Source organism: Aptenodytes patagonicus, chromosome 1 (assembly GCF_965638725.1).
Source record: "Aptenodytes patagonicus chromosome 1, bAptPat1.pri.cur, whole genome shotgun sequence".
Classification (NCBI taxonomy): Eukaryota; Metazoa; Chordata; class Aves; order Sphenisciformes; family Spheniscidae; genus Aptenodytes; species Aptenodytes patagonicus.
Genome location: NC_134949.1, coordinates 46917526 through 46989614, shown reverse-complemented (window position 1 = coordinate 46989614; position 72089 = coordinate 46917526).

Here is a 72089-nt window from a genome sequence, read left to right as displayed (position 1 = left end):
GGTCAGCTGGGGTCAGCTGTCCCAGCTGCATTCCCTCCCAGCTCCTTGTGCACCCCCAGCCTGCTCGATGGTGGGGTGGTGTGAGAAGCAGAAAAGGCCTTGACTCTGTGTGAGCGCTGCTCAGCAGTAACTAAAACATCCCTGTGTTATCAACACTGTTTCCAGCACAAATCCAAAACACAGCCCCATACTAGCCACTATGAAGAAAATTAACTCTATCTCAGCCAAAACCAGCACAATGTGACAACTAGGCCCTAAGACTGAAACACAACAGATAATGGGAACAAGTTTAATTTTCTGCTTGCAAAAGAAGAACACCCTGTAGGCAAAATACAGTACACCAGCCTAATCTTGCCTATCATTTATATTACAGTAAAAATTAATATATGGATTTGTATAAATTTAGATCACTCATTTTGAAGTATAGAGTATGTAGCAGTAGGAATAATCCTGCTCTTTAGATGAAGTGCACACGCAATAGCCTGTCTTTTAAAGCCTCATTTTCTATTCAGCATGATTTTGAAAGCAGGGAAAATATGTGTTCAGCCTCAACAGAGTTTTCTTTGCAAGCTTACAAAAATAATGAGAAAAATAAGAAAAGTTGTGATGTTAATATCAGTATAAAAATGAAAATTATGTTATTATTTTATATAAAATCCTGCAAAGACTGAGTTCTTAGCTTCTCTACAGATTTTCTCAATGTCATTACTGTTGTAAACCAATTCATTCTGATTTTTTTTTTTTTTCTTATGTTGCAGCACTTATAAAACCAAGTATTGGTGACATACAGCAAGAGTGTGAGGTATGTGAGCGAGTTATCATGGAGCTATCTCTCCTGAACTGAAGGCTGGGTAAGAAGGTCAGAAGATCAAGTAAAAAAAAATTTGAATCCATTACTATAATACCATAACATCTATTTCAAGACAGAAAACCCCTTATAAACAAGGCTGCTTATACCTTTACCTTATAGATCTGTGTATACTGGAAAAATAGTTTGTTCTTAATTTTATTACAAAGAGTGTATACTTCTACATGAGGGAGTCCACATTTTGGTGAGATAGACTATATAATTCCATTTTGGTCCCGTTATTTACATTCAGCAACTTGGATATCCTGATAAATAGGTCAGAAAGAAACCAAACATGACCTCAGTACTATAGAGGTCAACAAATTATAGATTACAGATTCTTTCTTGGCATTTTTTGTCTCTCTTTCCTGTACTTCCCTTTAGCTCTGACTATCTGATGTACTTTTCAGTTTTGAATATCGGGAGTTTGCTTCATTGTGATGAATATGCTAACTGTTGTATTCAAGTCTTTCTTCAAAACAAGATTTCAGTGAATTCAAGTTCACTTTCACAAAGAGTCCACACAGAATATTTCCCCTTATGTAACTCTTCTTCACAATAACAGCAGCTTCAGGTTTGGTGTTTGGTATCTGTCAGTGTGCTTTCCAGCAGACATAAACTCCACTGCAGTATATTACATTCTTTAATTATATTCTTCAATATATCTGAAGAGTATGTGTGTATATGTGTATATATATGCATTGTGTATAGTATACATGTATACATACATAGTATATATGCATAGTATATAGTGTATCTGTATAAACATATATTCCCTAACTTATATCTTAATAAAGTATGCATATAAAGTGTATATATATTCTTTTGCAGTTCTTTCCAAGTACTGAACTTCTGTTTTAACTCTCCATAGACTAAAGTAAACTTACCATTCTCTAAAACTGTACCAGATGAAGTTTACAGATCTCTATGATCTAACAAATGTACTTCTCTCATTATGCAAAATGTGTATACTTATTACCTATTTTTTCAGTCACCCAAATCTACAGTCCTGAAAAATCATACAAATAAGTGCTGAAAACATCAGTATATGTAACTTAGTGCTTCATTTAAGTAATCTTACTGTCACTCAGTCTCTGAATATTGCTGCTGTTCACAATGTTGATGCAAGCTAAACCAGTATGTTTTTCACAGTAATTTTACAATCCTACAGTGGTACTAACTCGTCAGGGTCCTGTATAGTAGTAGTGCTGGTCAGCAGGAATGCCCTAGTTAATTTAGGAGATGTACTTACTATTAAATATACATCAGTAAGAATTTAATTTTTCACCTCTGATAGGCAGGCTTAGTAAGTGGTTATAGAGTGTTTAAGAAAACGTTGCAGAAGTTTGTGGTCAAATTTCAGTGAATGGTTGTATTATCCCCCACCATGGAAATGTCACTGATGTATCAATGTATCTGCTAACCTACGGCATAATTACACTCCCATCCTTCCTTTTGGGCCTCGGGAAAATAAGGCTGTCATCTCCCATGTCATGCAGGTCATCTAACTGTGTGTCATTGGATTTCTGATCCTAATTGTATAACAGAAGTTTATGGTTGTGTTTTATTGCTCCAGTTCCCAATCTGGTCAGGTGTATGCTGCAGGCACTGATTGGCCTTTGCAGACTGGAACCACGCAGCAGACCAAAATCCAGTTCCTAGTGGTTATCACCTTTGACTTGAAAATTATGGCTATACTTTGCTACACGGCAAATTCTGCTTCACTTGTGAGACAAAGATATTCAGAAATTCAACAGCTCATCTTGTTGACAACTGTCCAAGTTCAAGTTTGGACATGAGGAAAAATTTCTTTACTGAAAGAGTGGTTAAACATTGGAAGAGGCTGCCCAGGGAAGTGGTTGAGTCACCACCCCTGAAAGTATTTAAAAGATGCGTAGAAGAGGTGCTTAGGGACATGGTTTAGTGGGCATGGTGGTGTTGAGTTGACGGTTGGACTCGATGATCTTAGAGGTCTTTTCCAACCTTAATGATTCTATGATTCTATGAAGTTGTATAATAATTCCATACCAACTTGGGACAGTAAGTAAGAGTACACATCAAGGTTCACTGTGGTATGAAGGGGCAGGCAACTCAAGAAGAGTACAGGGATCTCATTAGGTCGTGCAGAGAAGAAATGAGAAAGGCAAAAGCCCAGCTAGAACGCAATCTGGCCGCTGTCGTTAAAGACAACAAAAAAAGTTTTTACAAATATATTAATGACAAGAAGAGAGCCAAGGAGAATCTCCATCCTTTATTGGATGCAAGGGGGAACATTGTCACTGAGGATGAGGAAAAGGCTGAGGTACTCAATGCCTTCTTTGCCTCAGTCTTTAACAGGCAGACCAGTTATCCTCAGGGTACTCGGCCCCCCGAGCTGGAAGACAGGGACGGCGAGCAGAATGAACCCCCCATAATCCAAGAGGAAGCAGTCAATGACCTGCTATGCCACCTGGACACTCACAAGTCTATGGGGCTGGATGGGATCCACCCGAGAGTGCTGAGGGAGCTGGCAGAGGTGCTTGCCAAGCCGCTCTCCATCATTTATCAGCAGTCCTGGTTAACGGGGGAGGTCCCGGATGACTGGAGGCTTGCCAATGTGACGCCCATCTACAAGAAGGGCCAGAAGGAGGATCCAGGGAACTACAGGCCTGTCAGCCTGACCTCGGTGCCGGGGAAGATTATGAAGCAGTTCATCTTGAGGGCACTCACAAGGCATGAGTGGGACAACCAGGGGATCCGGCCTAGCCAGCACGGGTTCATGAGAGGCAGGTCCTGCTTGACCAACCTGATCTCCTTCTATGACCAGGTGACCCTCCTAGTGGATGAGGGAAAGGCTGTGGATGTGGTCTACCTGGACTTCAGTAAGGCCTTTGACACCGTCTCCCACAGCACTCTCCTAGAGAAGCTGGCGGCTCACAGCTTAGACAGGTGGACTCTGCGCTGGGTCAAAAACTGGCTGGACGGCCGGGCCCAGAGAGTTGTGGTGAATGGAGTTCAATCCAGTTGGCACCCAGCCGGTCACGAGCGGTGTTCCCCAGGGCTCAGTTTTGGGGCCGGTCTTGTTCAATATCTTTATCGATGATCTGGATGAGGGGATCGAGTGCACCCTCAGTAAGTTTGCAGACGACACCAAGTTGGGCGGGAGCGTTGATCTGCTCGAGGGCAGGAAGGCTCTGCAGAGGGACCTGGACAGGCTGGATCAATGGGCCCAGGCCAACTGTATGAGATTCAACAAGGCCAAGTGCCGGGTCCTGCACTTCAGCCACAACAACCCCATGCAGCGCTACAGGCTTTGGGAAGAGTGGCTGGAAAGCTGCCTGTCGGAAAAGGACCTGGGGGTGCTGGTTGACAGCCGGCTGAACATGAGCCAGCAGTGTGCCCAGGTGGCCAAGAAGGCCCATGGCATCCTGGCCTGTCTCAGAACTAGTGTGGCCAGCAGGAGTAGGGAAGTGATGGTGCCCCTGTACTTGGCCCTGGTGAGGCCGCACCTTGAATACTGTGTTCAGTTTTGGGCCCCTCACTACAACAAGGACGTTGAGGTGCTGGAGTGTGTCCAGAGAAGGGCAACGAGGCTGGTGAGGGGTCTGGAGAACAAGTCTTATGAGGAGCAGCTGAGGGAAGTGGGACTGTTTAGCCTGGAGAAAAGGAGGCTGAGGGGAGACCTCATCGCGCTCTACAACTACCTGAAAGGAGGTTGTAGTGAGGTGGGTGTCGGTCTCTTCTCCCAAGTAACTAGCGATAGGACGAGAGGAAATGGCCTCAAGTTGCACCAGGGGAGGTTTAGATTGGATGTAAGGAAAAATTTCTTTACTGAAAGAGTGGTTAAGCATTGGACCAGGCTGCCCAGGGAAGTGGTGGAGTCCCCATCCCTGGAGGTATTTAAAAGACGTGTAGATGAGGCACTTAAGGACATGGTTTAGTGGGCATGGTGGTGTTGGGTTGACGGTTGGACTCGATGATCTTAGAGGTCTTTTCCAACCTTAATGATTCTATGATTCTATGATTCTATGATGCATGGATATAATGGTTAATAAAGTGAGGGAAACACTTGTAATAGCTTGAGGATATGGATGTTGTTAGCATTTTCCAAGACCTGATACATCATTGTGGTTCTTCCAGGGTCTCCAGCTTGTGATCTATATTTTCATTTTTTTAAATTGCCATTTGGCTATGAATTGGTTAAAAAGTTTTAGAAGAGGTTTCAAAACAGAAACAAAGACTGTGCAGGAGAGGATAACAAAAAGTCTGTGGGCATGAAAAGTTAAGGCCCTGTTTAACAACGACAGAAGGGATACAAAGGTACTTTGTATACAGAGTTTTCCAAATAATTCTTACCTATTCTCCTGAAACAGCAGTCAGCAAGTGCTCTCATGTAGTGAAGCACAATGTTGGGGAGTGATGAGAACAGGCTAGCTCTGGAAACCAAACATCAGAATCAGTTCCTGACACTCTTAACAGATGATGCACTATAAAAAAAGTGTTAGATGGACTCTAGGCATCTCTGTTTACTGAGGAGTTTAGGCAGGATAAGTGAAGTGAACAGTTTCTCTGGCTAAAACAACTGAACAGGAAATGTTGTCCATCAACTAGGTTTTGCAGATTGAATTTAGGTAACTGTGGAGTCAACCAACTGTGGAGAATAGCTGGTGTGAATGCTTTTTATGCTATAGGTTACTAAAATCTGGATATATCACCTTACCTTGCAATCTGCCATCTGAATATGGCCTCTGCAGATAGACAGGCTTTTGGATGGGATATAGGGGGAAAGGGGTCATCATCTCAGTTTTAGACATGTTACACAAATTTGGGAGAATCAAAACTGGAGTAGATTAGATAATATTATTGTCACAGAATAAAAGCAGAGGACTGCATCTGTGCCCACTAGGTTTCTAAACAGGACCATGAAGGAGCTATAGTTCAATAAATTGTTGGGTGGCTCATAGGTAGATCTGTGACCTATCTGGAAGTTAGCTTTCCTACTGTCCTGGTTTTGGGTGGCTGGGATAGAGGTAATTTTCTTCCTAGTAGCTGGTACAGTGCTGTGTTTTGGATTTAGGATGAGAACAATGTTGATAACGCACCGATGTTTTAGTTGTTGCTAAGCAGTGCTTACACTAGTCTAGGACTTTTCAGCTTCCCATGCCCTGCCAGCGAGAAGCTGGGAGGGGGCACAGCCAGGACAGCTGCCCCAAACTGGCCAAAGGAATATTCCATACCATATGACGTTATGCTCAATATATAAACCAGGGGAAAGCTGGCTGGGGAGACTGCTGCTTGGGGACTGGCTGGGCATCGGTTGGCCGGTGGTGAGCAATTGCATTCTGCATGACTTGCTTTATATATTCTTTCATTATTATTATTATTGTTATTATTATTTTATTTCAATTATGAAACTGTTTTTATCTCAACCCATGAGTTTTCTCACTTTTACCCTTCCAATTCTCTCCCCCATCCCACCGAGGGTGGGGAGAGTGAGCGAGTGTCTGTGTGGTGCTCAGCTGCCGGCTGAGGTTGAACCACAACACCTACTTCACCTGTTCAGCCAGCAGTACAACTGGACAGTTGTGCAGACTTTACCTCATGTCTTGAGTGAACCGAAATAAAACACAACAAAACAAAACAAAAAACACACACACACACACACACACACACACACAAGCTTGGGACCTTTGTGACATTTTAAGTAGTAAAAATCTGGGTGACTCATTCAAACTGTGAAAAATTGACTCATGGGCATTAACTTGAAAGGAAGGTAAATGGATTTTTTTCTGCTTACACCATAGTAATGTTCCCATATAGTACATCCTCAGGTTGCAATGGAAAACTATGCACTGCCGGCAGATTCATTGACTACAACTTTTTGGTTTTATTTCATGTTGACTATACGCTGACAGAGAAGTAAAATTGTAACAGTTTTGTAGTGCTTTTACTGAACTGACACTTGTGACAGTCTTGCAAAGAGATGCATTAGAAGTTCTTCTGTTTGACTGGGGAGAATGCGCTGCACAAAAAACTCTTTTTCCTAGGGGTACACTATGGTGACTCAGCAGCAGTCTTTTAGAAAAATCTTTAAATTGATTATCACTCTCTTAATGTGTAAACATTCATGGGATTTCTTTCATCCTTCTTATTTAATACTAGTATGTGTGTGAGAGAGGGAATTGTTTCTTGGCTGCTGGAGGACAGTACCCCACTGCTCATGAAAGGAGACCTTTGTGACTTGTGGAACCGAACCCAATTTTCTTTTCTGTTCTGATTACAAGATTCTATCTGGGGACTTGGCAAAAGAACTGAAGAATTACAGATGTTCTACAATTCATTGATCAAGTATATTGTACCCTTCACTGCTCTGTTTCTGATAATTTGTTTTTAATCTGTGGTGGTTTTATTACTAGTATTCTGGTTGTGGGATTTCTCTGTGGATAAAAGAAATTTCTTGACCTTGGTTATCTATTTACAACAGTAGAAGCTTTTGGCCTGGACCAATGTTTTCTTCATTATTTTTATTGTTTCAGAAGGAGCCATGTTTAAAGATTAATGAGAATCTTAACTAAAGTTTCCAAGTGGTCCTCAGAGCTGCTTTCTGACTAGGTAATAAATGCTTTGAGCCTGACTAACCAGGCTCTCTTTGCTTATGTATTGCACACTTTCCCTCTTTCCTAGCCCACAATACTAATGGTACATGCTACTTGACATTAATTTATTTTCTATGATAGAGCATCCTTTGTCTAAACCAGTCTTACCAATTGTAAATTTTTGCCTCCTGAGATTTGTCATCATTGTTGTCAAGCTTTTCTCTTGGGATTAGTTTTTTCCAGCTCTATCTCTATATGGACGGTGAAATGAAACCTTTACAAGTCGCTCCTTTCTACCCTGACTACATTAATTCCTTTGAACTTAGAGGACAGAGTGGCTGAGGGAAAAGTGGTATGATTAGCTGGAAACTGCATGAATACTATCTGCAAATTATGTACAGCTTCTGGGAATCTAGTTTTTTATGGATGTCTTGGATGAACCATGCAATGGTGACTCCTCTATGAAAACTAATATTGCCTGGAAATAATTTTTGTTTCTTTCCCTATGATTCCCATAATATAGAAGTCTTACCTCTTTGTATTATCTTTCTTTTTTTAAACACTGGATATTTTACATATGATTATACAGTGAATAAAATACTTTGTATGTCTGCTTCTCAGTGAGTGCTAGGAAAATAGTTTGAAAGTAAGCATAAGTCTACTGTAGTTTTTTCTGTATTTTCTCCTTTTATTAAAATAAGTGGTATTCGCTTTGCTTTTTTCTGTGTGTAGTTTTAAGTGCTTTGTGTCATAAGTAATTTTGCTCCTGTTGCCTTGTCCTAAATTCACTAGTCCAAATAGGCAGACACCTCTGATTATTGCAGATTATTGTGGATTCTGTGATTTTGATCCAACTATGGTTTGCTTATTTTAATTCTGTTTTTTACATAATTTTTTGAGTTGCAAGAAAGGTGGCTGTTTGTAAAAATGCATGGAATTTGCCTCTTGCATTCGTCAAACTAACATAATTAATTAAAAAAGATAACAAACAAAGCAAAACAAAAAATTCCTAGCAAATGAATAAAATTCACCAGGGTGCCAGGGAAAGTGATGCAAAATAGTTTTGCCCTTGCAGTGTGCCTCTTTTTCTCCCTCCTCCCTCCCTCTCCCCCTCTCTCTTTCTCTGCTTGCTGCTAAAACAGATTCTCTAGCATTCTCGGTTCTGTAGGAACTGTAGCTGACTGAAAGTAGGAACAGTTATAATAGAAATAAATTATGAACAATTAATGCAGAAGTGGGACAAGTACGTTCATATGACCAACAGGTATATACCAAAGTTGCAAAGGAAGTGGGCACCGTACATACGGACAGCGGAACTGATATTTGTCTACTGAACTTGCCTCAGTGATTGTTAGCCCTACAGACTGCAATAATAATGAAAGTCCGGGGGATTTTCACTGGAGGAAATATGTACTATATGCATCTGCAGCTCTGATTCAGTTATGCTCCCTGCTTCCAGAGCGTGATAATACTGTTTGTGTGCTGTAAATGGCATCCAGTACTGCTAGGTGGATATATAGCTGGCAGACCTCTCCAAAGCTGATGAGGTCACCAAAGTGGTGACCTCACTGACACTGATCCATTGTGCTGCAACAATTTGCCTATGTAGAGCATTCTGACACCTTTTGTTCCTTCCCTCATCTCTCCCTGTGTCACAAGCTCTGCCTGATCTTGATATGCATGCAGAAAGGCTACATGAGCTGAAACCCTGGGACAGTGCACATCACATACGGCTTAGGCAAACTGGAAGTGGAATGAGCAATAGGAGGTCATCACCACTGGTATCAAGAGACCTTTTGGTGTATCCATGACTCCTGGGATGTGCCACAGTGTAGCAGCTGTCAGGATGTTTGGAGGCAACATAGGGCCTAGGAACTGCAGCTTTGATGTTGATGAGTCACAATAGTCTAGGACACCACGCCTGAACACTCCTCATGAAAGATCTATTAGAGCTGTCTACGTGTGGTAGTGTAGCAGTGTGGTGTAGGGTAACTAGTAGGTCTTTTTATTTAAGCTTTAATTCACTCATCAGGTGCCTGTAACAAGGAAGATATTGAAAGAAAACTCTTAGTGAAACATTGTTTTAAAATTTTTACTAAAGATTTAAATTATTGTCACTGAGTTTGTGATAGATTTGGTAATGATAAATTATAAACATATCTTTGGTCTACTTTTAACACATACCCTCTTAGGAGCTGCAAAGGTGAGAATATAGACCAATAATCTATCTACTATATAGGTCTGGAGTAGAAAAAGGAATTTTGGTGTACCTGAGAACTATTTAATAAATCATAATTAAAAAAACACTGGAGCTAAACACTTAGGAAAACATATTTAGCAGCCAGATAAAAATATTTTCAAGCTGTTCCGTGAAGAGGACCAGGTGAAGGAAAACTATGTACATGGTTTGTGAAAGCTTATTTTTAAACACATAAAACTTTGAGTCCTAAAGTAACTTTTCATACTAATATTTAACACTCAGTATTAAAATCTTAGGCTTCCAGCAGCTGTTGCTAAGCTATTGAGACAGTCATCGGTGCAATAGCTTTGAAGTATTAGCTCATAAAGTCTAGTCTGGATAATTTTACCATTTATAGGATACATTTTGATTCTTTTCAGCTCTAAAAGTTGCACTGCACAAACTATCAAAAGCTGTTAGTAGGATACTTATTGTCTGTATTTATGTAATAAAGATTAGGATTTTGACTATCTAAGGCAGCAGAATTAATTGCTTTACCATGAATGAAAATAAAATAGTAATGCCCTGGTTTTAAAGAGTTAAACCTTGTGAATTCTTCTCTTGTGATACTGCCATATGTGATACTGCCATCTTTGCATTAATGTTTAATTTGAGTTATTAAGTAATTACATGATTTTTATTTAAGGCATATGTGCAAATGCTTTCAATGCTTGTAACGGTCACAGTTTCTCATTCTTATTGGTGCTGTTCTCTGAAAATAACCTGCCTTCAAAGGCTGCTGAGATAAATTCTTTATCATTCACCATTTACTGCATTTTGTGTTGTCTCTGGATTTTAAAACTTCTCTGCCAATTCCCTGATTTAAATTATTTCACCCCTGATGTCAGACACATAGTAAATTATGAACAATACTTCCTTTCATTAGGAGAAATGTTACTTCATGAAGAGATGAGCCATAGAGGGGAATGGAATGGTACTCCTCCACTGGGAGTACTCATATATGTTGTTTATTAGAAAACATGCTGAACTAATTGGGAATCCATTTTTCTATCACTGTCAGATGTAGTGTGACATTTTGAAAAACTTTCTCTACCAGTTGTGCATAACTCAGTGAACAGTTTTGTCAGACTCTATAGTGACAATGAAATACTAGGTGCTCGTTCGCATTTTCCTGATTCAGATATAACCTCCCAGATGTCCTGAAACAGTGGTCTATTTCAGCAAACCTTTACAGCATTAATCTTTTTTTACTTCTTTACAGATGGATTTCCTAGCACCTTTGCCAAATTTTTTATTGCTGCATGTAACATCTGTTAAGCAGTGCAGGACCAGGATTTCAGTCATCTAGAAGTCTTGAATGCTGACATGAGAGAGATGGCCTGTTTGAGTGAAAAATGGAGACTTAAACTTAGTGTTCAAATATTTCTGCTTCGTAACTGTTTCCATCTTAGCCACACCAAGACAAAAACTACTATTACATCTTTTTTAGATGTGACCATACAGAAAGAGACCAGGTACGTCTGTGACCCAAGCCAATACATTACAGACATATTGTGTCTTTCAAAAGACATGTTAAATGTCTTCACTTATAAGGACAAACAATCTGATCAGTCAATTACCAGCTTTATCCTGAGCAGGTGGTACGAAAGCAGCCATGTGACTTCTACATTGTCCAGTGCTAAAGCCAGGGAAGTTCCACAGGTAGATGTGAGATTCCTGGAGACTCAATTACAAGGGCAGATCAAATTTAAATATCCATGTGAAAAAACACACAAGTGTCACATCTGAGCATAAATTGCCAGCTGTTGGCTGTGTGACACCTTGGCAGGAGAAAATGATCCAAGCAGCAGTTTGCCCTGTAAACACTATAAATAGCTGTGCCTTTGAATACATACATCTGCATTAAGGAATAGCAGAGCCCTAGTTATTCTTCCTGGTGTGTCCCAAAGCCTGGCAAAACCCTCATATGAGTGAGAACTTCTGTTTAGCAAACTTATGAAGGCAAGTTTGAGGCTTCAGTGTAGACCTGAATCTATCACTGAAGTATCATACTGAGGTATCCTAAAAAAAATCCCTGGATTTGCCAGAATATTGTCTGGCAAAGGTATTTTTTCATGATATAGCTAAATTACTCTCATTTATTTAGAAACAGGATTTGGCAAGTTGAGACTTGAATGAAATCATGCACATCATAAACACCATCACTGTATCTTCAATTACACCAGGATCTACTTAGAGCTTTTCCTCAGCAGGTTTGTCACATGTAAGCTACTCTTCTCCATGTGTACCATAACCTGCAGTTTGTGCAAGAGTCTTCCATGTTGTGCTGCTTTTTCTCTTTTTTTTTTTCAATAATTTTATGAGATTTCCCATATTCCTTTGAGAAGACCTATCAAATTCAGTCTACAAGCAGTGTTTAAAACATTTTCTTTGTTCACTAATACTTGCGCATGGTAGAGGAAAGATGCTGACTCCTGAAAGTGGGTACGGGATGATACTGAATTGCTCTTAGTAGACTTCCTTCTCAATCTGGGCCCATATAAATGTGTACAGGCTTAAAGACAAGATTAAGCCTAAAACTGTTAGATTTGACTTGGCTTCTGTTATCAACTACTTAACCTGACTCAACTGAGTCTGTCTGATATTGTTTATTCTGGCACTTAGAAGGCAATTAGGCACTTAAACTTCGATAATTAGGGTAGCTGTAGAGGTGATAGACTCCAATCACACCAGTACATAACTATGCTTAAGTATCTAAGTTGCTGCCCAAGTGACAAGTTATCCATTATAATCAATTACATTAAAGTGCAAGACCATAACACACTGAGGTGTCATCTTACCCCAGGGAAGCTCTCCCTACATGTCCTTTAAGGACTTCTGGGGGCATATTAAGTGCAATTAAAAAATAATTCAGTGAAGTAGAATTAAATAATTTAGATGTCTATACAAATGCAAAATATACATGTATGTGTATATATGTGCTTTAACCTTTATTGTCAGGGCAAGGGGTGCCAGCTCTGCAAAGAAAAGCAGGCCAGGAGCCAAAGCTAACAGCAAGCAGGCAGGACAGTGTCCACACTGACAGAGGGCACAGTCCCACAGTACCCACATGCAAAAAGCAGACCAGGTCTGGTGATGATGACCATGGTCAGCCACAGTCCAGCTGGCCAGGCAGGTCTACAGTGACAAGAGAGGTCCCAGGTCAAGCCAGGAAGTCAAGTCAGCAGGTCAAGGTCAGAAAAGTAAATAGCCAGGCACAAACATTCCTACAACGCCACTGAGGCAAGAGCCAAGGGCAAGCGACGTGCTTGAGCTTAAATGCAGCCTCTGAGCAAAAAGGGGAAAGCCTCCAGTGAAGCTTCCCACCACTCTTTCTCACAGAGCTCTTTCAGCAATCTGATCCAAGGTTAAATGGCTACACCATAACAGAGCTGTCACAGACAGCCAAGCGCTTGGGTTTGGGGGGATGAGCTCATGCTCATGGCTCTTGCTCTTTTCTCTGACTGCTATATAACTTTGAATGAATAAAATAATGCTTTTATTCTGGAATCGTTTTTGCAATCATGCTGATTTGCTTAACCGCAATGAAGCTGGTGGATACAACAGATGCTCTTCACTCAGTATGAGTATAAAAATGATTGAATTCTTTAAAGAATAATTAGCTTAAATGTCAAGAACTGCTACCCAAAATGGTCAAATCTGCAGGAGTAAAATTGTACAAAGGCTTCTTAAAAGTTTCCATAACAAGAAAAATGTAGGGACAGTGATTGGATTGGAGTCTTCTACAGACCTGTGTGAAAGAAAACATGTAGGAAAACAATCAGATATTCAAGAATACCCAGAGAAAAAATCTTTAGCCTGCTCCTTAAAAAGAAGCCATGAGACAGAGGCTGGGATCAAGTACTAGTGAGAGAGAGGCCTGGAACTCTGAAGCAGAGGCTGAGACATTTCTTCTTGTTTAATTTCCACCATGTTTAAGAAAGCAGGCTTCTCTGCTCAGGTTTTCTAATGGAACATGATTGTAGTAAAGAATTATCTGCCTTCTGTCATTGAATCCTTTAAATAGAAATTGCCAACATACTTAAATTAATTTCTTATGTTTGAAAAGGATAACAGTCCCCTGATAGCAAGTGTTGTTGCAAGCCACTAGAAGAAAAAAATTCTGAAGTGCTAAATGATGTCAGAGACCAGAAAATTAATGTTTTTCATAATCATACAACTACGAGCAAACCCAGAATAGCAGAATTTGTCTTTGTGGAGTATGCATGTAAGATGTCTGTCTCAGGAGTGTTCCCTGAAGAAGAACTTAAAAAAAAAAAAAAGTTTCTGGCATAGTTTTGCCAATTTTCTTTACCATATCTGGAAATATCAACACTTTGCTGGTAATCATGACAGCCTGTAGGAGCCAAATAGAGAAATATATATACATATAGCAAGACAGAAGAGAAAAATACAACATGAAGGACAGAAGCCTTCCCCTAGTGTGGGACTATAGGACACTGAGAAAAATGAGAATAACAGTATGAAAGGGCTGACTCTGAGCCACCTTATGGATGATTAAATTGACTCAAATTTTATTTTTATCTTTTTAAAAAGTCAGCTTTGTGTAAAAACAAGCATAGAACTCTTTTATAAGTACCATACATGCTCTTATTTTATGCTACCATAAAATAAACTTTCATATTTAGATTTCAAATATGGGACAAATGGAACAGTAGTTTGTTAACCAGAATGCTTTTCTCTTTCAGGAAAACTTAATGGAAAATAGTTTCATCATTTATAAGTTAAAATCCTGCAAGATGCTGCAACAATTCATTGTGTCAATACTAACATATGGAATTCACAGCTTTCATACTGCTGAAAGTTATCTCCAGAATAACCTTTTGTATAATAAAATTATGCATTGTTAATTTTGTTTTCAGCAGTAGAAAATTCATCTGATTCAATTATGTTTTGTAGAACCTGATTTCACTAGTTCAGAGTAAACGTTGTGTCTTTTCCACAGAATATTTTGGAGCCCTTGTCTTTTTTTCTTTTTTTTCCTGCATTTTTTAAGAATTAAAAATAAGTTGTTGAAATTCTCAATTTTCCTGATATTGAGGACTGGAAGATTCTAAAACATCTCAGTCACATTATTAAGAGGATACTTCAAAATTTATTTTGAATTGGCAACCTATAAATAATTGGATTTTTCCCTCGGAGTACTTCAAAGAGTTGCCATCTATGTTTTCATTCTCACTTCCATCAAGGAAAGCAATAAAAAAAATCAATGAACTTGCTTTTCTGAGTACCAGTCAATCTTGGGAACTGCAGGAAATAAATTCACTCACCCTGAAAGTGATATTACCGGTCAGAAGATCAAAAGGTGGGGTTCAAATAATATACACCTGAAGCACTATACACACTGCATATGCCTGACATTTACTGAATGATTCATGATTTTTATATCTTCCCTCCTTACTAAGAAAATGAGGTAAAGTTTGAATGAATAATAGGTGGCTAAGGTGAATCTTCAGCAGACGACTTAATATTGATGCCAAAGAAAAGGAGGAATGAATTTTTCATAAAGTCAAGATTTAATGGATAAAATAAACAACATTTCTTACCAAGCATTTCAAAATTGACAGATAAAAAGGCTGATTGAGATAAGTAAGCGGTAACATAGATGCCAAAAATACCAAGGGGAAGCCCCTTTAAGACTACGGAAAATATAGAAAAAAATATGCAACTGGGGTCTGATCCAAGGAACTGTTAAGTTCAGTTACAAAATCCCACTGGATTTGATGAATTGGGTTGCTAGCACACAGATTCAAGAACTGAATCCACTTGTAAAACTTCAAGGCCTGTACATGTAAATTAACCTCTTTCTTCCTCCTCTCTGGAAAGTTCTCCTGTGCCAATTGATACTGTGGTTCTGTACACTGAGCCACCTTATCTCAGGAATTCATTTGGTTCAGTTTCTTTTCTGTCACTTGCTTTGCTATGAATAATGCATGTGTACAGACTAAGAATTCATTCTCTATTTTTCCTTTAAAATGAGCTAATTATTCAATCTTGCTTGCCACAGTTTAACATCATAAACTGGCAGTGTGAATAATTGTTAATTGAGAGTCCATTTAATGAGCTCAGAGATTCATGTTATGAGGACAGAAAGTTGATAAGTTTGTTTGAGGGTAATTGTTAACCAAATCAGCTATGTTCCTCATGTTGCAATTTCTTGCTAATGACATATAAACAAGCCATGCTGACAGTCTGGTTTAAAATCAATCCCCCTCCCCTGCCCCCCTTTTTTCTTTCTTTCTTCTTTTTTTTTTTTTTTTCTTTTTGGATTCTAGTTCAATAAGGTTTAGCAAATGCTGCGTATTGCAGGCAAATCCCTAGCTCCTATTGCAGATGCTTTAGAAGTTTCAAGTTTGCTGAAATCTGTAATGGTTATTTGCTGTTGGAAAACCTTGAAATCAATGAGGCGTTACCATCTAAAGTTACACTTCAGGATTCAAGAGCAGGGAACTTTGACAAAACATAAAAGTATTGGACTAAAACATCCATTAACCATTGTATCCATCTGCATTCTTGTGGCAGAGGAGACATCCTTTACAGCTTTAATGGCAGGTTTAGACCTAGAGTCCCTCCACAATCCCTTTTTTAAGTCTATTTCTTACAAATAATAAGTCTGAACTGAACATGGTCTGTGCCAGTGCCAACACAAACAGAAGCAGTCTTTCACCATCTTCATCAGTAACGTGGATGCTCCTCAGAATCACAGGAAATTCTACAGGTCATTTCTAAGCCCTGTCTACTTGATTACGTAAATGGGACTAGCTGCATGTCCTCTTTTAGCTACTATTGCCACTGATCTGCTGTTGGTAAAACTGATTTCTTTCATTTTTCTGGAAGCCTGAAAAATGTCAGTAAAAATGTCTTTTGAAAACTGGCCTTACGCATGTCAAGATTTATGCTTAGTTTGTAGCTCTTCCCTAAGGCCTCTCAGTTTTCAAATAAAATTCTTCACAGTTTTGCTGATGTCTGTAATCGAACCTTAACTTTTTTCTCTTTAGCTGAGATAAATGTAATTCTCAGATCTGATCCTGGTCATAATGTCTGAAAGTGAGGAAACAAAGCAAAAGAGAGGAACTAATTTACAACACATCTGTGTTGTGTTGCTTGTGACTCACAGAACAGTTCCAAAACTTGAGAAAGTTTGCTTTCTGATTTAAATAATAACTTGTTTAAATTCTTTGGCTGGAAAATGGCTTTTAAAATCTCAGAATGACAGGATGCCTTGTGAAAAAGTCACTTCTTTCTTCTTAATTTTCCTAGGAACGTGACTTGTTACAAAACATATTCAAAGTTTGAAGAGAAAAAAGCCTTGGTTGGGTGGTTATCATTGTAACTCAATTTAACAACAAAAATGAGAGGAAAGTCTAATCACTTGTATAAAGGACTAAATAATAAATTGAAAACAAAAGAAATCAAATAAACAATCATTATCTTGTAACCTACTGGGAGTGTGTCAGTGACGTGTTCACTTTTGGGGGTCTGTTTGACTTTTAAATAGTTACTACTAGCTCTCTGTAAAGCTCTGAGCACCTTTAAATGTGCTCTGAAGAATATATGTAGAACGTATGTTACGTATTTACTCCTTCTCTCCTCTCTGCAAGAATATCGACTTTATGTTGACTGCTTTGTCACTTTGTCAGAATACAATTCTGCAAGGTGACCCCCTTCTGTGTGATGTTGTATGGCTAAGATCCTAAACAGACCTTTCTGTAATGCTGCTTCTTAGTGCTCGCATCATTCTGATCACCACTGTCACTATACTCTGAAGTAGATTTCCTAGGTGCATGAAACAGCACTCTATAGGCTTTATGTCTTTGGAAATGTTTTCAATGTCTGATTGAAATAAAAAAAAAAAGCAAACATGAGCATTTCCCCTTCCTCCTAGCTTTCTGGCCTTTAGGAAGAAGCTGCAAGGATGATTTAGCCAGGCTGAACCTCATTCACAGACGGAATCTGCAGAAAATCATTCAAAAAGGAACTAAGGGTCATACATATCTGAGCAGTTTCTGCCTTATTTGTTCTGTGTACTCTCTGTTCTGTGATTAGCTGTCTGCTTTCAATAATCCTGATATCAGCATACTCTTTATGTTCTGTATCTCCTTCCATCTTTTCTCCTGTTCTTTCATCTTTTCGTTTAGCACATTTTTCCTTAACACACTTTGACCGATAGTTTTTAAACATCCAAATTGTCTTTTACAAATCACAGAAATAAATAACCCTATATAAACCACCAATTCCATTGTTACTCTGCATCTATTTTCTAACCCGGTCTCCCTTTTGTCTGATTTTCTGTTAAACTATAAAGGGTTAAGACTCTATATTTTCATTCACAGAACCCTTGTGCAACATGTTAGATCATTAATCACTGCCATAACAACAAACAAGGAAACTGTCAGACATGAAGGACTATCAAAACAGGCTTTTTATTTTGTTTTGTTTGTTTCCAAGACTTATATGTGAGCTTCATAAAGTTAGTGTGATTTTCTAGTGAAAATGAAATGGATTAATTTCCTTACATCAGTTTCATTTCAAGCATATGCATGCTAACATTAATTTGTTCCATAGAGATGCTACATCCAATAGTCCTGTGTGACTGCTATGTTGAAAAGACAGAAAATTATTAGGAAAAAGCTCTCTGAATCAGTTACTGAAAGTATTACATATAGCAATTTTTTATACTTGCAAAATACTCAAAACTCAAGTTTGATTCCTTGCAACATACTTGCTATTCATAGAATAGTATGAAATCATAATTTTCAGGGTGCAAAATTAGTGCAAACTGCTTATTAAATGCTTACTTTAGTTCTTCTCCACTTGCTGTTAGTGGGCTCTGTGGTAGGGCAGATTTTCCTAAGTCACGTGGTAGTCATTTTGCTGCCTGCCTGCCTGAATTACATCACCAATAACTAGAAATAATGCACAAATGGAGAGATGATGGCATACATTTACAGCAGGATGAGTCTTGGCGAATATTCTAAAGTTCATTAATGCTTTCACAAATACATGACTATTGCTTGAGCTGTCATAAATAATGGAAAAGCCCATGACAAATTGCATGAGAATTATAGTCTTCAGTTCCTCGATTTGATTTTTCATTGGTTTGTCAACTCTACTGTATTATATTAACTTAAGAATGTATGAGCACAGGAGCTTTTTTGTGGCTCTATTTTCAACCCTGTGGAAATCAAGTGGTGATACAGTGACTTCTAAAACTAATAGTGCAAGTTATGTGCCTTCTGTGGTCTCTATGAAATGCTAGTAAACCAGCAAGTAGCAGAAATGACTGCATTATAAGTAAAAGTTTTTATGGTCTGTGATCTGTAAAATATTACTATGTAAGTTTATAATTGCAACTTAATTGACTTCCTAAGCAAAAATGTGGAGACATTCCAATTTTTTCACCAACGACGGTTCAGAGGGTTCTGTAATCAGAATGATGCTCTGTTAGCATGCCATGAACTCCCAAGCAACTAAATCATAGGTACAGTATAGAGAAGTGTTGCAAGTTGCCAAAGAAATAGGAGAGTGCTCGACATGTATTTAAAATTTCATTTGGTCTTTAATAATCTTAATTTGAAGCTTTTCCCCTCCTCAGTGTAAAAGTGCAATACAGAAATCAGCAATGAGGTCCAATCTAAAAGACAGCACTTCAGGAGCAGAATACTTGTTCATGTAATGTGTTTTATGGATAAATGCCTTAGAGAAATATTAGGTGAACTTAGGGAGATATGATGAATGTGAATTTATTTCTTCTTTCCCCTGGTGAGCAATGAATTCTGAAAAACAATTGTGTGCAGAAAAACCTTTCTACAAATTAAGAATACTGGGAGTTGAATTTTCTTACCAAAAACTACCTCTATCTCAAATTAGGGGCTGTCAGCGTCAAGTTCAAGACTGAGAAGAGAAATCCATCCAGGCAGGCTTTGCCCAAGGCAAAGTGAGTTAGTGGAAAACCAGACCATGGCTAGAGGCATCCCATGATGTCTTTTCTCAGTTATGCTAGGTTTTAATGTATTTGTATCCAAAAAGATGTTTTTCCTTCTGATGTTATAACACCAAAGAAGACACAGAATAATCAATCATGGATGAATTTATCCAGTTTCTTACAATGCACTCTGAAGTCATTTATGGTCAGCTTTGAGATTTAGTTCTTTTAAATAGGGTATTTCTATTTCAGTCAGAAAAGAGCCTGCTATCAATTTCAGTGGGATTAAGGCACCGCATACAGAGTAATTCTAGTGACAAATAGATAGAAACTGCCATATGATCATTTAATATTTGGAATATTTTCACTGAGATACTTTTTAATAATCTTGAGTTTCTTCAAGAATTCAGGCAAGAGAAAACCCCATCCCCAAATGCTGGGTCGAATTACACTTTGTATCTTGCTATCTATTGTCACAAATACAAATAGCAAAAATCAGAAAAAGTTAGTACATTAAAGGCAGCATCAATAGGAATTTAGATAGTAGGAAACTATTTAGTTCTAAACCAAAAGAGGGCTTTTCCCAGTTACCCGAATCTTATTGACCTCTTGGATCTAGGTAGCATGCTCTGAAGTAACTTTGAATTTTATTATTCTGGAAACACACAGTTGGCTTTTGCCAACAACAACTGGAAAAATCTTTACTTGCTTTTGGAAGCAATCTTGGCTGTCTTTTTATTCATTACAAAAATAGGCCTCTGATCCTTGACTGGACCTCTGGGCTCTACTACAGGGCAAATAATAAACTAATCATCTATATGGTACTGAACTTTCTTCATTTAAAAGGATCGGTGTATTAGTGTACAGTGTATCCCACTCCTCTTCTCTCTCCCCTCACCCAAGAAACTGCTATTCAAGCTAAACAAAGCAGTTTTTAAATTCAAGGGAAAAAATTCAATACCTTCATAAAATATATATCACACCAGGGAATTCCCTCAGCTCCTCTTCTCACCTCATTTGCATTGGATGTACAGGGAAAGGCAGACATCCAAGTTCATGCAATTTTGCTGAAGTGGGGCATATCAGATATTTGCACAAGGGGGATAAAGAAAAAAAAAGTTAAAAATTTATCCGCTACTTATTGGGATGGATTTAACTATCTTAGTTTCAAATGTCAGTCAAGTCAGTCTTTTTCTACTTTTCAGTAATGCTATAAGGTTTCCAGATAAATTTAGCTTAAGCTGAGATGATAAAAAAGATTTTCCTGCTCTCTTTTTGATACAAGACTGAAAGGAAAAAAAGAGAAAGAAAGAGAAGGAGAGGGAGAGAGAATTTTATGCTTCACAGCAAGTATTTTAAATCTTAAAAACTAAATAAAAAAAACCTCCTCCCACCCCAAACTTTCACCAGGTAAAGCAGTATAAATGTGTTCCACTATAGAGTAGTAATGTTTGTGGAGAGAACTTCATGTTACCTCACCTAAGAACCAGGAATGAGTTCCTGAAGTTACATGTACCAAATAATTTTGTGCAAACTAAATTAGTGCTTACCAAACCAGCCACCTACGCAGATAGCTGGTCAATTAACTAAATGCAAATATTTTTGCCCCTTTCTTAGATACCAAACTATTATTGAAAGAACAGGTTTCTACAATCATTCAATTCCTTCTTTGGTAGACTGTAACTTTCCATTAATTAAGAAGGAAATGTGTTGGAAAATGAGGTGGAAACCAATAATGAAATAGCTGATACAGAAGGCTTCATTTTATCATAAATAAATTAAAACTAAAATTTTTTTAAACATTCAGATCACACAGAATTAATAACTCTTCTTCATTCCCTCATGTAAGAAAATCAGATCTGTGACATCTATCTCACTGTGATCTCTTTTGCCTCTTCTGTATTTTTTTTTATATATATATTTATATATACACACACACACATCTCACGGTTCTGATTTGAGGAGTCCCACAGCATGCAAGATTTAATTATAGCAGACAGCCTTGCAGAGTTATTGCAGACCTGAGGCTCCATAATATAGCTATTACTAGAAAACATTCTGAAATGAAATTTCAGTGATCTAAACCAAAAATAAATTAGTAGATTTTCTTTACAATTTTAAATTTTATTCCCTTAGTTGAATAAGCCCTTCTTTCAGCTAAAGAAGACATAATGAAAACTAGTTATTTTCCATTCTTTACTCTGCCATAAACATTTCTTCTTGACATCAGCAAGCATAACCTTCTTTAGACCTTTTCAATGGCTGCACAAACTTTTGTTTCTACTATTCATTTTGCTGCCCCATTTATTAGGTTACAAGTAGTAGTATCAGAAATGCCTTTACAAATACCCTCTTTTGTCAAAGTCCAAATGAGAGCACAAGGTTTTTCTCATTCCAGAAACAGGTGTGACAAAACTATTCTCAAAAATCCTTGGTGGTTTTAGACAGGTTTATTAAGTTACTTTAATTTAAACCAAATTGTATGTTATTAGGCTCCATAAAGTTCATTTAAGTACTATAAAAGCAATAATAACTATTCCTGGGAGAAATTCTACATTATGTAGAATATGAGTATAGAGGATAATTGTAGGTTTTCTCACTCTCAAAAAGCTACTAATGAATATGTTAAATGCTTGAAGCATTCTTTCTCAAAAGGACAATAAATATTGATTTACCATTTTCTCATGTCAACAAGTATGTTTTATTAGAAGTGTAACATGAAAGAATTGACAGACTATTCTGACTATACTTAAAATTTGGTAAAAACATTAACAGAAATATATTGGAAAAGGGAAATATTTAGTCATCTGTAGTTTAAAATGTTGTAGGAATATCCATGGTTGTTCATATTTAGTGGAGTATGTTTTTCTAACCCAGCCATCGTTAGTATATGCAGTGTTTCAGAGAGTTTACATGTGGACAAGACTGCATCAACCTCTGCTGAGCTGACTTATTGTGTTATAGAAAACAAACCTAAGTGTAATTGAAATATCAAGCAAGAAAATATGAATTTGAAAAAAAAAAAGAAAAAAGAAAAAAAGACAGAAACAACAACAATAAAAAACAACCAACCTACCAACCAAAAAGCCTAGTGATTTTTTCAGCCTGGCTATGACATGAATCTGATTTTGATCTTACAGTCTCACCTACCTTCAATGAGTAGGATGGTTCAGGGTTCTTGATATCTTCCTGAGACTGATTAACTTTCACTGCTCTGTGTTAAGACATGTATTCATTCATGTGATAGGGGTGGTTCTGTCCCCAGAGCTGTTAATCTTGAGAACACCATAAAGTTGCTCCTTGATGATTAAATCATCTTTCTTCTCTATTCACAAGGGCTTACTACCATTTCTTTGGACAGTGCTGGTACTAATATTGTTCAGGAACTAAGATTCTTCGCAAATCTGAGTTAAATACCTTTGTAATACATTATAGCCTGAATTACAGTGAAGATGACATTCACTGGGAAATAAAATGGCAACATGAATTTAACTTCTATTCTATCACATCAGAGTTGATTTTCCTTTCCCTGTTTTGCTACATTACGAGAGAGAAGCTTTTGGTATGGATTAGGCTTTGCAGGAGGCCTGGAAGAAACGTCCCCTGAGTATATTCTGATTTTTCTTTTTTTAGTGCCTAGTTTGTATTCTAAGTGGTTTTAGAAATTATAATGTTACATGTCTTTAACAGCTTAAAAAATCAAAGATTTTTTGTGTTAGAATTATAAGGATCACTTAAGTTGAGGTTTAATGCTCTACTGGCAATGTGGCTGAAGCCTCAGAAAAAAGTTCAGACCCTAGTAGTAACCTAACAGAATTTTCTAAGCATTTCATGTTCATGAAGGCTAAAAAAAGAGGTCTGAACAAGAAAAAAACTGTAATCCTATTGGGTAAATGTGTAATATCTTGATTTTGTTTCAGGCATTGAAGGAATGTCTGTTCTTGCAAGGTTTTTTTCAATACAAAAAGTTCTGCTTTATACAGAAAAAAAATCTTACAGTGTGTCAAATCTGACATTAGCTTATCTTAAATGCAAAGAAGTATTTTCATTAAAGAGGATCAGCATTTGTCAATAATATACTATTTATGTAGCCAGTTAGGTTTGGAAAACTGCAACCACTGTAGCCATCACTTACCCTAAGAAATAACACTTAGCACGTCTTTGGTACAAATGACTTCAGGGAAAGTAGGCGAGGAGCCTGGGGAAAGAAATCCTCAGGCTTCTAAAGTATCTCTCCTGTTTAGGGACAGGCAAAGTCTTTGTGGGCTGAGTTACGATTTGAAACTAGAGGAATAAAACCTAATTCTCTCTGACACAAGTTCCCTAACAGGTGACATTCTCTCTGTCAGGTAACCTCTCCCTCCTGAGATTCTTATTTGTGGGATTATTTTTTTTAAAATCCTTAATTGTCTTACAAAAAGATTATTCAAAATACTGGTTGAAAGCCTATGAATGTTGAACAGGAAAATTATCTATACTGCAACTGTTATTATAAATCTTTTAATTTAGTATTCCTATTTCCCCAATGTATTTTGTTAAGCATTTCACAGTCCTTTAGTTTCTGGTTTATCAGGGAGGAATACTTTTCTGTCTTTAGTGGAAGAAGTCTGCATGCCTTTCTGCAGAGCTGGGGTTGCTCCTACACAGTTCAGAAACTGATGTCAAGTCTAGCCAAGAGTTTTGTGAAGCCTCTCCATGTTTGTGATTTATATTATTATAGCACAGTTATGTACCATGGGGTTTGTAGGAAATACTATTGCCACAATGTATCAACAATGTAGAAAATATCCCTCCCAGACGTTATAGGAGACTAAGGTGATTTTATTTAAAATAAAATCTGAAACAAAACAGCTTTCACTCAGTTACCCTCACTCTCTCACAGTCTCATACTCAAAAGCACCAGGATGTGCGCAGTCCGAGAAGCCTGTCCAGCAGTCGGGCACCTCGAGGCTTGTCTAGGTTTGAAGTCCAGGATCCATTGTGATGACATGGTGGAAAAGGGACATGCGCTGTCAAGTACTCCTCATGTCTCCTGGGTTTCTCCTAGGTTGGTGACTGCATGCAGGTTATGGGTATGCCTTTTCCTGCTGGGATCCTGATATGGATGATGGATGGCTGATCTGGGATCCATTAACAGAAACCATTCAGAGAGCCCTGTCCCTGCTAATGAGCTCTGAGCCCTATCCCATCCCTTCTGATGCCTCTGCATGCAGACATCCACATTCACTCTTCATTCATGCCAATCTCAGCCTTTCTATTACAATTCTCTACAGGTTCACAGAATCACTGAAATATCAATAAACAACGTGACTTAACCCATTTTGCAGAAAATGTATTCCGGTCTTCCTTATTATACTATAACACCCTTTTTAGCAAATATGCTTCTATGGTTATGTTTTAAATTACTTAAGGAAAATTATCGGTGAATATACAGAAGTCATACACCAGAATATAGAAAAGCTACAGATGTGGAACAGAGTATCTGAATGAGAAGCAGCAAACCTGTGAGACTTATTTTCCCCTTGAGACAAACCTGTTCTTTCTAAACAGAATCACTCACACACAGCTGTGTGCAGGCCAATTTAAATTATTTTTGCAACGAGATTTTATTTCGTCTGTATCTGAACAATTTCAGTCCCTGTGTGGTTGTTTCCTTGAAAGTTTTTCTCCTTCTTAAGAAATGGAATACAATATATCAGATCTCAGCATCATGGAAATGAATGTCTTAAAAAATGTGGAAAGGTTATGGAACAATATTAGCTATCACCTCTGGTTGGCAACATTTTGATCTGCAGCATTTCTTTTGTGCAAAAACCCAAACTTCTCTGGAGTAAACCCATGTGGAAAAAAAAAATCAACAACCCCCTCTCCCCTCCCAACCCAAACATCTGAAGGAATAACTTCCATTAGAAAGAAACACCTCTGGGGAAATATTCTTTGGAGGATTTAGCTCTTACTTTCAAATCTGTAGCTCCTTAGATGAGACTTGTGTAATTGCAGGAAACATTCAAAGAACTTGCAGGCCTGAGTAGCAGCTTGGTCAACATCTACTTGATTTCCTCTGGCCTATTGACAAAATAGTCTCCCACTGAATAAAATATTTCCTTAACTCAGGTTTTCCTACATTCTGAGTAATGACTCATTCTTTCTGAGATTTTTTACTCTAATGAAAAAGAGTAGCCGGTTAAATTCAAGTTCTCACACACTTCCTCTTTTGTGTGTGTGTGTGTGTGTGTGTTACTGTCTTGAGATAATTTATCCACCTTCTTCCATACCATAACCACAATTCATGTTCTGAAAATTGTGTCCTGAGCCAAAGTAAATAGAAAGAAAGGCACTCTTTTTTCATTAATTCTTTTAATTATTCCCCTTCGCAAAAGTATAGCTAGAAAAGGAAGCTCTGTTGTTCTCTTGAATGTAGCTTTTTTGGATACTGGATTGAATACTTTCTCACTATCTGACACACTTGAGCTCAGTGTCTTTTCTGCCCAAGGGGACGCAAACTCCCACCCCCTGGGAGAGTTGCGTGGCCACTAGACTATGAATAAAAGGGGACCACTTCTCTTTTTGTTGAATCTCTTCCACTATGTGTCAAAAATCTATACTTCACTAGACCAGAGAGAAGGGACAAAAATAAGCAAGAGTGCATATACGAGTGGTTGGAGATTGGCCTTTCAGCTAGAGGGGAGCTTTCCAGGCCATGATTCAGGGACTGTGCATTTTCCATTAAACAGTGATTGGAAAAAGCCACATAAATATTTCTTCAAACAGGAATCAGGGCTTCTAGTGAAGTAGGTGATTGTCCCAAAGAAAGACCTATCAGATCTCCAGTTATTCTAAACAGAAAGGAATAGTTCCAGCAGAGGACTCAAACCTTGCTCTGCTTCTTGCCCTGTACAGCCTCTAGCACAGAGCTGAGGAAAACCTCCTGGGAAACATCTGAGCTCACACTCCTTTAGTCTGGGGCAAGCATTTGCTATGCACTGTACCACTGGGTAAAACAAAGCACCGGCGGGACCAGTAGCTTCTCCTTCAGAGGTCTTGTGAAAAGTAGTAATTGCTTCGAGAGTGCCAGCCACCCCAGGCAGGCTGGTTTTCAGGCACTTCTATTTAAATAGAAGGAAAAAACCTGAAGTACCTGGAGTGTCTCTAGGATTAAGTGGTAACTGAGTGAGAACTTTGGATCTTACCATTTGTACGTAAGCGTAAGAGGAGTGAAGTGAGAATTCCCCAACTCCTCCTGCGTGTGTATCCTGGCTGTTTTAAATGTTAACTCTGACTCACATGACTACACCTGTAACATTTTACAAGGCACTTTTTCTTTTTTTTCCCCCTGCTGCTGGGAGTTAATAGGTTTTCAGGATCAGAAATTGGTAATGAGCAAAGAGCTCTCTTTGCAGAAACACGTGATGGAAGTGCAGCCTTCTCAGCTTCGGCCTTTAAGCTGTAATTGCTGATAAATTTCAGCTGAAAGTGCAGAGTGCTGGCTGTGGGGATGGTAGTTTATGTAATACAGATTTGTCATCAAGATCACCAATCCTACTTCCCAAATACAATGCATAGTTGCCAGCTAGTAAACAAGCTGCGTTATTTTAAGAGCAATTTGAAAGATTAGTGTTCATTGTAGGGCTATGTCAGTGATGGTGTTAGGTAAATTTCTCAAATAAAATATGGTCATCATATTACACTGACTTTGGACTGAATAGTTACCTGCACCTTTGTTCTGTTTGACTTATTTATTGATGTCATCTATCAAGCAATACTAAAGTGAATGGGGTAACCATCCTGTCTCATGTATTTCATTTATTGACTATCAATACTTGGATGGATTTTAAACTAGGTGCATTAAAACAAACCTGACAACAAAAAAACCTAGCTTTTCTCATTTTAAAAGGGCAGTTAAAACATCCTTTAAGGTGGAGGAAGCTTGGGAATAATAGGACATGCTTCTCTATTACATACTGATTTCTAGCAAAAAAGTGAAAGGCAAATGAGAGAAAAATGATAACGCTGAGACACATAAAGACTCACAGCAATCTTTGCAGAAAGAATTTGTATTAGTAATTTTACTTGCCTCTAAAATGTTTTTCTGTCTGGAATTGGGGTTGGACAGGGTTGAAAATATAAGCATGTATCATATTGATATGTCAATCATAGTTAACAAGCACTGTTGGGAGGTAATCTCTTTCAATCAGTCTCTTGCAGGCTGGGAGACAGCATTTATTACTGTGCAAATGAACCCACCAGCTGGTTTTTGCAGGAGGTGACATGAGTTAAAAAGCTGGTTAAATGGGGTCACTAAGGGAGCGTAAGCATCTCTAAAGGTTAAGATAGATAGTAGGATACTAAAAATACCCTGTGTGAGATTTTTTCGCGAAAAACAAAAATGGAAGGATGGAGGAGAAAACCTTTTTTTCTCAAAAAATAGTCTTGGGTACCCTGGGTTCTCTGAGATATATGAAAAAGTATGTCTTACTAAACATAAAAATAATGTGTTTGTGATAAACTCCCCCTCTTTTCCTCCAGTCGTCCCTCCCTCCCTCCCTTTCTTGTTTCCTTCCTTCCATGGTTGAATAGTGGTAATTCCTCAACAGTTCACGAGCGTGTTTCTAAGCAAATATCCTACCTGCCTCATGGAGCTGCGTACTGTATTGCACTATTGACCCTAAAATCTAACTCACTGAAAGGAATAGTGCCTGCTTTGAAACATTGCCTTTTTCCTTTGAAGAGAAGCTTTCTTTCCTCACTGTGTCTTATGTAGAGCTAACCTAGAAGCTTTTTCTGATACATCAGCATAAGAAAGGGCATGTATCTTTATTGGCCGCCTTTTCCTGGGAAAGCCATGAAACAGATACAATTGTCACATCATTTTATGCTTTGGCCAGTATAGTTTCTTGTGCTTGCCAAACCATTGCAATCAATATGGTTGAATATAATCCCAACATAATTATACTGGCAAAATATTTAAGTGTTGTCTGGTAAAAGCTAAGCTCTGTTTCTCCATTCATGGCCTTTATACTTTGGGAAGAGAGGGAAAAGAGAAGATATAATGAGTTTCCCTGTACCTTACACAAGCTGCATAAAGAGAAGGCAGACTACTCTGCCTAAATCCATGGGAGGACACACATTGCACTCTATTTTCACAGGGTTATGACTAACAAGATATGTCAAGGGATAGAAAAGGCTCAGTGATGGTAATATGACAAATTAAAAAAGTGGACAAGCTTATGTGCTTGCTACATGTGAAGAAAGGTTGCCTTTCTCAAAAAAAACCTGTAAGCTTTGGTCACTGATGTTTATCTTCGGCATTAGCACTAGGCTCCTGCCTCCTTCAGGCTGGTTATCAAAGGCCAGTAGTGTGTATCAGTTTCCTACTTTCCATCCTCCAGGAAAATTCTGTCTTAGAAACTAAGTGGTATTTTGCATTCCCATCCACAAGGCTGGGCTGGGCCATTGTTGCAGCTGCAAGCAATGCTATGTTGCATAGCCAAGTCTGAAAATATGAAAGTTTCAATCAATGTATTTGTTGTTAATGTTAGTGGTTTCTTTATTGTATTTCCATAAGAACAGACCTGTTCTCTCTGTAGAGTAGCTGTTTGTTAGCTTTCCCATTGAAATATATAAATGGAGTGAGGTGTAAATGGACATATTCCAGAGTTACTTTGTGTAATTGGGTTTTTCTTTTTCTGTAGGACATTCATGTTTCTGTTCAGAACATGCAAAACCATGCAATTTCCCGTGAGTTAATGTCAATGCAAAAATCATCTTTGCTCCAAGGGTTGTGGATCCCCACAAGAAATTTCTAATCTTTCTCATGGGAGCATCCTCACTGTATTTGCAAGTGATAATACTGTGAGGCTCAGCAACTGAAATAAAAAGCAGTAAAATTATTAGAATACTTCATTTTCTAAACATTCACATAAGTAGGAGGAATATAGCCTAGGGCTCTTACTTGCTTGAGTTAACTCTCCTGTGGTTTTGTGTAGTACTCTTTCCACCAAATTAAAACATTAAAGTTTTGGCTAGAGTGGGCTGGAAAATGGTTTTCACTCCTTACAAAACTTGATGAAATTAAAAAAAAGCATGAGCTATACATGAGAACAGACTTCTAGTTGATCACTGATATTGCAAGTGATACAGAGAATTCTTTTAGTTTGCAGATGAGTACTTGAATAACTCAGTTATAAGTTTCAGCCCTGTAACTACTCTAGGTTCATCCTAGTTGTCTACAATAAATTTGTAGTGGATCCTGAAACGCTTACCATAAATGTCTTAACCATTTGGTAATAAGATCACTTTCACTGATCTAATCAATAATCAAGAATGAATTTTCAATGGGGAATATAAAATAAAAACACAAGCAAACAGATAAATGATTTGACCATTCATGTATGTGGTAGGCCAGCCAGAGTTGAATTCTATATATTTCCTAGGTTACAAAACAAAAATGAAGCTGTCATTCAGAATACAAATTACACTAGATATGTTAACAGTGAATCTTTTATTTTCCATGAACATTCATCGAAAAAGAGATGTTCCAACCAAAAAAATCAGACTTTGAATAAATATTTTCTGATTAAAATTATCAGCCAGCTCAAACTAGAGTAATTTTTAAGATAGTTCATCTGGTTTTTTTGGGTCAGCCCAGTCATCAGTGTAAAAGAAAAAAAATCTGTGTCTTATAAATGATCTCCTAATGCTTTCAACTTTGTAATGACCCTCACTGGAATAAAATGCATTTAAAAAGTCTTAGTTGATTCTATGCTCTAGCTTCCTTTAAATGACATTTGCTTCTATTGTTAGAAGTTGTTAAACTAGCATATAAATATTTCTATCAATGTAATTTAGTAGAAAAGCATTTATCAAATGATCTCACCTTCTTTTGATTACTGTCCTAAGAAAATATTTTTTTCTGGAAAATCTATTTTTCAGTCTTTCACTCTTCTTCTCTGCAACACATGCAAACTTATCTCAGCAAAGGATTTTAGTGAATTCAAAGTGAGGGGTAGGAATGCTTATTAGTTAAAGACAAAATGAAATTTTCATATAATTTGAAAAGTTTTGAAAGAATTTTTTTGTTAACTGGACATCTGTTCCCTCCCAGAGCACAACTGCTAGTCATTGAAATGAGGAAATATTTGTTACACATCTTTTAAATATAAGGAGACTGATTACCCCATGTCCTGATGTAATGTTCGATATGGTTGGAAAAGCATTTGAGCCCCTGATGGGATTTATATCACCTAGTTTTAGATGTCTACATTTTAGTTTAAGGCTAAGTTTGATTAAATGTAGGCATCTACTTCAGGATGAGATTCATTGCATTGTAGATTCAGTTGAGTACACTGACAACATCTCCATAGACTGTAAAAAATGTTCAAAAGGACAATTTCAGATGTAGAAATATTCATGTGAGAAACCCACAATAAGTCAGATAAATCCTAGCGCTTGTCTGTGGTGTAAATGATCTATTTCAAGGCTGAATACCCAAGACTTACACTATAGTCAATGAAGTGATAAAGGCACTTTGAGTCGTCTGGTTATCTCTGAAGCTTGACATCCAAAGCTCATCAGATGAATTACGCTCTAAAGTTTTTACACTGTAGATCCCTATGTTTGATCAAATTATTCTTATGCCTGATGTAACTATAATAAGAAATTAATTTATAATAAGAAATAAAATTACCAATAAATTATATTCACTTGAAGGAGCTGTCTGACTCCCTGACTAGTAGTCTTAATGTCATCTATTTTAAATTCATTGTTGCAGAACTGTGAATCAAGGTGCATGGTACTTAACATAGAAGCTTAAAATCAATGGTTTAATTAATACAACTAATGTGTCTATGCATGAGGCTACAAAAAGCTTCTCTATGGACTATCTACACTGCAGAAACTGCTGTTATAGTGGAGTCTACCACCAACATAGACAAAGCATCAGATGACAAAAGGATTTTTCTTTCATCTTCTCTTCACTGTTACCATCACCAACATAAATGAATCTAATAAAACTTCTTTTCTGTTAACGTAACTTGAGTCCACATCATGGATATTATTGGCATAGTTTGTCTGGCATAGTGATGGCAGAATTTTTTTCAGCAAAATATATGGCCACATAATTTTGCCCACAGTAACTTCTAATGTACCTTGCACATCTGCAAATGTAACATAAAAGGTTGTCTAGCAATTACCCAGTCTCGTAAGGGCCAAGTTAAGTCTCATGCATGACAAGAACCGTTTTTTGTTATGAGGGGCACCTAAAGATGAAAGTGAAAGAACAGATACTTCTGTAGTTCCTAATAAACCTTATGTTCAAATTGCCCAATCATTCTGCTCACAGTCCTCATGTTCTTTCACATTTACTGGACAATGAAAATGAAGAAACATTAAAAAGTGCTGGATAATTACACCTTTAACTTCTCATTCTTATAAAACCTTCTGACAAAAGTTCCAGGGAAGACCATTTCATCAGTACCACACACACTTTAATGTTAAACTTCTGAAATGTTTTGTGCAGGACATATGGAAAATTAGACCACACAAAATAAGCTTTTCCAATGAATATCTCATTGTTCAGACATATGTTCAAAATTCTAAATAGGCATAGGCCCTGCCATCATAAGAATCATGTGTCCTATTAATTGTGCATTCTGTGCAGATATTAAAGATTTATGTTCCAAAAATAAAGCAAACGAAAGAAGAGACTAGAAAATATAAAGGAAATTAAACAGCATTAATCACTATTTTTACTGGTAAATGGACTGTGGAATATTGCTATTTTTAATGGAATTTCAAATATCCCTCATGCATTGATTCTATTGTGGCCCTTTTAATAAATGAAATAGCAAGAAAAGATTTTAAAGAAGAATTATTATATCTAGTAGAATAACTACAGAGTAAGAGTAAAAGAACAAAGTGATTAATTAGTTATAGAACAATCTTAAGTGAAAAAGAATAGAAGAAATTTAATATATAGCAAGTTAGCAAAATACCAGTGTCTTTAAAAATTTCATACAGAGAAAAAAATTAAATGAAACATTTTATAAAATTTCCTCTGTCTGAAAGCTTGGCTAGAGCAAAAAAAGAGAAAAGTAGAGGCTAAAAATAGTCAGGAGGTGAAAAAGGCAAGCACTTTTAAATCTAAACAAAGGTTTGGTGAAACAGTAAAAATTAAGGGGAATCAGCTGCTTTTTCTATTGGTGACCCTAATTTTCAGGCTATTGGAATGTCTCTTTTTAACTAAGAGACTAAAATTCTATTCATTGCTATGTTCTCTTGCTGTAGCTATTCCTGGCAGAACAATGGAATTGTGGTCAAAATTATATGACTGATATAATTCTGGTGCAAAAAATGAAAACCACTTTTCATTTCCAAGAGAAACTTCCAAGAGAAAGGATTACAGAATTCAATTAAGTTTTCTTTCTTCCTTTTGGCTTCTTTTCATCTCATTCTTTTGTTTGTACAGATTAGGCAGCTGTTGTTTTTCTCACTGCTATAAAGATGTAAGGTATTCTTGTTTTATATGTTGCCACCAATAATAACAATTTTCATATACATATGTGAGTGTATGTATAACATGCTGGTGATATATTACTGTATTAAAATGAGCATAACCAAGTAAACAAAGACACTAAAGAAGCAAAATTCTCATTCAGTAATCATTAACCCTTAAGACAGTTAACTCCATAGTTACACTTACCTGTGCAACCTTAATTTGAATCTCTTAATTTAAGTCACATTTCTTTGCATTATAGTACAAATCTTTACTTACATTCAGAGCTCACCTTTTCTGGTTTTGAAGACATAATAGCCTCTTGAAATTAAGAGGAAGAATTTTATATGCATAATCCTGTTTGGTACCTTCTGCCCTGGAATGGACCTTTAGAAAAATGTAAATGCTGTCTTTGGGAATCCAACTGTCAAATTCTACCCATTTATATTGAAAATATGAGAAAAATGCAGTTTTCAGAGATATGCAATTGATCCAAATTTTAGTTTATTTTCACTAGGAGAGGGCTTATTATGACTGGAGTTCCAGTTCATGCTCTGAAACAGAGGGATGGTACAATATCTTCACAAAACAATTGTATTGACTTCTTCAGTAAGGGCAAAACAATGCATTTTTCTTTTCTGGTCTTGTTGTCAGAAACATCTGAACTGTTTTACGTGATGTTTTCAAAGACATTTCAGCCTGAAGCACTGTCGTTCTGCATGGAATTATCAACTTGAGTGATTCAAGTTCAGCAAAGCAAATTAAAACAGTGTTTTAGGGGAAGGGTTGGTTAACCGTAGATGATGTTAGTCATGACTGACCCTGTGTGAAAGAAAAGGTACATAATTCTAATACTTTAATTCCTTCAGTGTTTTTCTCCTCTTCCAAAGGATAATTTAGAATTATCTTGAAACTGAATCCAGCTTACCTAATGGTGTATGTGCACTACCAAAGTAATGTTCTCTTCCTCTTGCACTTAACCCTGAATTTTGACAATAGCTAAGCGATTAATATTAATGTCAGATAGACTCAAAGAAATCAGAAATTAAGCTGTATATTGCCTACAGTACTCAGTCATTATCTTGATGAGTCTTCTCAGTCTCATTCAGCAAAGTGACAGCTTGATTTATTCCTCTCTGTTGTCTGAATTCTGAAAACATTAAACACAGAATTCAAGCAACTAAAAAGAGAAGACAGAAACAGTGTCACAAGGAACTTTAACTGCTAGGAAATTAACCCCTGTATGAGAGACTAAATCAAAGTTAAATCTAGGATTTAGCTGTTCTATAGTGGCAAGCCCAGTTAGAATATAATTCTGTAAGGTACAGAGATGAAAATACTTAATAATTCAGAGGCTTGGTTTCACTCAGCGTATGATCTGGGTCTGATTGCATTACATACCCACATAAGCCACACTGGAGGATGCAGCACAGCTATGATCTTTTTCTCAGTCTTCTATGCTTTACAAACTGCTGCTTAATCCATTTTTCTTTCTAGTCTTAAAAGTTTTCATGAGCAGGCAGTACTGTTGCAAGGGCAAAGCTTGACAGGTCTCTCAAATATTTACCAGGTTGGCTGTGGAGGCTGTATCTCTTCACACTGTGCCCATCTACTGTGATGTTCTTCCCTGGCACAGGAATAGCTAGAGAGCTGCCCAGCCCCACGTATACTGATGCTAACCCTGTTCTGTTATGTTCTGGACAGAGGTAAAAATTTTGGCCATAATAATAGGTAGAAATTAAATAAGTTATCACCTGGTAAATTGGCTTATAAAAAGCCTTCTGATGGAAAGTGGTCTTTTAACTAGATGAGGCATGTGTATGTCATGTTTGTGTAACTGAGGGAAAAGAAAGAAGTTTTATGAGGGAAATTAAGACCTATTTAAAAAAATCTGTGTAATAAAATGCCTCTTATTTATTCAAAACTATAAGAAAAGCCTACTTCTCAGGCAACAACTGGATTAAGAAGTTTTACTCTCATTTCTCATGAGAGTTATAGTTGTCCATATATAGTCTCTTCTGTATGCTGGCTTTTACTGAGAACTAATATTTCTGCTAAAGCATCATGGCTGGAGATGTTTGTGGCAGTCTGCAGCAGTTCAGCAAATACAGCAACTGTGTGGTGGGAGGTATAGACCAGTCAGGAAATGTAGTCTATAGAAAGAAATGGTAGAAGATGACAAAAGTATACTTCTCATACAGCACAACAGTAGCACATCGTGGAAACTGCCTGTGGGGAATATTTAGCTAGAAATCTGCAGGGCTTTTTTCCCCAGAAGTCAAATACTATGATTCAAAACGTTCTGGACTGAAAGAGAAGTCACACACTGGTTTTAATAAATACCCTTCATCCGAACAAGTTTCTTACAGTCGCCAGTTTGGACTGTTGCTAGGATATCTCAGTTAAACCTGAAGAAATTTTCTTGCTTTTTCTTTCTGGGCCATGCTCTTTCTCAGGGCCCTGAGTGCAGCAGGATCTAACTGCCCTGAACTATTTTTCTTTGTACTAGTCCTTTGCAGCCTCATAACAGGCCTCCCAAGGATTTAGCTGACCCTGTTCAAAGTTTGCTCTGATGTGGTGCAGCCATGTAACCTTGGATCAGACCACTGGGAATACGCAGAAGTAGTGAGAAGAGATGAGATGAGCCTCCCCTTGCTTGGATGATGATTTACACCCGTGGTCCCTGCCTGAGCTATGTCGCAGCTGTGCTGTGCCTTTGCCTGGCACTTCCCTTGCCCTGACCTGTCCTTCCTGAACTGGCTCTCTGGCTTGACCTGGGACCTGCATCCTCGCTACGGACCTGCCTGGCCAGCTGGGCTGTGGCCAACCCTTGTCATTGTCACCAGACTTACTGTGCTCTGCTTGTTTGGGTAGTGTGGGATTGTGTCCCTTGTCGGGGAGGCGTTGCTGTCACCCTCAGCTCCCCTTCCCTTCTGGAGGCTCCTCTTCCCTACTTGATGGATGTAAAAGATATTATTTGCATAAAAAGTTATTTCATAAAGCAAGTGTACTATATGAAAATTAATAACCCAATTCTACTTGCTGTTTTCTGTTTCATTGCTGAAAAAAACCTATATCTTTTTGATTTAGTATAATGAACTCTGCTCAGCATTTTGAATTTAATTATTGATTTCATTTCAGAATAAAGAAAAAATATTCATTTTTGAGTATAGAAGAAATCAGATATGAATGATGACATAAACATTTACTGGGTGTAGGTACATCTTCAAGTTTTCTTGTTGAAACATTCCTGAACTTTGCAAGACTTTTGGAGGTTGTGGTGATTTGAAGCTTTTGGATCTAAGTGTGGATGCTTTCCACCAGCAAATGTATAAGCACATCAACTTTGTGTGCTTAGCTCAGCTGAGAAAAGTTTTGCATTCCTTGTGTGTACACAACGATATATAGACATATGAAAACTGACACCTCTATAACATCTTTAATTGTGCTAGTCACATATCGTTTCACACCTACGTGATTCAGCCAGGATTAAATTTTCTGTAAGAATTCCTACCTTTTACATATACTATGGCATGAACTAAAGATCAATGAGGGGTTCACGTGTCTTGAAATGAAACCTTGCAACTGTGTGCTATTTCACTAACTTAGGTTAAAAATATGTAACACAATTGCTTTGAAAAATTATTTCCCCTACAATTGGCATAACAGACAGCGTGTTCTCCTCTTTTGTAAGTGAAGATTTCCCCAGATATCTTAAAAGAAAGCTAAATTAAAAGAGAGCACTACAACATAGACACATCTTTAGATTCTTTTATAAAATATCCTGCAGTGTTTTTATAGCAGGTGCATACATTCTAAGGTATAATAGAAAGAAATCTAAACTACAATTGTCAGAATAGATTAACAACAGTTCCTGAATGTTTGCCATTTTTTTTTTAATTGATTGTTCACACATTTAGACATTCACAAAGGAAAGTAATTTGACATGTACTTTTTGACAATGGGAAAAAAATTCTTGCTCTTCCTGAAGTCTCTCACTGATGCCAATAGACAGGTTTTGGTCCTGTATAGTTGGCAAAGTTACCATTCTGTGTTACATTATGAAAACGTAATTAAATTGAATAGGAAGAGCTTACATCTCATTTTTACAAAGTGTTTGTGCACAAACAAGTATTTGTGGCTTCAGATTGAACAAACTCCATCAACACACAGACAAGTAGGTATATATATACAGGGGATCAGGCCCAGCCAGCACAGATTCATGAGAGGCAGGTCCTGCTTGACCAACCTGATCTCCTTCTATGACCAGGTGACCCACCTAGTGGATGAGGGAAAGGCTGTGGATGTGGTCTACCTGGACTTCAGTAAGGCCTTTGACACCGTCTCCCACAGCACTCTCCTAGAGAAGATGGCGGCTCACGGCTTAGACAGGTGTACTCTGCGCTGGGTCAAAAACTGGCTGGACAGCCGGGCCCAGACAGTTGTGGTGAATGCAGTGAAATCCAGTTGGCAGCCGGTCACGAGTGGTGTTCCCCAGGGCTCAGTTTTGGGGCCGGTCTTGTTCAATATCTTTATCAATGATCTGGATGAGGGGATCGAGTGCACCCTCAGTAAGTTTGCAGACGACACCAAGTTGGGCAGGAGTGTTGATCTGCTCGAGGGTAGGAAGGCTCTGCAGAGGGACCTGGACAGGCTGGATCGATGGGCCGAGGCCAACTGTATGAGGTTCAACAAGGCCAAGTGCTGGGTCCTGCACTTCGGCCACAACAACCCCATGCAGCGCTACAGGCTTGGGGAAGAGTGGCTGGAAAGCTGCCTGTCGGAAAAGGACCTGGGGGTGTTGGTGGACAGCCGGCTGAACATGAGCCGGCAGTGTGCCCAGGTGGCCAAATACGCCAATGGCATCCTGGCCTGTATCAGAAATAGTGTGGCCAGCAGGAGTAGGGAAGTGATCGTGCCCCTGTACTCGGCACTGGTGAGGCCGCACCTCGAATCCTGTGTTCAGTTTTGGGCCCCTCACTCCAAGAAGGACGCTGAGGTGCTGGAGCATGTCCAGAGAAGGGCAACGAGGCTGGTGAGGGGTCTGGAGAACAAGTCTTATGAGGAGCGGCTGAGGGAACTGCGGTTGTTTAGCCTGGAGAAAAGGAGGCTGAGGGGAGACCTCATCGCTCTCTACAACTACCTGAAAGGAGGTTGTAGCGAGGTGGGTGTCGGTCTTTTCTCCGAAGTAACAAGCGATAGGACGAGAGGAAATGGCCTCAAGTTGCGCCAGGGGAGGTTTAGATTGGACGTGAGGAAAAATTTCTTTACTGAAAGAGTGGTTAAACATTGGAACAGGCTGCCCAGGGAAGTGGTTGAGTCACCATCCCTGGAAATATTTAAAAGACGTGTAGATGCGGCGCTTAGGGACATGGTTTAGTGGGCATGGTGGTGTTGGGTTGACGGTTGGACTCGATGATCTTAGAGGTCTTTTCCAACCTTAATGATTCTATGATTCTATGATTCTATGACTTGCTTGCATGAGTACACAGATATGTCTTTGGCACAGAGGTGACTAAGCCACAAATCCCTAAGTGGAAACCCTCACATTCCATGTGTTTAATCTTTTCCCTATTTCTGTTCTGAGCTGGTCTGCGTGATCAGGCAGAAAGCATAAAAAAAAAAAAATTTTTTTTTTTAATCACTCTCCATCTTCGTTTACTTGAAAGCTAAAGAATATTGCAAAGTAGATTTTCTTCCCATATTGTATTTGCATCCTTTTTGCTACTTAAAGTATTTGGCAGTTGGAGTCTGACATGGTATCTACAAAGAAAAAGAAGAAAAAAATAATTAATAAAACTGACTGTTCCCCTGTGGATTTTCTATCAGGTCTTATGATGTATCTGATAATTTCTAAAGGGAGTTTGCTGCACAGCCTTTTGCAAGAGGCTTATTAGTGTTATCATAGCTGTTATTATACTGTATACATGTGTTCATTTGACACATCTGTACATTTCATAAAAATCTCCATTGATTTTTAGATCTTCTGTAAGTGATGATAAATAGCTACTAGAGCCAATTAAAAAGCAGTGTTGATCAATCATTCCTGTGAAATCCAATATTCTCTCTCTCATCACCTGCGGTCATTTTATAGTGTTCTATTGTTATTCTCTTCGCATTAAGTGGAGGAAAAGAATGCAATAAGATTGTAGGTGCTTAAGACCCAAAAGACAATCAGGTACCCAAGTCCAGAGAAGAATCCAGCAAATGCATAGCAACATAAATATTTTAACTACGGAATACAAAATGCAATGGGTGGGGTAGGGAAAAGAAGCTCCATATTTTTAATTCATTCTATTTTTATAGCTCACTACAGTCTCAGTGGCCAAATATGACTATATATGGATTTCCTTATTACCCTAAATGATCACTAGTGCCCTTTTGACAGCTTCTAACTGGATGGTAGCACATCAGTAGGAAAATCTGAGATGTGCTACCAAAGAACTGATCAAGGCAGACTGCTGCTGAAGAAGCTGACAAACACCCCCAAAAAAGGAAAAAGGCAATTGTTTTTTTATTTTCAGTGTGTACAGTACTAATAGTGATTGACTTTTAGCAAATTTACCCTCTAAGTAAATGCAGATGAGACACACTGTCTCCACTGGGCACTGCAGGTTAGTCGTGGGGAGGACTACTCTCCTAGCTGTGGTTATTTATTGTGCCATTAAATCCTACCCATATTTGCACTCCATTAGATGTTGGCATACAGGAGAAGCAGCTGGTGATTAGCTTAAATCAGCATAATTTTAATAGTGCTGTGATGGTCTTTACAACAGTGAAAATATTTATTGAATGTGGAAACTGTTTCATTATATTGGAATCAATGCGAGGTAGGTATGTAAAATTCCTCCTATTGGGTTACATTTCATTTGTGATTCAAAACCCTGGCAGCTGTTTGAATGCATCTTTCTGCAGATACACAGGCCCTAAATGGGGATTTTCTCTTAGACAGTAATAGTGTTTGGCACCTATTCCTCATCATCTACACGGATGAACATCTCTCTTGAAAAAATCGCAGTTTTTCAGGGAAGCATCTTTTATTCTTTATTTCTTGAAGATTTTCAGTTTCTCAGACCTACTTAGCAGGGGAGCTGACCTCTTCTAACCATAAAGACTTTTTTCAGTCATTTTCCTTAATTATTCAGGAGTTTTGATACTCTTACTATTGGGATTCCACAGGGTGGGTGCTCATTTTCCCCTGAAAACTGTATTTGTCTGGAATAAGAATAGTGACTAAGACTGTGACCACGTTTAAACTAGAAACACTTGCCAGTGTAGCAATACTGGTTAGGGACCCAACTCTTACAAAATGTTTTCCTGGAAGCAACTGCATATTCATTAGGATATTTATGTCACATAAATGGCTTCTGCTACTATAGCTTTCTTCACCTAAGGAGCTAGAATAAATAATACCAGCAAATCTGTTCTCACAGTATAAATTACACCTACACTAGGAAGATATGTTCTAATACCCTCAAATCTTGTCATAGCTGTTTGAATTCTATAGGCTTTGATTATTGAGATCTTCATATATAATCAGCAAAGCAAAGGAATAAATCAGTTGAACACAATGGATAACAAATAATCTGTGCTTCGGTAGCACACTAAGGAAAACTTGGTTTGTGTCTACTAGGATGATTATATAACTTTCCAGTTCTTTATAGCAAATGTCTAATTATATAAAAGCCAGATTTTCTTCAATACTCCCCACTGGTGTATTATTACATGCATATATCAGCAGCTTGCACTGAAGATGAATCAGGATAATCAGAACAGGCATCCCACTAGATTGACTTATTGGAACATTACTGCATCTAACTGAGGCCTCATGAGGATTTATATCTCAAAGGTAACAAGGAGGCAGCCAAATAGAGACTGTATTTAGCTAAAGAACAAATGCCATGTTTGTGCTTGATTGCCCGCAGAGTGTATTTCTGTTCCTGAGCCTCTGACATACTGGAAATAATAATAAAATTCTGAAAGTCATTATAAGGAATCTACTTTGTTTAAAATACGTAATATTGCAATGTTGAGTTTTGCAATAACAGTACTAATTTCTCAGTATAAATCTTTTGTAAACCATATTGCTTACACTAAAAAAGGACAACAGAAAATGTACTACCGTTTCAGTTATTTAAACTGCTACGCTAATAGCGAGTATCTGCTATTAGTCATCCTGTGAATTCAGCCTGACTGAACAAGTACAGTTTAATTACCCTTTAAAACTTATACTGGGGGCCTATTGAAATATTTCATTCTAAGTCTTTAGATATGCTTTTTAACAGATTCTTTTCCTTATGTTTCATTATTACAAGCATTTTTGTGTATGCTAATTTTCATTTTTAGAATTGAGTCCTGTGGAACTGAAGTAAAAGGCCTGGAGCGGTTCCTGGTTGCTGCTCCTGGTCTTGGCCTGAGAGGACAATTTGCATTCTGCTACACCCTGCTTCGCTCCTGTAGGGGAGACGTTCCTTTTCTGTGATATGCCACAGCAATATAACAGAAAAAAGGCTTAGTCAGAGGGTGCAACCATTCCAGGGCAAGCTTCCAACTATTTCACATAGCTCCATGGATTGCAAGGGACTTGGCAACTTTTTTCTAAGGTTGTTTCTACACCAGCAGGTGCAGGGTGATCTGAGATGGTTCTGCCTGGACTACTCAAGGAAATGCAGAAATGAGTATGTGTGTACCTCCCCTGTGGCTGGAATGAGTCCGCTGTGGCTGAATGAGTTAGCTAGATGAGTAGTATAGCTGCCCTGCAAAGGTAAGATGTTTTAGCTCAGATGCATTCTTTTCAAATGAAGATGTATTGTTTCTATATCTGAATTTAGTCCCACAAGGAGCTGCTCTGTGCCATATAGGCTTGTCAGCCACATCTCTTCTAGCTCAGGGACTGCTGATTTCTATTTTTTTTTTTTCAGTGTAGATATACTTTACAAGGAATCATAAGCATTTTCCACTTTTCTCACTCACAAGCCTAGCTTAAACTTCTGTCAAATACACTTCTTTAGAAATGCTGACCTTTTCAATGCACCAGCATGCACACAGGCACTTACACATCTGCCTACTTGGAGTAAAGACAGGTTTGGTTCAATTTTAAACACCAGCAGACACTTCCTTTCATATTTCATCACCCTAGTTTAAGTTTCCTCTATGTGTCGTACATGAGAGGTACTGAGATCATGACAGGTACAGAAGAGCAAGAATGGTATAGAATGACCCTTGTAACAATATCTCTGTTACTCTCATAGTAATACAGGCTATTTACTATTATGTGATGACTTTGCAACCACTGTGTCACAAAATAGCATCTAAAGAATTCATAGATATCTTTTTTTACCCTTTTTTATCAAGACATTAACAGGGAGTATGAATAAACTTTTATCCTTGTAATCTTTTTACAAGGGATTATTAAAATGGATTATAATTTTATAGCTTCTCTGAAGAAATCACTTCTGATGAGCTGGTAAGAAACTAGAAGTGAAAGAATATGATTCAGATAGGAAAGAAAGAGTTAAATTATTATTAGCAAAAATAGCTGTTTGTAAAGTTTTGTATACGCGAGAGTGCGTTCCTCTCATAGAGAAACAGAGGATTTGGTTTTATTCTCTATCCAGTCATTTTCAATAGCTTCTTCTTTTAAAAGTAAGTCGGTAAAATCTTCATACAGATTCCTTATTTTTACAATAAAGCCTTCAACAGCATAACAAATTGGCAAGTAGGGTTTAAGTGTAATCCCTGACAGAAGTATTGGAAACTTACAGAAGCTCAGCAGAATAGTGAAACCAAAAGTAAACAGAAAACTGGTACTTCAAAACAGCCAGGAGCTTAGGAGGAGAATTAAGGGCTGTGAAAAAAAAGGACATCATTAAAGTTTTTTGGACCTTCTTCATTTAAAAAAAAAAAAAAAAAAAAAGAAAAAAAAAGAAAATGGAAGAAACCAAACTTCTTGTTTTTCATTATCTTTTTAATTCTTATTGACTCTTTTCCAGGCAGCAGAAAATTTTTGCCCTTTGTAAATTAAATTCACTGGTGAGTAGATGTCAGTCATGAGGCTGGACCAGCCAAGGAAAACACTCAGACTGTTGTGTCCTGAAATGTATATGTTTCCTCCTTCAAACTATACGGTACCTGCTCCCTGCTTTGTCACCTTTGATGAAATGGCATAGACCTGAAATGAGGAATAATCTTCCCCTGTGTGAGCCAAATTATATGCCAGAGTAGTGAGAGGCAGTTTCTTTCAAAATTACCTCTTTCACTTTTGAGTGTTCTAGAATTAGCTTTTTAATAAAGGACCATCTTCATGAGTTTCCTTCCCGAGCACTGTAAGCGAAGCCTCAAAAAATATACTATCCTGCATTAACCCCCTTGGAAGGTTAGTCCTTAAATGTGTGCTTTGTCCTTCAACAGACATTCATGAACAGATGCTCTTCAAGGAATCTGGAACTTTGTAAAATGTCCATTGCAACCATCAGTTTGCTTTCTATACCAAAATAACATCAGAAAATAGCCAGTTGCTGATGACAGTTTGCTTGACTTCTCTCATCTGGCAAGTGTATGTCATGTGTTGATGCAAGTCTTTGGCAAGACTATCAACAACTTAAAGGTCACCAAAGACTACTTCTATTTCCCCTCTTCCTATCTTGGGATCTAACTCCTGAGTCTTGCAGGAACCACAGTGGACAACACAAAAATATTCCAAGTCATGAGGAGAATTAGAAATTTATTTGTTTAAAGATTTTAGCAGAGAGTTTAAATGTAATTTCTTTCAGTCACATGATGAAGAAAAGCCTAAGACATCTAAGTACAAAGAAATTGTGAAATCTTTTGTCTGTTCTTACTTGGTGAGGCAGGAAGAAAGGTTTTTTACAGATTAACATAGTGCATGCAACAAGTATATAAGCATTGCTGGCCCAGTGTGAATGCATATGAATAGGCATTTTTCTTTCTTTTATTTTCAGTTCCATCTCTTTTTTTTCCTGTTCCCTTTTTTTTTTTTTTCTTTTTTCTCCTCAGTTTAATCTTTTGTCTGGTTTTAAATCAGTTTTAATTAGGAAATTTTACAGTCCTTTATGATACCTTTAAATAGCTTTCTATAGAAGATAAAATTTCAGTGATTGTGGTTTCCTCTAGTAACTGCTACAATAGTGTCTTTGAAAACAGTAGATAATTGTTAATGTTTTTATGCATTACCTGTCCTCAACTTTGTTATTTATGTTAACTGACTTCATGTCAGGATGATTAGCTATTTAGGTATCCCTTTTCTCTCAGTGAGAGTTAGTGTGTAATTTATAAGAAAATACATTCAGCTTTATTCTGTTCTTAAATATTTCTAGTAATATTTTTTAATTTGAAAGAAGATGAGGCTGCATATAGTTAGCCCTTTCCTGACTACCTTTACATCAAGTAATTATTATGCAGTCTCTGCCCTATTTTAGATCATTTACTTGACAGACTATTTCTTTTTATGGATGTAGGAATGACAGCAAGGGCAAGTGATTTGTCCAAGGTGACTAAGCAATCTAGAGCAGCAGAGTCATGAAGGTAACAAAGGTCTTCTGAGACACGTGCTACTTTATCTGTTGATGTGCTCAGCCTCTTGGCTAGAGCAAATTGCTGTTACTTGTGCTTTTTGTTGCACTGCAGAACCAATGCAGCTCCCAGGGAATGAACTGGGCTTGGTTCCAGCTGGCACATCATCAACTAAATTCCTAACAACAGTCAGATTGCAGGGTCTTTGTAGGAGACGTGTGAGCCAGAGAAAACCCAGCTTCACTTTCAGAGTCTAGGATGAGTTTGAGAACGGAACAGTTAGAGGGAAATACCACAGCTTTTTTACATTTAAACTGAGAACTGAGCAGATGTAATGTGGAAATCATTAAGAGACAATAAACAAGAAACCCCCAATCCTTTTTTATTTATTTATTTTTTATTTTTGGTTTAATGCAGCCAGATAACAAGGCAAAACCCCACTTTAAGGATTGTAACTGCCTTGGTTATGATCTCACTACATGTACTTATCTCTTCTTTCTAGCCTACTAACTCCACACACGATAAATGAAATCCTCAAGATGTCAAGGGATACTTGCCAAAAAAGCTCTAAAACTCTTTAACTATATTTCTAATAATATTTCAGTAAAACAAAGAAAAAAGCAAAACTACAGTCTACTTTTCATTATATCTGTTGTTTGCTTAGAGCCAAACCAAATATTTTTAGGAACAGTTTATCTGACAAATTTAGCTCTTGTGTATCATTCATGGAAAGACTATGCATTTTTTAATCATTTGTTCACTATTCATAATTGATTGAACTTTTTATAAGAGTAAATGCAAAACTGTGGATTATGACAGCTGCCAAGACCAAATGTTCAATGATCTTTTAAATCATGAGGCTTTAAAGCGATGAGAGGGAAGAACAAAACGTTTTTGTTCTGTTTTTCCTTCTAGTTTTGACTTCTCAGGGTTCACCAAAATGACGTTTGTAAACTTTCTCCAAACTCGTAAAGATTAGATTAAAAAATATCTTAATTTTTTTATATACATACACTTAGTTATATATGGATATGAGATGTATGCTATTTTATATAAATATATGTAAATATATTAGGGTAAAAGAGGTAATGAAATGAGATCTTTTCATCTTTACTTCTTTTCAAGGTAGGGAATTTAAAACATTATATATTGAGTGTTGGGAAAAAAAACAGATGTTGGCAATTTAGAGGCCATCATAAACACTTATGTTTATTATTCTCTTATCAGTCATGTTAGTCATTGATCAGCTTAGTGGGATCACAGTTCCTCTTTCCAGATATGTGTAATAGCAATAGAGGGCAGTTGTAACCAATCCACTGGATTCCAAGTAAGGAAGGAAGTGTTGTGCAGACCTCCGTGGTTTTTGGGTTTTTTGTTGTTGTTGTTTTCTGGATGTCTATATTATACATTAAACATCTGTTCAGACATCCTTAGGTCATGTGTCCCCCATCAGACCTGTGTGCTACTGGAAGAAATGAAGAACCAATTTGATCTAGATGGGCTTGGGCAAACACTTTTATTTTGTCAAATTAGCCAGAATACATGATCTCAAATTTATGCCAACTTTTATGTTTTTTATGTTCCATGCAGGAGAACAGACAAAGCTTGATCTGGCATGAAGCTGCTGATAAAAACTTAATTCATCGGTGTGCTTGAACATATCTGAAACGGCAGAATAGAAGCAATCTGGACTGGCACTTGTATCATTTAGCCACACTATTTTTGATCTGTCACCAGAAGCCAAGCAGACAGTTTAACATATTGTCACACCACAGCCAGATACAGCTTTGAATGAGATAGTTGGAGGTCTGGAGGGAGCGTAGACAGCCCTGTGCAGCTGTACCAGCATTGTGCTGATAGCACTATCTTGCTTCTGGGCACTTGACTTAGTATTTCAGCTTGACACCTCACTGTGCTATGTGGACATGCAGTGTTCTGGGACCTGACTCGACAACTTGATTTTGGCTGCGTGCTAACAAAAGAGCATGAGATTTTACTTTGGTCTCTCAGACTATCTTTCCTCATAGCTGGAACACACAGATTTTTGTCATTCTCAGTTTGGGTTCTGGCTTCAGACAGAATATTTTGAGCATACAAAATAAGATTAGGACCAGATTTGCTTTACTTTTTTCTATTCTCTTTAACCAAAAGGATTGGAGTTTTACAGTGTTAAACAAGAAAACCACCAAAACAACATATTCTTCTTTATACAATAAAAAAAAGTGTACTTGCTTTTCTGAAATGATTAGTGAAATGCTGACAATTAGTTGTCATGAGCATTAGTTGCATTGCTAACAGCTGTTTAATATAACTGATTTTATACTTCGAATGATCCTCAGAAACTGCACTTACCTCTATGCAGATAGAATAACTAAACAAAGATAAATAGTGATTATACTTAAAGCTACAGTGACCCAGTGAGGGAAAGGAAACAATACCTGATGTTTCAATGATTTATTAGAATCCTTAAATATTTAATATTTATTGGCTGAAGTAAACAATCAATATGTAATTGAAATCACTTTAGGCAATTTATTCCAGGCATCTGTACAGAACACATGAACATTCTAAATCAGAATTGGCTTGAAAACACTTTATGAACAGAAAACTCAGTTTTTATTAGATAGCATATTCACTAAAACTTTTTTCATCTGCTTCTCGCTGTGGCTGGAAATTTTATTGTGTCTGTGGAACTGGTGGGGGGAATCACAACCTCTACCTTATACTTTAACTGTTCATACTCTCACGCACAGAGTATTTGGTTGCTCATAAAGATCTCTGTAAATCTTCATGAGTATTTTGTAATGCATATTAGAAGTAGTGCTCTTGTCTAGAGCTAAAATCTGAAAGTTAGAGCCATAAACAAAAAAAGGGCCAGCAATACAATCATCATTCTTAAGATATCATCAGGAAATCAGAGCTCTGGTTTTAACATACAGCTCATGTATAAATAAAGTTACCAACAATCTCTGCCTCATCCTCTTCCCCAATGACTTACTTTCTGAATTTCAGTCGGATTAGAAAACTTAGTACAGTGGTCAATACCATCCATTTTTACAGTCAGTCACACTTTCTGGTTTTCAATCATTTTATCTTTTAAAAGTGAGGGAGAATTTATGAAACACTGAAACACTCGCATCCTGTCGAAACATTTCTGCTTCTGCTAAATTGTGAAATGACCATTTATTTGTGTTAAAGCACCTTAACATTTTGACTGTATAGAAGAATAACAAAGGTGAGTCTGAAATACATGCTGCATATATCATACAGAAGTTACCGATCATGACAGGATCAATATTTTTCCCTTCCTGTTCTGACTGCTGTGGAAAAGGTTAACTGACTATTCTCCAAAAGCCTAGCCATCTTTTTTTTATTCAATGGCACAGTATGTGTTCTTTTCTTGGCATAGGATTTGATGAATCTCCAGCACCTGGCTTATATCCCTTCTCTGTGAGATAAAGTAGGCATCCAAAATGTTGAACCAGTGCTTTCAGTGACACAGCTATTCAGTAGCCAGCAGACAGTTCTTGTAATATAACTCTTCAGTTTCTAGAACTTTTTCGTCTTCTTGCCTTGTTTAGGGAGAAAATTTGGTCGATGTCTAACTGGCTCTCAACAATACAAATAGTAATTTAATCCAGTTGAGTGCTTCTGCGTTCATTGTAATGAAATGCTTCAAAATATGAAACAGATCACTGTGATGGGTTTTGTTTGTAAGTTGACATTCTGCCAACATACTAAAGATGGAAACCTACTTTGGGAAAATAATTGATCTTGAAAGGGGTCAAACTGGTTATTACATATTGATATTAGGCTGATTTAGTTTGTTAATGTATTTGTACTGCTTAAACAAATGTTTCAAATAAGCTGTTTTGATTCATAGATGGATGTTTTAGTGGAGTCCCCTCAACAGGGGTTGCACGGCACAAATTCTTTCATTTACACTCTCAGCTTAAATACCACATGGCACTGTTTTCTCTGATGGTTACAGGGTTTTATACACGTTTTGTATAAAACTGTAATTTAGAATCATAGCTTTTTATGCTGACTTTTTGTAACTGAACCTCATAGCTTCCCATCTGAATGTGATTGAATCTACTCTAAGCAAATCTTCAAGGGTTGTGTACATTTATTCAGAGTGTTACCACCTGTTAAACGGGTCTCTAACAGTGACCTGTAGAGCATACTAATAGCTCACCATACAGACCAGGACAGAGGTGACACATCTGTTCACATATCGTTATGGCCAAACCACAAGCAGGAAAGCAAATATTTAATGACGTATTTCATGTTGGTGCTTAACAGGAGAGACAAAAATGATTTCTCTGTTGGAGAAGGAAAGCTAACAGCAAATTGGTTCAGCTGTATAAACCTGTGCAAGTTTCAACATCTGGCCTGTTATGCGACTCTTGCATAGGTTTCGGCAATGGCCATCAGTGCTTGTGGGGAGGGTCTCTGTTCTGCAATCACAGGGTGATGTGGCAGAACACCACCCAGACATATGGTAAAGTACAACAAGCAGGTTTGTTGCTAATTCTATAAAAAACAGCAGCATGAAGCCAAAATTAGCATATTCTTAGTGGAATGCATATCTTTGGTAATGAGGTACTTCTGTCTCCATAAGGAGGTTCTGATACGGCTCTAGAAATCTAATTAAAAACTCATTACTTTTTACTAGGATGTGTCCACCAAGACTTATGTACTTGCCTCATTACGGTTGCTTATTAGATACTTGGTGCAGAGCAGGGGATTCTGTCCCTGTCTGCAGGGACAGATTCTGACAGGTTATATTCTTTTTACCCTAAATCGTTTAATAGAAGCACTTAATTTGGTGCTTCTTATCTCATATAGACCTATTTGCCTTGGGGGTAGGGGCAAAAGGGGCAAACTTTGTAACTTTGTGTAGAGAAACAATCTCAAGTATAAGTAGAGCGGGAGAACAAACTGTTTTCTTTGCCTACAGTCACTATATGTATTGCATGTAGTTTATGCACTATATATACTGCACATAGTGCATATAGTTGGATGCAAGTATGATGGTGTCATTTCAGTATTAATTTGCAGTAAAGTTGTTAACTGCTTTACTGAAATTCTAATGGCTGCTAGAGATGTTTTCAAGTGTTGACTAGGTAGTTTTGTGACATGGAAAGAAAAGATAGCTACATACATCCTTTTTAATGTATAGAAACTCCAACATGGCTACTAGTATTTTAACCCCATTGGTAACTACAACTATAGAATTGAAAACGTAGTCTTGTTGAATGAAAGCTATATTTTTTTTTTTTTTTTAAATAGCTGCAGTTGTATTTCTCCTGGTAGTGTGGAGAAGGATGAGATAATAGTATTAGAATTTCAGGTTAATTGGAGTGTTTTCATTTGGTGATATTTGTCAAGTTCTTAGGATAGTGCAGAGGTGGTTCTGCAGATCTTGCTGAATATCAGCATGTGCTTCATTAATTATCCTTTCTGTACTGCATAACTATTGTAAAGCATTTTGGAGATAAAGCAAATAAACTTTTTATAATTTTTTAAATAAAATAGGTATGTAAAATGGCCATCCACTATAGAATCATAGAATCATAGAATAGAATCATAGAATCATTAAGGTTGGAAGAGACCTCTAAGATCATCGAGTCCAACCGTCAACCCAACACCACCATGCCCACTAAACCATGTCCCTAAGCGCCTCATCTACACGTCTTTTAAATATTTCCAGGGATGGTGACTCAACCACTTCCCTGGGCAGCCTGTTCCAATGTTTAACCACTCTGTCAGTAAAGAAATTTTTCCTCATGTCCAAAAATATATATTCCTATAGTCCATTGGTTTGCTGTAGGACTCAAGGGAGACAAGCAATATTTTTGCCATTAGAAAAAAAAGGATCTTTTTTTTCCCAACTGTTCCATAAAGAAGTTATTTTTGCTTTATCAGCTCCGTGGGGTAAATATATTATTTGCTTCAGTCCACTGTCTTCAATCAGTTAAACATTTAACTGTAGTTTAATTACATTCGTTTAGGTGACCACTTTCCATTTTTCATGAACAAAATATTATTTTCTTATATGAGGAAATAAGGTATATGCAACCCTTAAGTCTTAATTCTGACTGTGTTTAAAAAATTCCTACTTTTATGAATAGAAAGACTGTTCTTATGATAATTTAAGTTTTATTCAGAAGTGATTGAGTGATGTAGCTAAAATACACAAAAGATCTATTTGATGCATTGGAATCAAGCCTCAGTTCATCATAGGTCCTTGATGCAACCTCTAGGAGTATACACCTGTAATTAACCTGAACCATGCTATGAAACTTTGGTTTAGAAAACTCTCTACAGAGGAGCATTTTGAAATCAAAGATTTGCATATATGCCTTGATATTTCTTAAAAGAATTGATACTAATATTGGCAAAAATCCAACCCAAACCAAACAAAAAAGAAACAAAAAGCCCTCTTCCTATAAATTTTTCTTGAGTCCTGCATGTCTAATAAAAATGAAGAATCAAGCATGCAAATAATAATATTTTCCAAAAGGGAAACAAATAAATGAAAATACCTCCTACATTCATATCTGAAATATTTTTACTGAATTACTAGCTACAATTGATACCGTTGCAGCTAGCTTTTTCCTAACATATCCTTATTTTTAAAATGGTTTATTATTTTGCATTAATACTTTTGATTTTAGTGCATTTCTTAAACAGTATGTTCTGTATTAAATTCACACACAAGCACAAAAAAAGTCTATTTAATCCATTAACTCCCTATGACAAATGGTTTAATACAGATGAAGTAGTCATTGGAATCTTTCCTGCAGCCACAAGAAGCTGCTAGCTTATCAACTGGAAACAAAGCAGCATCATAAAACATTTCTCAGCAAAGCCAGAGAGAATGATTTGATACCTAAACCCTCCAGTAATTGAAAACATATAACCCATATACTTCTGAATTATAGCTGTGACTAATCTCTTATGAAATAAGTTTTTTCCTCCCAAGTATTGCTATACTGCAGCAAAGGTGCCTATGAGTTAGCAGGATGCTCTAAGATATAGCTATCATTCAGGATAAGCAAAGTTACTTCCCTGGATGCCAGCTCCCTCCCCTCCCACCAGCACCCTGCAAAAGCTAAAAGGCAAATTGGAAACTGACATAAAAATTTCATTTTGTGATCTTTCTTAAAGTCACGTTGTCATTTTATTTATAATTTTATCCTTCAGGTGATTATGAATACAATAATATGAAAGACTACTTGGTACAGTTGTGAACATTTTGTCATGTCAGCTGTTAAGCATGTCCTAATTTACATGAGATGAAGAACATGGTGATTCAGGTAGAATATTAAAACTTGTTTTTAGGTAAATCAGTCAAATCTGATGAGTCATTAGCAGCAGAAAATTAGTCCGAAACTTGTTCTTTGGCCTGTATGGGATAAGTGGGTGGTCTTATCATGGGCCTACCCAGATCACAGAAAATACTGTCACAGTTGACAGGATCTGACAGACATGATGGATGAACTTCCAAAGACCCACTGTATAGCAGCATCCAGATAATTAAAAGCTTCTCAGAGCTTTCTGAACATCTTAGTACAGGAGCTGGGATGAAAATCTCCTAAAAGGCAACTTTTAGCCATTGCTTTTTATCAGACATTACTTTTTATGTAGGAAACTCTACTTGGAATGATTTTAGGAACATGGGACTAGCAAGGATATCTTGGATCAGACTTTTCTGTCCTGCTACAACAGGCAACAAGCATTTATTCATATTCCCTTTGTACCATAAAAACTCTCAGATCGTCTGTCTCTGCTATGAGTCTTCCAAGACAGTTTCACTGCTTCACTCTCTCAGTAGGACACCACCCTGTAATTTCCAGCACAATTTCCACTGTGTTATATATTGCTGTGAAACAAGGCCTTACAATTTTGTACCAAGTATTGTTATTGATTAAGGATAGTTTTAAAACAGCTAAAAAAGTATACAAGATGTTATGTCATTGTTCATAACAGGATTCTTTTAGTGTTTTTTATTAGCACATTAGCATCAGGAGAGAGATAGCGTGGGAATTTCTGCTTTCAAATTCTTTTTGAATTCTTTTTAAAACAGACATATGGCAGACACATTTTTAAAGCTCTAAAGCTCAAATATCAAAAGACAAATACAAATATTAAGATAATTAGCAGATTTTTAAAAGCCTCGCTTATGCTTGGCTTAATTTTTATTCTGCTCAGGATTTTATTATGTTTCATACTGATAGTTTTCATCTTACAAAAAGAGTGTTGTTCACTAATTTGAAAACAATTATTTAATTTTGTTGAAAAACAAGCTTCATAAATATATTTAATTTATTAATATATGAATCTTTCAAATAAAGAAGTGTAACTATATTGAATTCTACCTAAGGGATTTCTGAAATAACGTGTGAAAATGACTGGAAACAAAACAAATTTCAACACAAGCTCTTTTAACACAACCCAAGAGAAGAATAACAGACTAACTTCACTTGTAAGGAAGAGACGGAGCAAAATCTCCAAAGCCAGTAAAATTATAGGGGGAAAAAAATAATAATGATTTTTTTTTCTCCCCAGAATCTACTGTCTAGACATCAGTGAGTTTCCTCAAGGCAAATACTGTAGGAAGGAGCAGATTTCGAGGAGATTTTGCAACCAGTTAAGCATCAACAAGTCTGAAAAAAATGGCAACAGGTTTTCCTTTCAGACTATACTAACTGAAGTTACATGAGTTCTTAAAGGAATAGAAATCAGGGCATGGATGGAAGCTATTTTTTTCCACATTTCTTCTGTTTTATATATTTTCTGTTTCTTGGTACCTGTCTATGTTCTTGAATGAATAAATCCCATTTGTATTAAATCCTTTCTGACAGTGGTGCTGAGATAACTGTAATTTTACTGGTGTTGACAAAATGGGGGAGTATTGGTTCCACAATCTTTTGCTTCTTGTTCAGTTATTGGAGTTACATTGTACTTCAATTAAAAAAAAAAATTAAAAATAATATTGCAAAAACTCAGACACCTATTCCTTGCTACATTTTGAACAGTATTTTCCTCTTCATATCTCTTTATGTCCACACTCAGACTTCCAGATACTCTGGCCTAAGAGTTTATAGAAATAATACTGATAACTTCTATAGAGTGTTAATTTTGTGTCTGTGCTCCAGTTGAGGATTCCCAATGCCTAAAGAATGTGAAAGATTGAAATTTACTAATGACCCCCTAAATCAGTCATCATTAGCCAAATGCCAAAGTAAATGTTTAAAAAGAAAACCTAATTTTATCACAAAGTATGACAAAACAGCTGCTATATTTAAGAGACACTATAGGAAAATAACCACTACATGCTCATATATCTAATAATGTGTTGCTTGGCTTTACATTTTTCCTGTGCTCTCTTCAGTTTAAAAGATTGTCAAATTAAGCTAACTCTCAAGATGTTTCACACACCTCCTCAGGGGATGGAATATATTCTTTTGACAACCCTTATCCTTGGGCTCGTTTTCCCTAAAATGGATGTAGATTTGGGACATATATCTTCCTTCCTGAACAGAATTTCTGTTGAGTATAAATTCACCCCTGGGGCTTCAGACACCTTCTTCCTTGCTTCTGCCTTGCACTACCCAAATTCAATAACATGGTGACTTATCTCCTAATCCCTGAATATCCCCTGTTGTGGGGATACAGACCCACAAATGTTAGCTCATGGTGACTTTTGAAGACCTCTCCTAGCTGTCTGGGTTTCGGGAAAGCCTAATAGTTATGTAAACAAATTTATTTACCCATTCCATTTTTTTTCTCCTGTTCATATTTGTATGATTATCGCTTTTTCAGTTCTGTAGACTTAGAATATCAGGATAGATCACTAAGGCTATCTTTAGTACAGATAAAGGACTTTCAAAAATAAAATAAATATGGGTAAACTGTTAAAAATTGGCTCTTACAAGACTACTACAAGTCTGTTTTTATTGAACACCATATTTTTTAATCATTCAACATTTTCATATTAAAAGGTAACAGAATTTCTATGAGCTTCTTTGACCTGGTTTAATTTAGGATAAATGTTTAATACAGGATAAATGTTAGTGGCAATAAAAAGGAACAGGATTTTGCCAGCATGGAGATTTTAAATGTGAGACTACATGGATAGCATTGGGAGTTCTGACTGGGTTGAAACACCAATGTATTGGTTAATATTTAAGCTTTACAGAGTGCAAATGAAGAATCTAATTTTATTTAGAGAATTCTGGCCAATTTTGAGTTTAAAAAATCCATTTCACTGTGCTGAGAAAATGGGTTTAAAAGATCCACTTCACTGTGCTGAACAAACAGAAGGAATCTATCAGATACAACTTTCACTACAAAGGATTGGCTTTAGCAGGTGTGTATGTGTTTGTGTGTGTTTGTATGTTTGTGTATATGCACATGTACATATATATATGCATGTATGTATATATATGTGTGTATGCATATAAAGTGAAAACACAAACACAAACCAGAACCTTTCCTGGATTTTCTAAATTAAATAAGGTCCAAAAGCAGTGACATGCTTTCTGATTCTTATTCATATGTAAATGGTGATAGCACCTCCAGGTTTACAATACCCTTGTATGTGTGCTGTACATAGGTGACAGGAGTTGCTCCCTATGTCAGCTGGTACTCTGACTTAGAACAAGGTGAAAAAGCTGAATGTGATATAAGAAAAAAGAGAAGAACCCTGAATAAGTACAGTGCAATGATTTCAGATGATGTAGAGAAACCATCTCCATCTTTCCCAACTACCAAAGCAGCAGTCCTTTGGGAACAGGATTACTTCTAGACTTGACAGCAGAAGAGGACCCTGAACGTGAAACTGAAGGAGGTGGTGACCTGAGGCCTGGATTTGTCTATCCCTGCTCTCCAAAGCACTTAAGAATGTGATTAGTTCAAGACACAATCTTAGTTGCTACTTTCTGTGTTTTGCTAAATAGATTAAAGCATAAAACTTTGCATTTTTTTTGAATGGAGATTTTAAATACTGGGATTTAATTCCTCATGTTTTAAATATTAAGGATATCAACGCTTTCTGATTGGATGAGACCTGGAAATACTCAGCAGCTGAGTCTCTCAGAGGACTTGGGAATCTACCTTTCTTTGTAAAACAGTCTTCTAAGCCATATATATAGTGGGGTTTGGTGCTTTTTTTGATATTATTTATTTGCTTATTTATTAATCTGAGTCTCTGTGACTTAAATCTCTGTGACATAAGTTTCTCTGATTTAAGTCTCTGTAATTATCTCCACTGAACTAGTCAGTTATTCTGTTTCCATTTTCCTGTAAATTTTCATCTGTTTTAATAAGTATTCTTTCACTATTTTCCCCTGCCTCCTCTTTGTTTTTATATAATTTATGTTGAAAGTATTCTATTCTTTACAATAACCATAAGAATGTCAATAAACAATTCTTACTGACATATTACATGTTCTATTTCAGTATTAAATGCAAAGAAAATTGAACTGCTTCATTTATAAAAATAGAAATTGGACTATTAAGGGAATGGATATATTTTCAGGATTTGCTTTTTAGTTTTGATAATCTTAAAGGCACATCATAGAAATGAGTTATTGAACCATCAGGTAGAAATATCAGACAAACAGGTGAATCTTTGGACCTCTACAATGTAATTATAGAGGCTGTGTGAAATTCCTATTAACAGTTCTGCAGCCTCATTAACAAATGTCAAAGTGATTTGGTCCACTTGTTATTACATGCTTTCAAGAGCACCTGCTAGTCCCATGTTCCCTCAGGGAATGAGCAGTCAAATATAATATTTTTGGAAATTTTGTCTATGAAGTGTGCAAGAAACCTTGCACATTTTGATTCGAGGGTTGATTTACCTCCCCTACCAGGAACAGCCTACTGTTCTTCTGGAGGTTTTGTTTTACATGACATTTCTCAGAGGAGGATTCTTCAGCTCCCAGGCTGTAAATATTAAGTCCAGAATGGATTCTGGACTTAATACTGGTATTGTGGGGGAAGAGGTATTGGAGGTATTGGGAACTCTAAGTTTTACCTAGCTATAGTATGAGAAATCACATCACAAAAGCTGTGAATGATGGAAATTGGGTTTAATGCTGGTCTAGTTTAATGCAAATAATAGTCCATAGTTTAAGGCAAATAATATTATTCATTTAGGGATTTTGATTTCCAGCTTTTGATATTTTTCGATGTTTTATCTGTATATAATTTCAATGTAAGTTAATATTTTAAAACCTCATTATTTTAAAGGTCCCATTAGAGGTTATGTAGGTTATCTTTCACTGTGTTTGTAGCTAACCAGAAACTTCAAGACTTTTCTGTGTAACTATGGAAGAAAATGTAACTTCTTATTAAGAAACACAGCACTTTCTCCAGTTATCAGTTATCTTGTTTCATTTTTAGAACCTCTTACCCAAATTCAAGGTTCATTTAAACATGTTTAACTTGAGTGGACTGTGTGGGAATAAGCAATGACTGTTTGTACATGCAGTGCTAGCTTAGGATATGTTTCCCAAAGCTTGACATCAGCTCTTGTCAAAATGCAGTTGTAGAGGGGAACAGAAGCAAGAAAGAAGTAAAGCAAGTAAAGTATGCTGTCTGCTATAGTTCTGTATTGGGTTTATATGACAAAGTTTTGGTAATGGGGTGGCTGCAGGGGTGGCTTCTGTGAGAAAACACTTGGAGCTGCCCCCATGCCGGACAGAGCCAGTTCCAGCCATCACCAAGATGGACCCACCACTGGCCAAACCTGAGCCAATCCGTGATGTTGGTAGCGCCTCTGTGGTAACACAGATAAAAAGGATAAAAAATGCTGCACAACAGCATCTGGGAAAGAGGAGTGAGAAAATGTAAGACAATCAACCCTGCAGACACCAAGCGTAGAGAAGAAGGAGAGGGAGGAGGTGCTCCAGGCGCCAGAGCAGAGATTTCCCTGCAGCCCACAGACAAGACCATGGGGACGCAAGTTGTCCCCCTGCAGCTCATGGAGGTCCGTGGTGGAGCAGATGTCCACACTGCAGCCCGAGGACAACCCCATGCTGGAGCAGGTGGTTGTGCCCTGAAGGAAGCTGCAGCCTGTGGAGAGTCCATGCTGGAGCAGGCTCCTGGCAGGAACTGTGACCTGTGGAGAGGAGCCCATGCAGGAGCAGGTTTTCTGGCAGGACATGTGAACCTGTGGGGAAACCACACTGGAGCAGTCTGTTCCTGAAGGACTGTACCCCGTGGAAAGGACCCATGCTGGAGCAGTCCTTGAAGAACTGCAGCCCGTGGGAAAGACCCACGTTGGAGAAGTTACTGAAGGACTGTATCCTGTGGGAGGGACCCCATGCCGGAGCAGAGGAAGAGCATGAGGAGGAAGGAACAGCAGAGACGAAGCGTTATGAGCTGACCACAACCTCCATTCACCATCCCTGTGCGCTGCTCAGGGGGAGGAGGTAGAAGAGTCGGGAGTGAAGTTGAGCCTGAGAAGAAGGGAGGCGTGGGGGGAAGGTGGTTTTACATTTGTTTTTATTTCTTATTATCCTAGTCTCTTACAATTAATTGGTAATAAATTAAATTAGTCTTCCCCACGTCAAGTCTGTTTTGCCCATGACAGTAATAGGTAAACAATCTCCCTGTCCTTATCTCGACTCATGAGCTTTTCATTGTATTTTTTTCCCCATGTTCTGTTGAGGTGGGAGAGTGATTGAGTAACTTGGTGGACACCTGGCAGCCAACCAAGTTCAACCCACCACAAGTTCTCATCTTTATTCTATGAGCGCATGTCAAAAGTCACTTACTGGTATCTCCTGCTTTGATTTTAGACCAGTTAGTGTGGAACAAAATCTAGTGTCCTCTATCTGTTAGATAATTAAAAAAGAAGAAAAGCAAAGTTTAACTGAGTTGTCCCTCATACCAAGGCCAAGGAGAATGACTTAGACCCTCTACGTAATGTAATTTTCAACTTTGCTTTTCATCTTTTCTGTCTTTGCCTCTGTGTTAGCAGGGAACAGAGCAAGTCAGCACAAAATAAGTTTCCTGCCTCTCTGAGTCTTCCATCACTGACCTCTTGTCGTACTGTGATTGACTTACATCCCCACTAAGTACTATTATGTAGCATTGCAAAAACAAAACACATAGCCAAAATATCATTCTATTTACATAGTCTGAATGATACAGACAATGAAATAAAAATCATGTTTTTGAAAGCTTAACTGAACTGAACTGAACTGAAAAGAAAAGTTTGTTTGATTTGGCAGTTTCTGTGCCCAGACAAATTTAGGAAACAACTATCTTTTCTTCAGATGTTTTTTTCGCACTTAAGTATGACATAGACCTGCTTGCCACAAGATTACAGAGGTAAAAGCATATAGATATACATTATACTCAAATTATGCTGCAAGCAGTTTTTGTCTTCAGAATCTCAGATTACTGTTATATTTAATTTCATCAGAAAACAATGTTCCTTTGTTCCTTTCAGTCTCAGTGCTCTACCCTCTGGGATGATGTGAATAGTTTGAAGGAATGCAGAACCACTATACCCAAGGGAAATGCCTGTGTTGTATTGCCCTGCAAATCAGAGTGTGTATTGTCAGATAGCTTGTACACCCAACCAGCCCCATTCTGCCTCCAGCCTTTCTCAGAACTTAGGGAACAGGGACGGAGCAAACATGGTCTTGCATGGTTTACATTGAGAACCTGATATTCAAGTATTGATAGTAGTCATCAGAGAGATCGCTTAGGTATTATTGTGGCTTTGTGCTCACACGCATACATTCCTGTGAAAATTCACACATCTGACTCCAAATTATGCATTTCATGAACTCCCTCAGTCAATGACTTACCAAATATTTGCAGAAATTAAGCCTAGAGAAATGCTTAATAGTCAAAGTCAAAAATTGAACAAACACGGGGGTGACACACACACTGACCAGAAAAGCTTTTTGCCTCAGATTTCTTTTTAAATCAGGATGGAGAAAACATTTATGGATTGGCAAAAGGGTCAACCAAATGATTTAATGTCCATGGTTTTAATCTTTATTGTTCATATTAACTAGTATGTTCCAATTGCTTTGCACTGCTATGGGGAATGCAGAACAGCCATTAACAATATTTACTGGTCCATTAGTCTGGCTAGGTGGAAAATTTTCTTCATGGGGTTGCAAAATGCACCACAGCACAAAGTACCAATGAATCTGCACAGTGCAATGGAAGGAGCATATAAAAACCTGAAAACTCAGGATTTTAGATGAATTGGTTTCTCTGTATTCTAGTCAGCAAGGTACTGATTGTATATCTTAGTATCTTAGCCATGCTAAATTGGTATAAATTCCTGACTGCTACTTCTATTTGTTCTCATTTTCTCTGTTGCAAAGTATGGGGCAAAATACTTAAAAAGGGATGTATTGATTTGCTTGTCAAAAAATAGTCTGCATAAAATTATACAATTAATAGAAAAATAAAACATAAAGCTTAAATATATCCAGATTTATCTCACATGGGTTTTACATACTGACTTTAGTGGAGTTACTCCATAAATGCATTGTTGGACGTCACTAAACCCACAGCATTCAATGCAGAGCTAGTGGTTCTCTCCCACGGAGCTTTGACTCACAAATTTGAAAACTAGAAGGATCATATAAGTCCATTACCCTTCCAGTCTGTGGAAGACAGAAATCTGGAAGAAGATTATGAACAACTGTGCTGCTCAGCAGGACTGTATACATATTCTCAAAATAAAAAGATTTTCTTTAAAAAGCTAGGTCTGTGCTATGGGCACTCTCTCCATGTACATAAAGGTAGTAGGAGAAGAAAAATAGCATAATTTTGTGACTAATCTTAACAAACTCTGTGTTAGTTTATATTTGAGGTAGATATCTGGGACATGTTTACCTAAAATGAAGTGTATAATATAATACCTGTAGTACTGTTATCTACATATCTTTCAAAAAGTTAAAAAGTTTTGGAGTTCTCATAGTAGTGGGTTTTTTTGTCTGTTTTGTTTTTTGTTTTTAAGAGTAGAATATTTTTTGTATTTGGTAGCCTGCTGGGGAACCTCTTGTGCCCTATAATACACATTTACCAATGGGAAATTTCCTTTACGATAGTGGATATTGTGAAAGTTTTCTTACAAGCTTTATGATCTCTTTCAAAGTAATGTACCTACTCAATTGCACAAGACCACAAAGTTGTTCAAAACATTATATTAGACTCAAATACCTGTATAATTCAGAGTTGTAGGGAAACAAACCTTTTAAAAAGTCCATCTATTTATTTCTGCCTTTTCCCAGTGGTAGTGGCAAATTCAAGCAAAGGCTGTCACATTTGTAATTTTATTTATTTATTTATTTTTACAGCCCATTTTAGAACACTTATTCTAGATCATCACATGAAAATCTCTCTTGCTGGTATATCTGGCCAGGACTAGAATAGCATGTCATAATGCCATAAGAAAATATATCCTTATTTCCAGCTAATTCTCAAAGCTGGAAATACTGATTATAACGCTTTCTGAAAAGCTACAGAAATAGTCAGGACATGCCACCAGTACCAGAATACATTTTCCAAAAATTACTGTCTAGAATAGTTTCCCTTGCCTCACTTGTCATATTCCTTTTAAAGCAGTGGTTCTCAAAGTAATGGTTGCAGCCTCCAAAATTAAATTTCCATCACAAATCCAACTCATTCTCTCTTTCTAGTTTTCCACTGGGGGGGAGGGAAGGGAAAGAAAAAAAGAAAAAGGTCCTTAACTGGTCTTTGGTCCCAGGATAAGATTTCCCCACTGTGCTGATTCCTTCAAGACTTTCTGAGAAGTGTCCGAAGCATTTAGAGCAAAACCAGTGTCAGATTCCCTTCGTGGAGCACTTGCAAGCAGCCATATGGGGAGGCAAAAAGTGCAGAGTTGCAGATCCATGCTCATAAAGCCTTTTATATATTGAATAATAAAGTACTTGATTTAAGACATGCTTTTAAACTATAGGGTAAAACTCCTCTGGTATTATAGGCACCTTCCAGTTTCTGTACACATTAGGGGCTCAAGTATTTTGCTACTTTAGCAGCATGTAAATGCAACATTGGTTAGGCAAATTACTGTGTGCTATTACCATTGTTGCCACATGTAGACTGTGTTGTTGCTTTAGTACATGGTACGGTATTTCCTGGTAATACCACAAATGGTTCCTGTCACCACTGGGTTATTAAGAGCTTTTGTGATATTTAGATATTTTGTTGTTGTTTTTTTGTTGTTTTTTTTTTTTAATATTATTACACTTTCTGTTTATACTTTGATAGCTTTTCTAAAGCAAATAATAAACAGAGATGTCTTTTGCATTATATACATAAAAGGAAAGGGCTTGCCTGCTGTATGTTCTAGCCTCCCAGGATTCAGATCAGAGAGTTGGCCTAATTCACTGTCATTTAAAACCAGATGTTTTTTCTGGCACACTGTCTTGCAAAAGCAACAATAATATCCATCAGATGGTACTCAGGGAAGCTTTAGTGAGTTAAGCTAGATACCACAAATAAGTAGGAACAATGAAGAACTGAAAATAAATCTTAAAAAGGAACCCAGATAAACAAGAGAGATTTTCCTCAACCATCTACTAGATGTTCTGAGTTCAAAGGAGGTCTTTAATACGACTTTGGCAACAGGACGGAGAGCTGTTGCATGCTTTAAAAATAGGTGCTGATGCTATGTACACTAGTTTACACAGATCTAGTTACTGTTACACAAAACAGTTATATTCCTTGCTTCCAGGAAGAGGACAGTGTAAAACTACATGCACTGGTTTGGAAATGTAGGTTTTATACAGCTAGACATTTATGTAAAAAATGAACTTTGCATTGGTTCTGTATGGCTTCTGAGCTAGTGAACTTAAAGCAGTTTGCCCCAGATCAGCCCCTGGCCCCTTGTATTCTCTACATATAAAACAGGATAAAGTGAGGTAGACTGGCATAAATACAAGTTGTTTTGTTTTGTTTTGTTTTGTTTTCCTGTTCTCTAATAACATTCGCATAGCCGGCTCCATGTCACGCTGAAGAATTTAAGTGTAGTATCACAGATATATACAGGACACAAAATTCATCTTATATTAGGTAGATGTCCTTACCAGTTACTTGATGAACCCCAGCTGGAAATAACCTCAAACTAAAAAACTCGAATTTAAAGATCAAGCTATCTACCTAAACCAAGCAACTCTACTAATTCTTGAAAACTGAGAATCTACATCCAGAAGTTCCAGACCTTTGAATTGTGTCATTCATCAAAAATATCATTGCTGAAAAGGTGAATGTAAAACTTTTATACTTGGGATGGTGAACAAAAGTTCTAACCTCCAGGCTGAGAGAAATATAATTTTATTCTCTAGATTGTATACACATCCCCAGAATGTTTCCATTCAAAAAGAAAGTCCAACTAAACAAAAGAACTCAGAGAATCAATTGAGTAGCTGTGAATAATTTTAGGAAAATTAATAGCAGAGTTTGGGAAAAAATGTCTAGGAGGAAAATTCGAACAAGAATTTCCTCAAATAAATAAAAATTAAGAAAGACAATTAGAAAAAGAAAAAAAGCCTTCAAAACTCCTTTTACAAGCAAAGTTTTTTAACCCCAAATGGAGAAATGTTAAAATCACCACAATGCAAAGACACTGTGCTAACTGATGCTAATATAAAATCCAAAGAAAGGCATATAGCAAACAGCACAGTTTGACAAAATTTACAAAGGCAATGTGTAACAAAAGGAATTTGCAACACTAACTCAATGCAAAAACAGAAAATAGAATTAAATGGGCCTTTTTTCTTTTTTCTTTTTCCTTCACTGCATACAATCTGTTAATCCTCGGGCGGTAGATAATAGAATTAGGAGCTGCAGAGAGGATGGGGATGGGAAAGGAAAAGTCTAAAGGGGGAAATGCCTGTAAGCATCGCTGAATTTCGTTCTGGAACTGGAACATCTCCCATACATTTTGATTGATTATGGCCATGACAGGAGTTAAGCATTTCTCTCCTCTTTGTCATTCCCAATATTTTAAATCTCTTCCTTTTAAAGACATTTTATTTTTCTGTTTTTTCCTCTTTCTTTCACAGTGAGTCTGTTTCCTTCCCATATTGTTCTAATCTGTAGTAGTCCGTCTTTGGTTCCCCTCAGTCTCTGATCCTGACCCAAAAAATTCTGAAATACTTATTGGTCTCATCCTTCAGACATCATGTGAACAGCATGAAAGAAAGCTGCAACAATTCAAAGCAGTGTTTGTGGTGCTGAGAATGGTGCAATACTTTCCCCCCCAGATACTGGGGTGCCAACAAATATATGCCAAATCATTTGCTCAGGTTTCTCAGATACCTCTCAACTCCTCTCACAGACACTACCACTTTCTAGACATTGCAAACAGTTGTGTAAGATTAAATGTGCCAAGGCCTCCATCATCCAAAAATCATATGTGGGAAAGTACCTCTTAAATTTGTAAGCACTCATGTGGTTTTGAATAACTATGCCACATGATTCCTACTGTACCCCCTGTGCTCGCTGGACATTGTTCAGATCCCTGGGTATTACTTCAGTTTATTTATCTTGTACATATTTGGCACTAGTGAATCCGGGGGGGGGGGGGGGGAAAGTTAAAACTGTAGCACACTAGAGGGCACTAAAACCTCCGAGATAATCTTGGGCAAAATTTTGCTGTATAAGAAACTTACAACTGTATTATTCAACTAATTTTGCTACATTAGCAGTCTAGAGAAAAGATCTGAGAGTGACTATCCTGATTTATAAAAACCAAAAGTATTTCTCTCTTTCCTTTTTATCTGAAGATTCATATATGACTAACCTAATCCATGGTAGTGGATACTTGAAAAATACATGAGACTTTTTTAGGTGCCAAGATACAAGAAGAAGTGGAAAATGAACAAGGAAAAAAAAAAAAAAGGCAGAAGAAAGGTAGCTGAGGAGAAAATAGTAGTCAAATTTATTTTACTGTGATATTTGATGTGAAATACCTGGTAAATTCTCCCTCTCCTAATAAGTTTGATTTGTGCTAGATACAAATACCATCACCTGGACTAAAAATCCATAGGAAAACAATAAGCAAAGATTTGTAAGAAAAAGTAAAGTAATTAGCTTGTAAGAGAATATACTATGACACTTCAGACTATGAGACTTGTCAAGACACATTATGACTGGTATGGATATTTTAGGAGAGAGCATCAAGATTCTAATGACATTTATGAATTGTCAGTTGGAAATAGGTAAAAAAATGGTAAATACAAATAATACAAAGGAAAAAATATGGATATCTGAACCATAATAACAAACAGTAAATTATTTTTTTCTAGAAAATATACAGGAAATAACCCTTAATATAGGGAAAGTAGTAATGAAGAAAAAAGCAATTGTGACCAAAATCCCATAGCACCCAAATAAGAGCTTACTTTAAAAAAAAAAAAAAATCAACCATTGATACAGAATTGTTGATATGGCACTCAACGGAAAAGAAATATTTCCTCTGCGTAATTCCAAAGCACAGTATGAAGCCTACACACATGTAGATTTGGATCCTTTCAGTGACATTAATGATATTTATCATATGCCTAAGATGATTTACATGCTTAAATATTGTTTGAGTTATGGACTGCATTTCTTTCATATACTGTTGTCCAGAATATAACATTCAGTCTTGGGTATATGATTACTGGAGAAAGACTGAATAATTGAAGGGTAAGAGGTGAGACATGAGGAATAAAAATGATCACAGTGCTGAAGGGAGTAACACTTAAAGGAAGATTAAAAGAGCTAAATGTGTGCAGTCTGTATAAAAGACAGTTAAAAGAAAGTATGATAAGTGTTCATAAATACTGGAAAGACATAAAAACACTTGCCAGTCTTATTATGGAATATTTACTAACTCTTATTTTAATTACATTTTGTTTTCCATTTAATGTTACAGTATGTAAAATAATAACAGTGATAATAGTGCAAATAGTTTTCTGTGGGTACAGTAAGATATAAGAGCTCAGTGAAATCTAGGACTATTTATTCAAGGAAGTATTATTCACGGGAATAGGACTTTGCATTTTTAACTCAAGGGAAATAGAGTAGAGCTGAGGCAGGAGAGATTAGGGGTTATAAATGATCATGGACCATCCCAAAAAAGGCACTTTGCCTCATTCTGCACTACTTTTAGAAAGGAGTGATGAAGTCCTTAAGCGGACACTGGTTCTGTATTTCCTTCTATTCTGGCAACCTGACATTTTTTGTCACCAAGATGTCTTTTAAGAACCATTTACATTCAACATGGCCAATCAGAAGTGTGAGGAGTTGTTGTTAAGGATCTAAATAATAATAGCCAGGGTTATAGGAATCAGAGGAAATTGGAATAATTCTTTCCAGTGTCCTAGCCTAAAAAAAGGTAAACTTATTAGGTCTTCTTGTCAGTGTTTCTGTGTTTGGTACCTAGGATCTTGAGGCATTCCCAGCAAGTATTTTTGACCGAGACTGTGACTAGGATCAGGGGCATGATTCTGTTTGCTTTCTAGTACAGCTGTACATGGGCCCCTCACATATCAGTTCTTGTACTATTGTAACAAAGATGGTCTCAAAATGATTTACTAGCATAGAATGCGAACTAAAGGAAAGATGTAACCAGACAAACCATCTTGCAAGGAAGCAGAAGATATTGGAAGAAACAGAATAGTTAGCCTGGAGACAAAAAGGAAAACAAGAAAGAAACCAAACCTCCAAATTGAATTTCAAGATGGGATGGTGGAAGAAACAGTGGAACAAACAAACTTGAAGCAAATTGATTAATAATAGACCAGTAACAACATTTTATTCTCCAGGGCATTCATCCCACTCAGTTTCCAGTGTAAAGTGAAAAGGGTTCACCCAGATGGTTTTGAACAGCACCTGATTTGGATGCTCCCACTCACCCTCTGGAGCAGCCTTTCTTCACTGATTACAGACAGAGCCTAAGGAAGCTACCAAAGCACTTAATGACAGCCATTTGTTGGAAAACAGCTGAAAGAAATATAACCTATCTTCTCAGATGAAGTTGTGAGGCAAAGAAGAAATAAGAAGCTGCTGCGTAGTGACAAATTTAGCTACTCACTAACTGTGATTGAACAGGCTGACAGGTGGGATTGGAGGGAACTATACCTTTCTCTGTTAGCAGGAGATGCCAAAGTGTGCTTAGAGATTTCATTAGCTGGAGCAATATCACAGCTAAATGGTTAGGGTTATAGAGTTTGACTGCATAATTTCTGGTTAACAGAACCAGCAACATCAGAAGCCAGTGTGCTCTGCAGAAATTGTAATCTTCCATAGAAATCAGAAACTATGAAATAAATTTTAAAAATGGCTAAAACTCACTAAAATTTTTTGTGAAATTTGAAATTGTTACTGAACACTAAACATTTTCAACTCTTGACAAACATCTAGCCAAAAAAGGCAAACGAATTCCCAACTTTTGTCCATTTGCAGTGTTATTTCTCCATTGAAGGAGAGGTAGGTTCTCAATTCTTGCTCTTTTCCTGCCTCAGAAATAAATTTCTCAGCATGTTTAATAATTTTTTAAAAAAACCCATATTTTTTGTCAGTAATGGTTCTACTTAAAATTCTGAACAGCGGATGCATTTTAGGAGTCCTTGACAGTTCTGTATCATGGGAAAAATAATCCAGCTAAAGTTCTGGGAGCAGAGGAAACAGGGAGAAGACCTACAGTTTTCACAAAATTTGGACAGCATTCGGTTTTTGAGCTACAATATTTCAATTTTCAGCTCATTGATGAAAAATGTTTTCCTCTAAAACAAATGCTTTCCCTCTGCTCCTCCAAACCCCCATGATCTTTCTTTAAAATCTGCAATGAAAAGCTTTCAACCCACATAACAGTGTTATTTTCAGCTCAGATTTTTATTAGGGACATTTTTTCTGTTACTACTGCTCTAATGTAACCAATATAATTATGTGAAAATCCTGGGGACAGATTGCATCTGGTTTGTTAACCAGTTTAATATACATCATATTTGGAATGGGATCAGCATGAAGGATGGCCAGATGCTTGCCATGTCCTGGCAGCTTCAACCACCAAGGGCAGGGCTCTGGAAGGAGGGGAGATTGCCACTTCCTTGAGCAGATTTAGTCCCTGTACAGCTGGGCAGGCATGAAGATAAAGACAATCTAGGAGGGACGTTGTAACCATGGTGGAAGAGTTTCCTGAAAAGGTATCAAAGTTAACTCTTACAAGTAAATTTTGTTACAAAATTATCTGGAGATGGATCATCTTTTGTCTCTAACCTGTAGTTAGTTTATGCTGCAATTCATTTTGACTTCAGTGGCAAGTCTGTGGAAACCAGAAAGCTGATTGCCTCCTGTGCTTCATGAAAGCATCATACATAGAATACTTGTAAGGAACATGTTAATATAAAGCAAATGGAAATACTTTATAAAAATATGACTGTGTTTGATCTTTCTGATCTTTAGCAACAAAAGAATTTAATTCATTATTTATTCACCTTCTTGCAAATTTTCTCTGCAATGAGATCTAAAAGATCGTCGATTCCTTTTCTTATTCCAAATCCTGTACATACATGAAAATTATTTGATTTGGGTGTATTGCAAGTAAGGATAGTTTTCACATTTCCTCTTCTGCAAGTTTAAGCGATAGTTGTGTAGCACCAAATTTCCTTTTCTGCAAGATTGTGCAGTGTTCAGATGTTTAGTGCCAAGAAATTAAATGTCAATAATATTTAAACTATTTCTTTTTAATATCCTACAGTCATTCCTGCTATTTATCATTGTATTATGATACTGTTGTTTTAAAAAAATCATAATAGTTACCAAATTTTAAATTCAAAAATGTGACCACAGTATGTAATCTAAAAGCATAATAAATGCTGATGCTAAAATAATTGGCTTCCTGGCGTTACATATATTCATCTTCATCCCATCCGCTCACTCTCTCATCAGTCTTAGAGTCTTAGTGATGTTTTCCTATACTTCTGCAAGGTTATGTGTGTTCCTCTCACATTTGTTCATCTTATTTCTCATCACTTCTATTCCCCTGTTTCTCTAAGCAGGGTCTTACGCAATGCTTTTTCAAATCAAACCTTAAGTACTACAAATTTTTCCTTTGTCTAGAATGACACAATCTCAAAGTGCTTTTCTTTATCCCTTTAGCATGTCCTTCAGTCTCAACGTTTTCTCCCCCACCTCACTGCCTGTCATTCCCTACATTAAACTCCAAAGTATTTCCAGTTGGAAAGTAGTAATTTAATAATTTCTTTTTCTTCTTTCTTCTCTACCACCATGTTGAAGGTTTTGGTTTGGTTTGGTTTGGTTTTTTTTCTCAGTAAGGGACTTGGGGACTTTTTAAAGGCAATCTATCCCATGCTCTGGAAGCTTCCAATAAAGCTTCTGAAGAAGTTTATATTTATAATTGACAACAAATTATAGCAAACAGAGAATTGACAGCCTTTCAGGTTGTGGTGTGTTAAACTTGGTTGTCTGCCAGGTGCCCGCCAAGCTGCTTTTTCACTCCCTCTCCTCAGCAGGACATGGGGAGAAAATACAACAAAAAGTTTGTGGGTTAATATAAGGACAGGGATATCACTTACTTATTACTGTCATGGGCAAAACAGACTTGACGTGGGGAAGACTAATTTAATTTATTACCAATTAATTGTAAGAGACTAGGATAATAAGAAATAAAAACAAATGTAAAACCACCTTCCCCCCACGCCTCCCTTCTTCTCAGGCTCAACTTCACTCCCGACTCTTCTACCTCCTCCCCCTGAGCAGCGCACAGGGATGGTGAATGGAGGTTGTGGTCAGCTCATAACGCTTCGTCTCTGCTGTTCCTTCCTCCTCATGCTCTTCCTCTGCTCCGGCATGGGGTCCCTCCCACAGGATACAGTCCTTCAGTAACTTCTCCAACGTGGGTCTTTCCCACGGGCTGCAGTTCTTCAAGGACTGCTCCAGCATGGGTCCTTTCCACGGGGTACAGTCCTTCAGGAACAGACTGCTCCAGTGTGGTTTCCCCACAGGTTCACATGTCCTGCCAGAAAACCTGCTCCTGCATGGGCTCCTCTCCACAGGTCACAGTTCCTGCCAGGAGCCTGCTCCAGCATGGACTCTCCACAGGCTGCAGCTTCCTTCAGGGCACAACCACCTGCTCCAGCATGGGGTTGTCCTCGGGCTGCAGTGTGGACATCTGCTCCACCACGGACCTCCATGAGCTGCAGGGGGACAACTTGCGTCCCCATGGTCTTGTCTGTGGGCTGCAGGGAAATCTCTGCTCTGGCGCCTGGAGCACCTCCTCCCTCTCCTTCTTCTCTACGCTTGGTGTCTGCAGGGTTGATTGTCTTACATTTTCTCACTCCTCTTTCCCAGATGCTGTTGTGCAGCATTTTTTATCCTTTTTATCTGTGTTACCACAGAGGCGCTACCAACATCACGGATTGGCTCAGGTTTGGCCAGTGGTGGGTCCATCTTGGTGATGGCTGGAACTGGCTCTGTCCGGCATGGGGGCAGCTCCAAGTGTTTTCTCACAGAAGCCACCCCTGCAGCCCCCTCTGCCACCAAAACCTTGCCACATAAACCCAATACACCGGTACATTAAAAATTATGCACAAAGCTGTATATTTTACACTTAATCCTCTATTTTTTATCTATATTGTAAATTTTCTTAACCAGAAATTCTAGACTTTGGACTTCACAGTTGGGATTTAGGGTGCAGTTGTGCTAAGCACTAAATCTATACAAATAAAAGTCAGGCCATTTTCCCAAAGAACAATTAGAAATCCCCATCCATCAAATACAGTCTACTGCATTCCTTACAAGCTTCAGTGCTCATCACCTTCAACAGCTGTTTTGATGATGCAAGCATTATGAATTTGTTGACCTAATGGATGTTTTTTAGGGTTTTTTTGTACTTTTGCAGTTTTCTATAATACAAAAGAAAACCAGAAAAAAGCATTACCTCTGAGCTAAAAGGTACACCATTTTTCAACCCAGCTATACAGCCCAAGCTATAAATTACTTCTCAGGAACAAAGAGTTCATAATATAAGTTCAGCTACAACATTTCTTTAAGACATATAAGAACAATAAAAAATGGAGGGAGTAAATTGCCTCATTTGGCAGTTTCAGGCTGCTAAACAAATGTGTAACATCAGAGGCCGTAAGATCCATGATAGGTTTAATAAAAGCAAACATTTAGCATCATCTAGGATGCTTTCAGCTGTCTACTGAGAAATGTTACTATGTCTCTCAGAAAATATGAGTCTGCAAGTATGAGAGATTACTTTGTAAGTAGTAACAGCTTTCCTGGACTTTAAGGGGAGAAGTAATTTTTTTTTTCTTCCCCCACCTCCCCCCAGAACAGTGGAATCAGATTATTTTATTTGCCTCCATTCTTTATTTTGGGGGGGGGGGGGGGGGGGGGGGGGGGCCGGGAATGAAGGAAATACTAACTGGGCTTTGGATATTTGAGATCTTTAACCTAATAGCTTACAGCCAGAAATTATTTAGATTTGCACTCAACTTAACTGTATTTGATCAAGGGTTCTCTGGCACGTTTAGCAGTTCTGAACCAGCTAGTGAACACAAGAACGTTCAAAGAGTCATGGTTCAATATTTGCTTGGTAGTCCATTGCAGAAATCAAAACAATGAAAAAGCTCATTTTGGTTGTCTTGTTGTGAGAAAGAAGGAGGTAAAGAAGGCAGGAAGCAAGGAAGAATGAGGGAGGAGGGAGGAAAGAAGGAGGGAAAGAGGGAGGAAATCCTGATGAGATTATTATTTCTGAGGTTATGAGTCAAAAAAAATTATACTAATTCTTAATAAAGTTACTATGTTAGGATAGAACTTATATATTATATGTATATAAAAATATGTTAAAGCTGGTATATTCCTGCTTTTAATCAAGAACTTGCAAGATCCCTCTCCTGATACCCAAGTGCTCATAGTGTTTTCCTTCCCAAAGGCAACACAAAGCAGGACTGTAGCCCCATGAAGCATGAGCATCCTGACACCGTCGACACTACTGGAGTTGGAATATAGTGTTGCCAAGTCCCAGAGGCTGCCATATATAATGGTACAGGATCACAACTACTGGAAGAAATGGCAGGTTGTGTTCTGCTTCCCTTTCTGTTTTGGTTTTTCAGAATTTTTGAAACAGGTCTATATTTATTTAGCTGAATCAAAAGAAAAGATTTCCCTCAGGGCCTGTGGGTTTGCTGCTTCCCCCACTTCTTTTTCCCTTGCCTGAGACTGAAGAGCCTAATGCTGTTTGATCAGGGACATGCTGGACTCTGCATGGCATTTATCAGGAGGTGAGCTAAAGGCAAGAAGAAGGATCAGCAGAGGTATGTAAGGCCATTATCATGCTGGAGTCAACCAAGCCAAACCATACTGCTGAAGGAAAGATTCTGAATATGCATCCATACTTGCAAGTAATATGGAGAAACAAGAGC